This window comes from Gastrolobium bilobum, unplaced genomic scaffold (genome assembly GCF_033153095.1).
Source record: "Gastrolobium bilobum isolate Gb01-03AN ecotype WA unplaced genomic scaffold, APGP_CSIRO_Gbil_v1 utg17041, whole genome shotgun sequence".
NCBI classification, from domain to species: domain Eukaryota; kingdom Viridiplantae; phylum Streptophyta; class Magnoliopsida; order Fabales; family Fabaceae; genus Gastrolobium; species Gastrolobium bilobum.
Window position 1 is genome coordinate 165476 of NW_026896744.1, and position 72089 is coordinate 237564.

At 35.2% G+C, this 72089-nt stretch overlaps 3 protein-coding genes across 6 annotated transcripts; 2 read left to right on the forward strand and 1 right to left on the reverse strand.

Annotated features, from left to right (window-relative positions):
• The first annotated feature begins 16037 nt into the window (after window positions 1-16037).
• On the forward strand, window positions 16038-20034 carry LOC133301769 (uncharacterized). The gene is made up of 11 exons (XM_061501464.1): window positions 16038-16145; window positions 16663-16764; window positions 16875-16991; window positions 17146-17601; window positions 17699-17840; window positions 17895-18063; window positions 18138-18237; window positions 18394-18453; window positions 18970-19053; window positions 19225-19341; window positions 19662-20034. Exons 1-11 carry the CDS (start codon window positions 16086-16088, stop codon window positions 19962-19964), a joined length of 1710 nt encoding a protein of 569 aa, XP_061357448.1. The 5' UTR covers window positions 16038-16085; the 3' UTR covers window positions 19965-20034.
• Window positions 20035-21965: 1931 nt separating this feature from the next.
• LOC133301764 (uncharacterized) lies at window positions 21966-53362 on the reverse strand. 3 transcript variants are annotated; one of them, XM_061501458.1, is made up of 24 exons: window positions 53033-53362; window positions 51492-51601; window positions 50686-50851; window positions 50479-50579; window positions 50288-50360; window positions 50054-50189; window positions 49722-49882; window positions 49365-49489; window positions 49179-49278; window positions 47146-47242; window positions 36987-37038; window positions 36222-36323; window positions 35988-36134; window positions 35665-35827; window positions 35348-35578; window positions 35049-35209; window positions 34543-34671; window positions 34329-34446; window positions 34042-34237; window positions 29012-29114; window positions 28778-28932; window positions 24589-26008; window positions 23956-24150; window positions 21966-22815 (listed from the first exon to the last, which is right to left on the reverse strand). In XM_061501458.1, the coding sequence occupies exons 1-24, from the start codon at window positions 53163-53165 to the stop codon at window positions 22345-22347; spliced, it is 4845 nt and encodes a 1614-aa protein (XP_061357442.1). In that variant the 5' UTR covers window positions 53166-53362; the 3' UTR covers window positions 21966-22344. The 3 variants fall into 3 exon arrangements, with proteins under 3 accessions (XP_061357442.1, XP_061357441.1, XP_061357443.1); XM_061501457.1 differs by having other exon boundaries at window positions 29012-29123; XM_061501459.1 differs by having other exon boundaries at window positions 29012-29123; window positions 50686-50790; window positions 53033-53043.
• A 14240-nt stretch (window positions 53363-67602) lies between these two features.
• Window positions 67603-69587, forward strand: LOC133301770 (uncharacterized). 2 transcript variants are annotated; one of them, XM_061501465.1, is made up of 5 exons: window positions 67603-68146; window positions 68265-68524; window positions 68668-68761; window positions 68910-69030; window positions 69238-69587. In XM_061501465.1, exons 1-5 carry the CDS (start codon window positions 68011-68013, stop codon window positions 69407-69409), a joined length of 783 nt encoding a protein of 260 aa, XP_061357449.1. In that variant the 5' UTR covers window positions 67603-68010; the 3' UTR covers window positions 69410-69587. The 2 variants fall into 2 exon arrangements, with proteins under 2 accessions (XP_061357449.1, XP_061357450.1); XM_061501466.1 differs by having other exon boundaries at window positions 68919-69030.
• The last annotated feature ends 2502 nt before the right edge of the window (window positions 69588-72089 follow it).

Below are 72089 nucleotides of genomic sequence, written 5' to 3' on the forward strand. Positions count from 1 at the left end.
CTCGCGAAATACAGAGCTGCATTCTGTCACGAAATATCCGGATATGCATATCCGGATATTGATATCCGGATATGATATCCGGATATGATATCCGGATATTGATATCCGAATATGGGGATCTGAATATCCGGATATTGGCAGAGAGATATCCGGATATTGATATCCGGATATGCCCCCGATAAATATCCGGATATTCTGTGTTTTCGTGAACAGTGAAGGTACTGTTCATACAAAATGATATTTATGGGTTTGTGGACCCATAATGGGTTATGTTGAACCTCTGTAATAATTAACTAAGTCAGAATCTAATTGATTAAGGGCTTGTAGCTTTGTGAGAAGCCTAAAGACGTAAAACGTAAAGGAAAGGCGTTGTCTTTTATAGTATGCTTGTAGAGTATGATTATTGATGTTATAATTGGTCTAAACAGATTGTGACCTTGCTGTTGTGGACCTTGAGATTGTGTGGACTCTTGGCTTGGATAGCTAGCTTGCAAAGTAAGCTTTCGTATCCTCGGTTTAGCCATTGTTGGTTCCACCATGTCCCATGGGGGTATGGTTATATGCATGATGTTGTTTTCATGATATATTGGTTTGTGAAATGATGTTGAGTTGTTATATGCAAGTGCCTTTATGATATGCATGTGGTGTTCCACCTATATGGTAAGCCTGAGTATGTGGTACATACAATAGGGTGAGGCTGTGGGTGAGGTGCAAGCGGTGTTCCTTGTACTAATTGTAGGTAATAGACGTATTCCTGCATTTCTCTGGCCAATAGAATAGTTTTGACACACATGGCATGAATATCTGTTGCACTGCATAGTTTTGGAACTTATACTGTTAAATGCTCTTGAACTTATATTGCACATGTAAATGAGCTTGGGGTGGAAGATCCTTGAGGACTCCTTGTCTTACTGAGATTTCTTGTTTAGAGATTTCACCCAACGTTTGGGGCGCTTATTTCAGGTAACCAGGGGGTCAATACCTCTAGTGGCAGGAGGCCAGAGCTTAGTTGATAACTATTTATGCTGCTTATGCTGATTTGCTGTTATGCTTGGCTGTTGGATCCTGTTTACTACTTTGTGCTTTTAGCTTCAGTTATGGATTACATTGTTGAGACTCTGTTGTTATGTTGTCTATTTGGTGAGCATGAGATTTGTCCATGCCACGTTGACTTGGTTATGTTTTAGTTTAGATTTGAGTTGTAATAATGTATCAGGATTATGTCCGGACTATGTGTTGTAGATCCGCGACTTTAGATACTCACTATTATTTTATATTATGAGATATTTCAGTTAGTTATCCTTTGCAATTACATACAGGCGATATTTTTATGAAATTGATTAAGTAATCAACTTAGCTAAGATTAATGACGTCATAATTGAACAGAAAAAGATATTCCGTATTTTTAATTAAGCGTGGCTTAATACGATGACATGTTAACAAACCGGGTATATACGGGGTGTTACAGTCTCACTACCCTTTGAGCTCATTTATGTACTATTAATCAATTACCTTTACATTTAGGTCTAAATCCCAAGGATATACTACAATCTTGATCTTTGATCTTGATCATGTGCGTTGATGGTTTTGCTTCTGTTGTCTTGTTGAATTGCTTCCTTAGACTTTTTGATTGTTGTGAGTTGTATAATCCTTGATGTTGCTTCCAAGCTTGTTTGTTATCATCAAAACTCTTATATTATTGAACTCTTCATTTTGAGTGCATTGGTTTCACAGGGGTGTGTAAAAAATTAATATAAACCATTAAAAAGGCCCTTACCCAACACCTTAAGGTTTTGGGTTGAAGTAATTCTTTACAAATACACCATATACTAGTAATCCTCACATGCTTATAATTTTTGAGACATAGGACTAGCAAGATTTTTACAAGATTTTTCAACGGAATTTCATTCATTTTCTGTTGAAAATTATTATAAGATTCAATGGAATTTCATTTTTTTTTCATCGAAAAATTTTGACGGAATTATTTTTCCGTCGAAACTTTTCACGAAAATTATTCCATCGAAAATTTTCGTATTTTGACGAAAATAATTTTTGTAGAAAATTTTCGGCGAAATCTCTAATTCCGTAAAAAAAATTGTTACCTACGAAGAGATATTCAACGACTTCATTTCCATCAATAATTTCGTCGAAAACTTTATTTTCAACAGAATTTTAACTATTTTCGGTAGAAAAATTCCATCAATACCTTCCACCCTCTCCTCCTCTTTCATTCTTTTCTTTCACCCAAAATTTAGAAAAAAATATATTCCTCATAGAGTCAAATCTGTTTCATATAAAAATTTATTGATTGCAATTAAGAGTAATATTAATAAATTAAACCACACTATATTATATTTAGTAAATCTTCACTAATTTCTTTCCTATGCTTTCCTAGGTCTAAATGAATATTTGTTTTAACTAATTTTTTTTTTTTTGGTAAACCTCTACATCCTAATTTATTACTATTATTTTGTGATTATTGAGAAGATGACACATTATATAAGTGGCTGAGATGATTCTCGGGCTAAATTCTCTTCCACCCGACAAAAAGGATAACCCAATTGATGTTTCAACTTTCATGAGTAGGCAAAGCTGAGAGTTTCATGTGTGTCTGTATGTTTGGGCAAGCATGATAGTGAGACAGAGAGAGAAAACAGCTTGGGACTTGGGTGGATTCCTCTGCTGTGTTTAATTTAAAGCTGCTTCCTTCAAATGCAAGTGAGAGTGAACGTGTTTGATTGAACCACGCATGCATACAATAAAGAATGAGAGTCTTACCTAGAAATAAATGTTCAAACCACGTGCCTTTGTTAGTTGCTAATATAATTTCATGCAAATAAGCATAATTAAATCCATGCACCTAACCGATATGTTATTTAATGTTTGTCATACTATAGTTGTTTTTCTTGGCCATATTACAGTTGTTATCATTCTCATACTTGTTATCATTGGGAATGTCTCTCTCCAAGCCACACCTTTGAGCTTCTTTTTTCATTATTAAATATAAAGTGGATGCATAGCGTTTTCTCTCTATACATCCTTTATTATCCTGTATATGTTGGTTTAGATTAATTTTTAAAGAAAAACTACCTTTTTTAATGGTTGGTAAAACTGATCAAATCCGAAAAGTTAGCGTGAGTAAATTAACAAAATATGAGATGGGCCAATAAAATTGAAACTTAAAAATATAAAGCCATGTTATTTGGACCATATTTGCGATAAAACTCTTCCTACCAACTGCATTCACATAGACTTAAACTTAAAACTATTGGTTAAACTAGAACAGTCCCTTACCAGTTGATTATATTCGAATAATTCATACAAAATCAAGTCGGGCAAACAATTTACTAAACCGTAGAGAGATTGCCTGAATGGCCTCACTAATGTAAATTCACACCTTTTTTTATTTTTGAAGTCTTTTAATAAAATTTTGATTATAAACTATTTACAAAACAAAATAAATTATTTCGAACACATACTTTATTTTATAGTATAAGTAAGTAGTTGCAATTTTTCCCTTAATTTTTTTTTTCTGTTAGTAAATATATTATATATCGACTCAATTTTTTTCAATCAAGAATAAATTATCCTTAAATGATCTTAAAAATACATACATTATATCAACCTAGCTAGTGCATTTAAGGAAATTCATTCTCGTTATAATTAGAATTGTCAAAATGGGCGGTACCTATTTAATATGCAAAAAAGACAGATTTAGTTGCACGGCATGCCTGTTTCTCTAAGAGTGAATTATTTATCTACCTTATGTAACTTATAAGTTATAGCTAGTCGACCTATTGAGCCGTTTTTTTATTAGACAAGTTAGGCGCGCATGTCAATATGTAAGTTAACCTATCTAAATTGCCATCTCATCACAATAAAAGAAGTGGATTAATATTTCCAACACATCAAACATAAATAACTCAACTTATTTCTTCCTGTTTTTAGTTAACCTATAATGAGCTTAGGTCAACCCGATTTACCATATCAACCAATAACTATTTAGTTCCTTGTGCTTCTTTTAATATTATAGTCATTTAAGTTAAAAAAAACATTAGTTGAGCAGTGCAAAAATTTTCGCATAAATAATTTTTTTTAGTTTGACTTAGATGGAAGGCAGTGACAGATCTTAACAAAAACAATATGCTGATAAGTACTTTAATCCACTATGTATTAAGAGTCAAATTGAGTAATTAATTGAAGTAAATTTAACCAAAACACATGGAAATTATGATATAATTGTTGATTCATTTTCAGGAATACTCATGAAATTAATATGTTTTGTAGGAATTTTTCTCATTAAAAAATACCAATTGAAAAACCCAAAAGAAAGCTGCAAAGAAAGAATGAGAAAGCTCATGGCGCCAATCTCTCTAACATGATGGCGCCAAAGGCACCAAAATTCTAAGTTTTCTCTCCTCACAAGATGGCGCTACAAAGGAATTACAAGTGCAAGCTATATGGTGCCAAAGGCGCCAAAATTTCAACCATTCAAAAGTGGACCAAAGGCACCATTCTGTCTCTCATTTTGGCCCAGGTTAATTAGGGTGCGCATGACAACCTTCCCGGAATCAATTCTTTTTTAATTTCTCTTCCCGTGAACAGAAATGGATAGGAAACTCGTTTGGTAAAACCGGTTTATTTTTTTGTTCCCGGGATGAACCGGTTTAATTTTTGTGCTGGGGAACAGAAAAAAGAATCAAAAAAATTCTGCTTTTTTGTTCCCGGGCTCAAAATGAGAAACACTTATCTCTCTCAATCACTCTCCACCTCTACCATCATCACCACCACCACCATCATCCCGACACGACTGTCGCCACCATCGTCGTCGTCGCCATCGTATCACTGGTGCCGCTGTCACCACCCCTCACCACCACGATGTCACCGCCACCATTACCACCACCTCCACCCATCACTACCACCATGACACCACCACCACAACTACCATCGCCGCCACCACCACCACCACTATCACCGCCATCAACCACCACCACCATCATCGCAACCATCGCCATCACACGCCAGTGCCACCACCCTCATCACCATCACTACTACCACCACGATGTCACCACTACCATCACCACCACTGTCACCAACCACCACTACCATTGCCGCAACCACTACCGTCTTCACCACCATCGCCGCCGCCACCAACCACCACCACCATCGTCACAGCCATTACTGTCATCACCACCACCATTGCCACCATTACACCAACGCCACCACTACTATCACCAAGTCATCGCCACCATCACCACCACCACTGTCACTACCACCACCGCCGCAACCATTGCCACCACCACCACCACCACCATGATGCCTTCACAACCACCACCATCATGTCACTGCTACCATTGTTGCCGCCACCAACCACCATACCCACCATCATTGTCGCTGCCACTGCCGTCACCTCCACCACCACCATCCCACCACTACCACTGTCGCTGCCACCATTATCACCGCCATCGTCGCAGCCAGTGCCGTCACAACTGCCACCACCACTACCGTACCGCCGCCGCCGCCACCACCACAACCACACCATATGGAAAGGAAAGCGTTGATCCGAAATTTTTTTATATTTAATAAGAATTATTTTTTATTATATTATTTGTTGTGTTATCAAACACAATTCTCATTCTCGGAATAAAAATGGAACATGTTATCAAACACATTTTTTTTATCAGAAACTGTTCCAAGGCACAGAAATAGAAAAGAATTGTTTCTTTTCAGAAACAGTGCTCGGGAATAGAATGGTTGTCATGCACACCCTTAATTTCTATTGTATGGCGCTAAAAGCGCCACTTTCTCACACAAGTTGGCACCAAAGGCGCCATTGAAGCAAAGTTACGGAGATTTGATTTTATGATGAAGATTTTATTTTAAAATAAAACAAAAAGGAAACCTTTTTTTATCAATAAGAAAAAGGCAATTTTGAATTTATTTTGAGGATGAATTATATCTGATGAGTTTTGATATTTTAAAGATTTAATTTGAGATATTAAAGGAAAGCTTCTCTTTAATATAAAAAGGGAATTTTTTGGAAACAAAGGAGGTTGGCATATTCTAAAAGAGGGAAAGTAGAGACCAGAGGAGAATCCTATTTTTCAGAGCTCAAGACGAAGATTAAAGGAAGATCAAAGCTTTGCAGTGACGATCAACCATTATTCTTCTTTTACTCACTTCATCTATTTTAATTTCTTTTCTTGTTTTGTTTAAGCCATATATGTCTGGCTAATTTCTCTCTGTAGTTAGGGATATGGTTCCGACGCGAATCATTGTTTTGGTTTAATTTTTTCATTAATAAATTATCTCAAATTGTTTGTGTTTATCTTGATTTGCATGTTTAAATTCTTGTATAATCTAGCCAATTATATAGATAAAGAAGGTTAGGGTTCACAATAGACATATTGGGATCTTGATTTAGACAGGGGTAGAACACCAATTCTTGCATGATCTAGACATAGGCTTGTTGGGATTACAAACTTTTATAATTTATTACGCTTAAGGCTTAATCTAAAAGGGATTTCTAAGACATTAGAATTCCGATTGAGTTAAAGGGTTAAAGAACTAAGACATTACGATTTAACCAATTAATTCTTAGATGATGAATTGTTTGAAGCAATTAAGATAGAATATTATTCAATTGAATTAAACCAATTAAAGGGAATCAAAGGTGAAGTAAACCTAACTGCATTTTTATTCATAATTTCAAGTTCATCTTTTAAATCAATTTCTTTAGTATGCATCTTTAATTGAATTTTTAATTAAATATTGGTTACATGTTGAAATCACTTTTGAATTGTCTAACTTAGATAAAATAGGTGAATTATTGCTTGACTTTAGTCCTCGTGGGAATGATACTCTACTCATCATTTTATTACTTGTACGACCAGTATACTTGTCGTGTTCGCAACATATGGATATGATTATGTAATTATTTTGTACCAGCCCACTATGCTTGATATGGAAGTCTAGCACTTACACTCTCAAAGTGGAACAAATATTCTCTCTCCATATTTCATCTCCTTTCCCATGCATATGCGCCTCACACAAAGACATAGAATACGTTGTCTCCCACCACAGTGTGGCTCATAAGACAAAATAGTTAGGCTAATCTTATCCACACCATGGAATCTTCTCCCCCGATAAATACCTTACTCCTTCATTAAGGAGTCCCCTTTTACACCACTCTCACTATTGTTGTTACATTGTTGAGATCCAATCTTAGACATAGTCAATTGTGTCCTTCACCTTCCATTTGATTCTCAATTATTGCCCAAGACTTCATCAGTGATTTCAAACATATAAGCTCTAGTTCATACTATTGTTTGACTAAATCACTGTTATATTGAGATATTTCACCCTAATGGAAAACCAATATATTCTTCCAACTCTCAAACACATCAGTAATGTTTTGATAATATTTGACACGAAGATATGTGTAATTTTCTTTACTGCAGCTTGTTGTAGGAGCAATTAGATCTGCGAAAGCGGAAGTGATCATTGTGGTTTGGAATGCAACGAATCATCATTGTTCTTTGTTATATGAAAATAAGCGTCTTGTAGCGCACGTGCCTGGGGTATCGATCCCCTTTTGCTGGTGTTGTGATCCCTTTTGCTCACTGTCGTGATTCCTTGCAACTGCGACTCCTCAAAGAGAATGATGTCGGCAGAATCTACCAGTTGAGACAACTACATGATGGTTGTATTTTTCAGACTATACTCAAAAGGGAATGGGAGGAGTGTATGAGCACTCTAGGGTTTCGGTATTATGATCTCTGTCATTCTCCTAACCGTTCATAACTAAAAGAAAGATTATATATAAGCACCTAGAAACCCTAGCCCTAGATTTTTTAAGCTTTTCTCATACACTAAAGCCTACATAAGCTTTTGGTAAAAGAATAAAACCCAACATTTGCATTAAGTTTTTAAGATTTGAGTGTCCATCTGTAACACCCCGTGTATACCCGGTTTGTTAACATATCATCATATTAAGCTGCACTTAATTAAAAATGCAGAATATCTTTTTCTTTTCAATTATGACGTCATTAAACTTAGCCAAGTTGATTACTTAATCAATTTCATAAAATATCGCCTGTATGTAAATTGCAAAAAGGCATCTAACTGGAATACCTCATAATATAGATAAAGTGAGTATCTATGTCACGGATCTACTACACATAGTCCGGACAATATCCTGATACATTAATACAACTCCAAATTAAACAAGACAATAAACAAGTCTACGTGGCATGGACAATCTCCATGCTCACCAAATCAACAGCATAACCAACAAAGTCTCAACATATAAATCCATAAATTGAAGCTAAAAGCATAAGACAGTAAACAGGATCCAACATCCAATCATAACAGCATATTAGCAAAGCAACATAAACATGTAACATCTATCAGCTAAGCTCTGGCCTCCTGCCACTAGAGGTCTCAACCCCCACATTACTTGAACCTGAAATAAGCATTCCCCAAACGTGGGGTGAGTTCTCTAAACCAGAAATCTCGGTAAGACAAGGGGTCCTCAAGGATCTTCCACCCCAAGCTCACTTACATGTGCAATATAAGTTCAAAAGCAGTAATTTCCAATATAAGTTCCCAAACTATGCAGTGCAACAGATATTCATGCCATGTGTGTTTAAACTATTCTACTGGCCAGAGAAATGCAGGAATACATCTATTACCTACAGATAGTACAAGGAACACCGCTTGCACCTCACCTACAGCCTCACCATATTGTATGTACTACATACTGAGGCTTACCGTATAGGTGGAACACCACATGCATATCATAAAGGCACTAGCATATAACAGCTCAACAGCATTTCTAAAACATCAAAAGCATGTAACACAGCATGCATATAACCATACCCCATGGGACATGGTGGAACCACAACATGGCTAAACCGAGGACACGAAAGCTTACCTTGCAAGTTCACTATCCAATGCCAAGAGTCCACACAGCTCAAGTCCAACACACAACAGATCACAATCTGATTAGGACCAGCAAGCATATCAACATTCATAGCTCATAAGCATAAACATAAAGACTACGTTTTCCTCTTACGATTTATGTCTTAAGGCTTCACACAAAGCCATAAGTCCTTAACCACTTGATTCTGACTTAGTTCAATTAAAGCAGAAGTTCAACTTCATCAATCTAGGGTCCACAAACCCCCAATAGCCTACTGTATGAACAGTGCAGCTACTGTTCTTCGAAATCCCAGAATATTCGGATATTCGTCGGGGGCATATCCGGATATCAATATCCGGATATCTCTCTTCCAATATCCGGATATCCATATCCGAATATTCAGATCCCCATATTCGGATATCAATATCCGGATACCCATATCCGGATATTTCGCGACAGAACCCAGATTCTGCATTTCGAGAAAATCCAAACCAAAGGTCCAACATTTACCGATTACAGAAGCTTAAACATGCATTTCTAAGTGTGTTAAGCATTACCCAACGTTAGGTTATCATCTTTAGCTCATTACATGCATCAAGGTTCTATTTTTAACCAAAAACTCATGATCAAAGGTTGGTGACACTTACCAAAGCTCAAAACAGAGCAAGAAAGGCTCTTGGAGCTCACCACACTGCCTCTCAAGTTCAAACTCCAAGGTAAACAAAAATGATGCACAAGGTAGCTCTTTTACTCAACAAGGAAGCTCCTTGTAGCTTCAAAACACCAAATAAAGGCTCCCTCCTCACCCAAACCATAAAACAACACTCTCAACCTCACAAGACAGAAGCCAAACTCAGAAAGAAGCCACTCCCCTGCTCACAAGGATGATTCTCACTCACACCAAGTGTTTATATAAAGAGAAATGGAAGAAAAGGCTTCAAGCTCACCAAATGAAGCAAGTAGGCAATGGAACAGTAACAAGAAGCTGACCAGCCACCCAACTCACGTAGGAAAATAGAGAGTCTAGGGTTTTGTGCCCAACATAAGTGTATATATAGCTACTTAACCATAAAACACACAATATTAACTTTAATTGCTATATTTAGTATTTTAATCCCAAACTCAGGATTCTTAACCTACTCAATTTTACAAGAATTATCATATTTTTCTTATATTTTTCGGAGCACCTTTCCGGTACGCATTTTTCATAGCCAGTACCAGTTTCTGGTACCAGTTTTCATTATTTTAACTCGAAACTCGTTTTACAAGTCCTATATATTATTATAGGAATTATCATGCACTTATTATAATGTTTTGGGATACTTTTTCGGTACGCATTTATACCGACTAGCAGAACCGATATCTGCATTTTCCTTCAGAAAAGCGACTTTCAGCATTCTTAACCACTTTCTATAATTATTTAAGCCTCATAATAATTATTAGGGTCAATTATGGAATCATTTCCTAATTTTGCATATTTAATTAATTAATTTCCTTAATTAACGGTGCGGGTTCTTACACCATCCCTCCATGGTCTCGTGTAAATCATTGACAAAAAAGGTAATAATATATATGAAAAAAAAGACTTTTTTTATAAGGAAATAAAGATTTATACCACTGAATATATTTAAATTTGTGAGAAATATAAATGCAATTTTTTATTTTATTTTGGCATGACATTTTTTTAAATTATTCTTTAAATAAATGCAGTTTGTAAAAAAAATGATAATGAAAATGGTTATTATGTTGTAACTTTAATATTTAATTTGGAAAAAAGTTAAGTAATAAATATTTTTAACAAAGTAATACTATTCATAATCGAAAAAACATAACTTTTTTTCAAGTCTCGCAATTCTTACGGTTAGCTCAACATCATTTTATTATCGAGGCTTGGAATTTCATCCAAACCAAAGAATAAACATAATAATAATAATAATAATAATAATGATAATTTGTATCATTATTATTATTAAAACTAGCTTAACATCATATAATGTATGAGATAATATAAAATGATATGATTTCATTTAGTTAATATTACATAGATGATCATTAATTCAAATTATGAATTGCTTTAATTAAAATTTAAAAGTTGAACAATTATATATTTATTATATGATAAGAAATTTTTGGTTTAATTTAAAATTTAAAAGTAAGAAAAATTAATTTATTATAATTCATAAAGGTCAAACATATTTTATTACTTAAATAAACCAAATCATTTATAACTAGAACTTGAATGGAAAAAGAACTTTTTACATTAGAACATTTATCTATCAAAAAAAAAATTAGAACATTTAAAAATAGAATTGATTATTTGTTGACACAATTAAAACAAGAAAACACAGTTTACCAAAAAAAAAAAAACAAGAAAACATATGGATTTGAAGGAATTAATATATAAGTAATACATAACATCAACGGCTTTTTCACCCTTTTGCCCCTTATTAATTAATTAATAACCATTTTGTCCCTGATTCGAAACTATCTACCAATCTGCCCCTCTTTAATCGACTACCTTGCATTTTTAATCGACTAAACGGTTGTTGGGAGATTTAATCGACTAAATCTCTCTACTTAATCGATTAAAATCATACTGACTTAATTTTTTTTTTTTTTTGTAAAATATGAAGATTTAGTCGACTAAATATGGAGATTTAGTCGACTAAATCTCCCAGCAGCCATTTTTTGCTGTTTTGGCCATTTAGTCGATTAAAAATGCAAGGTAGTCGACTAAAGAGGGGCAGATTGATAAATAGTTTCGAATCAGGAGCAAAATAGTTATTAATTAATTAATAAGGGGTAAAAGGGTGAAAAAGTCTAACATCAACTCTACTAACACAAATTATATAATTTATCGTTGTGAGAAATGGTTATATATCCAAATACTAATTTTTTTAAATGGGTAGTAGTGTAATAAGTTAAATATGATATATTTGTTTACCAAAAAATATAAATATATGATATATGTAATTGATTAATATTCACCCCTTTTTTTTTAATTTTCTATCCAACATGTGTCGTTCTTAGTTTTTTTTTTTTTTTTTTAAATGTATTATTGCTATTTTTCCAGGCTTGTGTACTGGTTGGGGCAAGGTGAACAAATCAGCACTACTGCACTAGCCACCGATAAGCAGACACAAAACATTTCCAGAAGCAAGTTCAATTCCATTTTGTGGCAGTTCGAGGGTATAGTTAATTCAAGATATTGATATTAATTAATTAAGATCCGTATTATTCTTATTAAATATAAAAATATTGCAGCATCTTAACAGATTTACTGAACACGTTGCTTGCTTCTTAATCCTGTCTTCGATCCAATCCAGAAATTAATTGCAATTCATAAATAGTTATTTATTAGATGTCAAACTTTTGTAAACTTAAATGTTGATCTATTCGTTAATGCAAATCACAATATACTACCTAGCTACCAAAAAAAAAAATAACAATATATTGTGCTGGTTAATTTTATTAGGTAAAAAATACCAAAGATATAATTAACAATTATAACTAGCATATTATAAACAATTTAAGATAAGAGAAAACAAAAAACGATCATACGGGACTTGCGCCAGGGAAAGTTGGACATTGATTTGGCTCATAATTTATTATTAAATAATAAAATATTAAAATATGCGAATGAAATTTTATAGAATAGCTCATTAGTTAAAAATTTAAAAATATTGTTGGTATTTTTATTAGTTGCATATTTTTTTAAATTTTATTTTTTTCTCTAATTATATTGTTTAGTAAGCACTCGTATCAACTTTGGTATAAAAGCTTTTATATTATATAATTAAATAGTATGTTGGCTCGCTTTATTCAAAAGGCATTATTATAGTTTATAGTTTTTGAATAAGCTATGAAGCAGATCATGGATATCAATTAGGAATTGGAAGAACATGTATAAGCTTGATTAATGATCTGCTCATAATTAATTAATATGGACACTTAATTGAATGAATTATTTATCATGATGGTCCCTTTGGACTATTGGGTGGTGGTACTTAAGGACGATGCCTTTCAAAGGTTAGTTGTTTTCACATGCCCTGACAAAGTCCACTCAATTCTTTCACTCACTTGTTGCTCCTTTTTATTTCTTTGAAATTATTGTTTTAACAAAGCTAAAGTGAAAGTGGGAATTTTAATCTTTCAGTGAGAAAAGTGAAAAATGGACAAAGCTCAAAATTGAAAACTAGACGAGCCAAAAGTCCTTCGAGTGGTTAAACTTGTTTTAAGTTCTAAATTCTTGACATTAGTAAATCATACAATTGTATTTCAATGGCAAATCACTCACTATGTTTGCTTGGATAAAGAATTATATTAGCCAAGTGACTAATGGGAGGCACTAATTTGTTAATTTATTTATTCACTTACTTGAATTGTGTATCAATGAATTCATACAAAATCTCTTAAATGAATGTTAAATTAATGATTTTAATTATATCTTTTTAAATATATCCTTTAACTAAAAGTCTATTGGCTTCAAAGATAAATAATACACAAGTCTACCTACTCAAATATAAAGCAAAATTCAACTGTTAAGTTATTACGTGAAGATAATGTTAATAACTTTATATCATATTCTCTAATGTAATAAGATAGTGAGGAATATTAATTCAATGAAAATCACTTAATTAGGACATGACTAAAAGTGCAGGAGGGTACACTATATATCTTTTTCGGTGTGTGCCTTTTCTCTTGTCCATTATCCTCTTCTGAATTCATGAGGAAAAAGAATATAGCTAGATTATTAACAACTATTTATTATTACCAAACGATTTAAATATTTAGTTCAATCAACATGCTCCAAACAACGTGGGAATATAAAGAAAGAGATATACATACAACAACAAAAAAATAATGTTACGAGAGATAATTTTATTTCCTACATAAGCATAAAAGTATGTGTGTTCCATGTGAGGCTATGCGAAGAGAAAATGAATTTAAAGAAAATATGAATTTCACACATTTTTATATGTGTGTAGAAGATAAAATTATTTCTTATAACATAATAAGCATTAATCCATAAAGAAAATAAGAAAGCAAAGGAGGGTACACTATTATTGATATTTAGAATTTATCACTACCACTTAATGTGGGGAATGTGGGATAGAATGCAATGTAAAACAGACGAAATGATAAGTTGGGGAAAATGAAAAAAAAAAAGCTAGAGAGAGAGAGAGAGAGAATAAGAGGGTGTGGAAAGTGGGTGGCACGTTAATTCATTATGAAAGCGGGTTGTCACACTCACTTTCACGATTCACACTCAAAGCCAAAGGCAAAAAGTGCACACTCACAGACAAATCCCATGGCTCTCTTCCCTTTACCAGCTCACCCTCTCTGTCTCACACACACTGATTCGAAACTTAGAGGAGAAATAATGCTTGGGACATAACACTAACACAAGGTGTTTGGTAGAGAAGAAAAAAAAAAATACCAAAGAAATGTAATTACTAAGGATATGGTGAAAAATAAAGTTTGGTAAAAAAAATAAGAAAAAATTGTTTAGTTAACCAAAATTTTATTGAGAAATTGGGTAGAATTTTATAAGTCTATATTTGGTTGAACATAAAATATAGGTGAGAAAATATGATTAAATTACCACAACAACCCTTAACTAAAATAAATTAGGAAAATATGATTTTAGTTTGCTGTAATTTTTTTAAACATCAGGGTCATTTTGCTCTCCTTGCTTGCAATTCTTTTTGAATTTCCCCATCTATTAGCAAATAGCCCCTTGTAGGTGGTATTATTCAACAATATTTTTTACACACAAAAAACAAATACTAGGCAAATGAGTTTCCTAGCAAAAAAATTTTAAAACATGATACCAAACATGGACATCCAAAAATACCACTTTCATTTACCCATCTATCCTTAACAAAATCTTCTACCAAACACACTTGCATGCAGAATTGAATTAAAGGTTGTGTGAGATATAAAATAATTCATGTGGTTTTATTTAACGGAATGAATATATTTATAAAGTTGTTGTTTATAAACTCTTATAAATTATATTTTATACTCAGTCTTGAGAATACACTCATTTGAAAATATACTTTCTGAAATACATAATATAATTTATAAATAAATTTTTTATAAATATAACATATCTCTCTCGTTTAATAGCTTGAGTTTTAAAATAGTGTATTGGTGATATAATATAAGAATCTGTATAATTATAATTATGTGATTTAAAGTTCAATTCTTATTACTCCTATTCTTTTAAGTAAAAATTAAATTCCAGCATGTAAAACGATTAATGTTTCTTATGTTATAAGAGATAAAATTATCTTACATACATATAAAAATATATGAATTCAAGTGGGGCCATATTCCCTACATATTTTTGTATGTAGGAAAAGATAAAATTATCTCGTACAACAAAAAACATTAAACCTGTAAATTAAATCATGACACAAACCGATTATCTCAAAAATATTATTTAACTAGCAGAATAATATTTCTGCAGTCACTCACAAAACAATGTCATTTTAAGATTAAAAAATTAAAAATCTATAATAATAAATAATATTATAATCCTAAAATAAATTAAAATTATAAAAATACTTTTATTTTTGGCTCCAAACAAAAAAAAAAAACGAACCCTTTCACTAATTTAGTTGCAGTTTGGTGCATTTTCATAGTAACTTTCATTCAATATCAACTTGGTAGGTAGATATTCAAAAACAACTGGAACGCTTTTCTCGGAGGATGCAAGAAGCTTGACAACCTCGTCGTTTTGCTTCTTCTTCTTCTTCTGCTGCTGCCGCTGCTGCTCTGGGCTTTCGTTATTGTCTCTCACTCTGTTCGAGGTTTTTAACAATAGTTATTATTATAATAATAATAATAATACACAGACATATGCATACAAAACAAAAACCTCTTTTTTATTATTATTTTATCAGAAGCTGTTCTTGGGTCTCTCTGTTTTCTTTCAAGTTTCCCGCTCCGTGAATTGTATGAAATGAAATCTTCATTTCGCTCTTCTTTTTCTTCTCATCTTTCTCTCTCTGTGACTCTGTTTTTTTATAACTACATTACTTGTAACTGTTTTATTTGTTATTTTTTTATAATAATCTTATATATATATATTCTGATGCAGTGCTATTGCATAGCATTATTTTCCTTCTCGTTTTCCGGGAAAGTGGAATAACAGATGAATACCAGAGCACGCACCACTCTTCACTCAATGAAAACTCCTTTAAATGATGGCAGAGTAATTTCTTCTTCTTCTTCTTCTGGATTCCTTTTTTGTTTTTGATGATTTTATCTTTTTCAATTTTTTCTTTATCTCTCTGTTCGATTGCAAAATCTTAAGAAACAAATGAAATGACCATATAAGCATGTTGGTTACTCAGCAAAATGAGGCTCTGTAGCTTTTAAGCTTCCAAAAACTCTCTCTCTCTCTCTCTCTCTCTCTCTGAATACTTGAAAAGAAAAAGCTTGATTTCAAAGCATAAACTAAGAGCTACTTTAATCGTAAGCATGGAATTTTAAATTTTTCTTCTTATTTGTGCAATCTCTCACTTAACTGAGAAAAGGTGTGCACTTTTGATCCAAATCTAAAATTGGGTTCTTTAACTTCTCTTAACGAAACGAATAATAATTTATATATTCATTTATTTGTATGTCATCTTTATTTTTTATTTTTACTTTTGTTTTTTGGGGTTCCCTTTTGGGAAAATCAAGTTTTGATGTTATAGATTTGTTTATTTGCTGAATGTGCAAAGCAGGACAAGATGGAAACTCGAGGGAGTAAAGCAATGGCTTCCCAGAAAACCGTGAAAAATGGGCGTCGATCCAATCGAGAAAGGAAGATGGCTTTGTTACAAGATGTATTTGAATCTTCCTCAGATTATATTATATTTCCCATTGTTCATTAATCCAAGTTTTGAATCTATGAATCACTTGTGAGTGTAGTCATGTTTTTCAAACTTGGGTGCAGGTAGATAAGTTGAAGAGGAAGCTCAGACATGAAGAGAATGTTCACAGAGCCTTAGAAAGAGCATTTACAAGACCATTGGGATCTTTACCTCGTCTTCCTCCTTATCTTCCTCCATATGTTAGTATCTCTATCTTTAATGTTGTTCAGGTTTAGGCAATAAGTTCATTGTATCTGAATTATAGTATTAGCATAAGTTTTTTTTTTTTTTTAATTGTTATCTTGGTTATTTTGATAAATGAAAAGTAATGTGGACTTGTGATGATTATTTTAGACATTAGAGCTTCTGGCTGAAGTAGCAGTGTTGGAGGAGGAGGTGGTTCGACTTGAAGAGCAGGTTGTGAATTTCAGACAAGGTCTATATCAAGAAGCTGTCTACATTTCCTCCAAGAGGAATGCAGAAAATTTGAACGACCCAATTGACCAAAACTCCATAAGGAGTTCCAAGCATCGAAGATCAAAATCCTTTTCCCAAAGTGAGTTTAATTCAACTATCATGGCAAGGCCTCCTCAGCCTTCTTCTCTTGCCAGAAGTGCTTCCAGCAGAAAGCTATTATTCTCCTCTATCCCAGAAGAGGGAAGGGGAAAAGAGAATCGATCATTTAGTAATTTTGTGAAGGATAAGCAATCTCCAGAGAAGAAAACAGCTAAAGTCATTATTACTCCAGTGAAGAAATCTCCACTCAAACAAGAACCTGCTGAGAAGTGCATGGATCACTTGAAGTTACAGGTAAATAAAATAGTAACACCACAAACACAATTTTCAATAATTATTAGTTAGTCTGAGATATCATTATTCTGTCATTCCAACATTTTTTTTGGACCAGTTGGACTGGAGATTAGCAGATCAGGAAAGGGCAGAGAGTTCCTCAAGTTCATCAGATGATAAGGTATCAGAAGTTGATAGCACTCCCAATAGAGTTTCAGAGGATATTGTCAAGTGTTTGTCTAGCATATTTGTGAGAATTGGTACATCCAAGGACAGATTTGGGGAATTGAAAACGCCTCCCCGCTCTGCATTAGCTTTTAACCAATGCAGCAAGGAAAAGGATCAGTCCTGTGATCCTTATGGTATCTGTTCAGAATCCAAAACAAGTGATGTTGGTCCATATAAGAATTTATGTGAAGTTAAAGCCTCCACTGTTGATCTCAACCGAACAACAAATGCAGTGTTTCTGATCCATAGATTAAAGTAAGTTTTAAACGGTTATTAACTGTTGGTTGATAATACTATGGGTATGTATCTAATCTTGCAGACATATTCAGGTTCCTGCTTGGGAAGCTTGCCTCTCTGAACTTGAAGGGTCTTACACATCAGGAAAAACTTGCATTCTGGATAAACACTTACAATTCCTGCATGCTGAATGTAAGGCACCTTTCTGTCACTAATTTACTACATCACATTACAATGCAAAACTATAGAGTTGGATCTTTAAGTTCTAGATTTGAATTTGATGTCACCTTAGCTTGTCTAACATGCTGAGAGTCAACACCTTGAAAGATTTTGGTTTCAACATTGTAGGCATATTTAGAGCACGGCATACCTGAAAGTCCTGAAATGGTTGTAGCACTAATGCAGAAGGTAAGATGACCTGGGCAATATTCTCAACATTATTATAATTATTTTTTAAACAAGAATATCCAAAGCAGTAGAAGCACTTCTGGTCCTTCTGGTGCTTGTTTGTTATTTGCTGCTAGATAATACTAATCCTGACAAAATTAGACCCCCTTCATCCCCTCTATGGTTACGAGCCAGGAAACTCAATAGACAAAAAGAAAAAATTAATAATGAAATCCATCATTATTCTATGAGTCAGAAATGGACTATTGGTTTGTTCAAACTATTAAAGCTCAATCTGAGCATGCATCCCTTCTGATGGTGGAATAGGCTCAAACTATTAAAACATGTTCAGATTGTCCCTGTGAAATTGGTCAAGTTGCTAAATTATTGTAATGCTGGATAGAAGCCATTTGAAGATTAACTCTGAGCTTCTTATATTAATTTCCAAAAAACACTATTAAGTATATAATGTCCAGTCAAGATATATCTCTAGAATAAGCGTCCAAGTTAACTAAGACATGGCAATGCATGTGTCAGGCAACGATAGTAGTGGGAGGACAGTTGCTGAACGCAATTACAATAGAGCATTTTATCTTGAGACTGCCTTATCACCTGAAATTTGTAAGTGCAATAATCTTTTCCCGTTCTTTTGATTTTAGAGTTCGTACATAATAAATACAGTTGACTTTTCTTCTTTTTTTGGAAGTCCTTGTTGTGCTTTGTACTGCTTCAAATGTCCTAAAAATTTATTACAATTAATCCCTTAATTTTCACCTTGGCTTCCTGTGACAGACCTGTCCAAAAGCTGCAAGAAATGATGAGGTGAAAGCACGAAGCATATTTGGCCTCGAGTGGTCTGAGCCCTTGGTAACATTTGCACTTTCCTGTGGAAGCTGGTCTTCACCTGCAGTATGTTTTTTGTTTCTCAATATAGCCGATAATATTATTATGTGGGGCACTGATTAATTATTTTTTAGCTACTATATCTACCGTTTCGGTATGTTTTTAACTTGTCTGACTAAGTTCTGTGTTGTAGAATGTAGATGTTGTTTTATTGTCATTTACTGAGTTACTGTCCTATAAAGCTCAAGCATTCTAGGAGAATGAATGGTTTTTATATCTGATGGTTGTATTATATCCATGTTTCTTTCATGATGTGTATACATAAATCTATGTATTTCCTTTGATTGGTTGCATTGATGGAGCAATTCTTTTTCTTTTTTTTGAAGGTGAGGGTGTATACAGCATTACAAGTTGATGATGAGTTAGAAGCAGCAAAGAGAGATTATTTACAGGCTTCAGTTGGCATTACAAAAGCAAACAAGTTAATAATCCCCAAGTTGCTGGATTGGTATTTACTCGACTTTGCAAAGGACTTGGATTCTTTATTGGATTGGGTCTGTTTCCAACTACCTGACGAAATAAGAAACCAAGCAGTTGAATGCCTTGAAAGAAGGGGAAGAGAGTCCCTTTCGCAGTTGATACAAATGATGCCTTATGATTTCAGTTTCAGGTTGCTTTTACCACAGTAACTCAGAAGTGTTGTTCATCAATCAACCCTTGAACTTAGGTGTGGTGGTTTTTTTTTTTTTTTTTTTTTTTTTTTTTGTACATTGGATAGTTCAAACAAAAAAGTACATAAGCCAAAGCATGTACCGTTGTCATTTGGTAATGGGTTTTGGCCTTTTGGGTTCTGCAATTGGGGTCATTGCTTATTAGTTATGCCTTTAGGGAAATATACATAGAAATGGAGGTTTTAGACATTCATTTGGCTGCAAACGTTTTGGATTTATAATAATCTCATATATTAATTTTTACCCCATGGTATCAAATGACAATACAGCTAACTCTCAATGGAACGCTGAACATATCTTGAAATAATGTTTTAGTCTTACTGCTTCAGCTTCACAGATAAAGCATATTCAATGGAACCAGTGGCCAGCCAGGCCCAGCCTTCTGCCAAGTGGATTTGACATGACTGCAGGGAAACAACAATGAAAAATAGTTGGTAACTCCGAAACATATAACAACATCTTCTATAGGAGAAAACCTTCTCTACTCCGGTTGTAGGTACATCCATGCTAAAAGGAGAAAAAATTTGGGACTTAAAGAAAATTACGAAGAAAAGTATGGGTTAAAATGGAATTTTTTTTTTCCTTTTTAGTAAAAATGAGTATCGAGTTTGGTATTATGAAATAAAAGTTTCACTTTTGAAGGTTACTACGGAAATAGATATTTCTTTACTAAGTTAAAAAATAAAAATAAAAAATGGACTCAAATGGTATTAGTGGATAGAATAAATAAAGCTAGATGAATTGTTTTTTCATATTTTATCCACTGATGTATGAGTCTTCAGTATTACTGAAAATATTTTTCCTCTGAAGACCCGAGATCCAATCATTATTAAAATTCTAGAAATTTGAAACAAACAAGGGGGAGGTATAGACAATAAACTGAGGACTGCTTCCGAGGTTCATAATTTGCTATAATTAATTGTCTCTACCTGCATCTTACAAGTAAAACTAATTATACATAAATACCGACAATTTATGCACTTCAGCCATTTATTCTGAGCATGCTTCTGTGTAAGTAGCATAACTAGTATAATTATAACATAAAAATCAATGGAAATTAGCTAAAGATCACATAATAGTTTGCTCTTGCATTAGGTTAGATAGTGAGAGTTTCCATCCTTCTCATTTATCTATCAATGGGAAATTCTAAGATTAAACATAAATCATGTTGTCATCAGCGGAAAGTCATAAGATGAGCTAACTCTTTCGGCTTAAACAGGATAATTTCAAAAAAGTAATATTGACGTTGCTTTTATAAAGAGATCTTTAGTTTGAATAATAGTCTTGTTTTAAACTAGGAACTAAGTCCAGGCTCACATACATTCGGCCCAACGGAGAATCTACATAGTGCAAGAATCCCAAAGATATCCTCCTACTTTTGATTATGTGCACATAACGCTACATATCTTAGATACCGTCTCAAAATAACCAGATCTCTCTTGAACAGGGCCGGAGGAGATTCTCTCCTTAACTATCTCGGCACATCTAGAAAACAATTTTAAAAAATCTTTTCCTATATTAATTGACTTGGGTAAAAAATAATTCAGCATTATATAAGGAATTATGGCATCACAAGGTACAAACACAATTCCTCTTATATTCTCTAACTTGACAGAGCATTTTATAGGTACATCACCTCCATTTGCTCAACCATTACCACCATTCGTCAAGATCAAAAGCACCCAATGTAAGGAACCCAAGCCATCAACCATCCGTGAGTTGATGAGGGACTGACTAATGACCATAGCCATCCAATAAATGGACAGCCACAAGCAAGGCTATTTCGATACTATAATATCGCAATATAATATGCAATCTGGATTAATGAAAATATGTTACACACTCCAATGCTTCATGTAGAGCAGTAAATTTACCAAAACAGGAAATTAAATTTGAACATCGAGATGCGGAAAGGAAATATAGGTGCACAATTTAGTCAAGTGCACATGCATCACCAAATATACATATCGATTCATTCTGAGGGAAAAGATGCATTGTGACGAGTACAAGTCTCACAAATAAACCATTACTACTAATACAATCATACTCCTTGCTGAAATCTTCTCAAAGGTTCAATATAATTACAAAATTAGGGGGAAACAACATATTCTGTAATCACTAAGAACAGGTCATCTAGAAAAGAAAGAAAAAAAAAGAGAGGAAACCATCACAATCGCATTGAAACTCAAAAGCAGTGTACACAGAGAGAAACCCTATAATCTATTCAAGATTTGGTGCAATAATTTTGTTTCCCTCCCTCTAGTATATTTTCTCTATAATACAACAGCTTAACAAGGTGTAACACGTTATAGCAAGTATTATTATCCATCTTGGAGACTCAACCAAATGGAGAAGGAACTGGTCCTGCAAGTGCGTCTGATCTTTTGATGCTTCCCATTCCACAGACGATGCATCCAGGTGCAGTCACGGCTGAAAATTTGGCTCCACAAAGGTCACAGATATCATATCCAATGGTTGACAACCTGCTTAAAGTGGCAGCACAGAATTGCGAGGGATCTTCCAAAGGATCAATGGACTTGTTAGTCAAACCCCTCTGAACACACAGGTCAATCAGGCTCCTAAATTCCTCCTGCTTGTTTGAAGGTGCCTTGGACAATAAGAGTTCTAGCATTTGCTTCGAATATGCATAATTTTGGACCTCCATGTTTCTTTTGATGGCAGTTCGAATGCAATTTATTCTGTGCTTAGCCAGAAGAGGCAATGAACCGAGATGGCGTGAAAGTCTTGCCATCTCATCTTTTGCACTGATTGCACTTGGACCATGGACTTTCTGCAAACGTCCAATTTCCTGCAATAATAAAGGAAATAAAACTTTAAATCATCCCATGCATTACAAAACTCAAAAAGTGAAAACAATTTTGGAGGTTAATGTCTAAACAGAAAAAAAACTACATTTTTAGGCCCCAAAGGCTAAAGACTCCCTGACGTAATTTACCATGTCTGTTTGACCACAAATCAAGCACAAAATAGATTCAGCTCAATTTATGTGGTAGACATTTTATCCCAAGGTTTTTTACATGGTATCAGAGCCTCGCCACCCCCCACTTTCTCTTGTGGCGTTTCTTAGCACAGGTAGGTTGGGCCTGTTGCATTGTCCACTCTTCAAGCCCAATGGGCTCTCGTGTGAGGGGGCGTGTTGAGATATATAGTCCCACAATGGTTGTATGTGCAACTAATTTGGAGTTTATAAGGTCTTGGGCACTCCCACCCTTTGAGCTAGCTTTTGGGGTGGTGTATCCCAAGGTTCTTTACAGTTTATCTTCTGCCTAGCAAGATTGACCCCAACTAGTATCCAGTCTCAACAGATGGAATGGAAACTAATTGTGATGACAAACAAAATGAATTAAAAGAGCCCGGGTGTCCGATATTAAAAAGGGAAAAACATGACATTTTCTTCATATATATTCAGATCAACGAAGACCGTAGCAGAGCACCACTTTTCTTGTCTCTGTCGCTCTTGCTTTCTTAGGAGTCAGCTGACATCTCTTACACAACAAATATTGATAGCATGGAAGGCATCTTAATACAGTTTCTCTGATACAGCTGACTTGTGGCCCAGAGAAATTGTAAAGAACTGATTCAGCCAAAAAGCTTTTGGGTGAAGTTATATTAATGGTTTTATATATCTCTAACACGTCCCCTCACACAAGAGCCCACTAGGCATGAAGGTTGGATAATGCACAGGCCCCACTTACCTGTGCAAAGAAATTTCACAAGAGAAAATTTGGGGCGGTGAGGATCGAACCCGTGACACCGAAGCTATCATGTAAAGAACCAATTCAATCCCAAAGCTTAAGCTTTTAGATGAAGTTATATTAATGGTTTTGTATATCTCTAACAGAAACAAAAGCTCATTTACCAAATTTATATTTTTGGTGAGATGTCCACTCTACCTATGTTGTTTAAAATGGAAGAATGGTAATAGTACCCGAAGAAGAGTGACTGCTATCTTGTATTGAGCACAGATAGTTGCTTGAGCTTTTATGTCACTTCCACGGGATTGTTCCTTAGCTAATGCAAGGAAAGCTTCATCAAAGCAAGACAACGCATCTGGAAGATGATTTAGCTCAAGGTGAGCAAGTCCAGTCTTGAAACATACAGAAGCTGCAGCCCCACGGGGAACCTGTCATAAGAAGATCCATGAGTTTGGAAACACTGAAGAAACAATACATGCTCAGCAGGTTCAGTAAAAAGCTAGTTTCTCAGCTGTCATTCTCAGAAGAAATAACCCTATCCTGCTTTATAAGTACAATAGCTAAATCAAAACATTTTCTCAAGCAAACTTTCTTAATTTCTTCTCCAGCATCCACAGAATTAAGACTGGAAAAATTAAAAAGGAAGTATTCCTTTCTGTTTATTTTACATGCCATTTCAGTCCAGAACATCTAATTTTAGCATTCCTTTCTATTTTTTTCCCTGACAACCATAGAAAATAATGGGCACATTTGTCCGAGAATCATAGAACCTCAAACCATGAAATAGCACGAAGTTTCTTTATCGCTCTGGTTAGGTGTCAATCATTTACATGTATAAGGATGCCTAAGCATATATTTATATATACCTGTCCAGGATGCACAGAAACTGGTTGAGAACCAGTTTGGGGAGGCTTCTCTAAATCAGCAGAATACGGTACGCCAAGTACACTAAGATCAAGAGGTTGGCTAGAAATTTGTGCCTGAGCAGCCTGCAACTGAGATTGGGGTATGCCTACAGCCTGAGCTGTTTGTGGTGGAACACCGCCATCGGGAAGTCCTATGGACTCAATTGGAACAACAGGTTGCTGAATGGTTTGAGGGGGAACACCACCTTGAAGACCAACATCAGCTTCAGAAGAACGAAACTGATCAGGAGTTGTCTTGCTAATTTCAACCCCTGAACTGAATTTGGAGAGAAAAGTTCCAGCAGGAGGCATTGATGCAGCTACCTGCAGGGAAGGAACTGTATTATGAAAGAAATCCTCTGGTATAGGTCCTGCTTTAACTCCGCCACCTACAGCCCCAGTAGTTGGCTGTGAACTTGATTCTGGTTGAGCCAAGGAATCTGTACCAAAAAGGTCACCAGGAGTTGAAACAGTAGCATAAGCCATTCCTGGAGTAGCTGGTGGCAGGGACAAAACTTGGCCAAGATCCTGGCTTCCACTGGTCAATGACCTGGTCCTCATTGGTGGAGCTAACCCTTCACCAAGTCTAAACTGTCTCGTGGCTTCTTTAATCTTATTCACATCTACAGTAGAAGAGTCAATTGGCTTGTCTCGTATTTTAATGTGTATTTTTTTGGTTTTTGATACTCCTTCTTCATCACTACTGCTACCATCGTCAGCAGCTCCATACATGGATTTTTTAAATTCTTCTTCCGCCTTAGCCTGTTCATCAGCTGAGGAACTAGCAAGCTTTTTGTTAAGGCTTTCCCGACCCATCAATGAATCACCTTTGGGATTACCAACCACATTCGATTGATTAGATATGGATTTAACTGAAGATGCTTCAAGACCATTTACTTTATTCTCATTACCTGCTGGCATGAAGGCCTTAACTAAGCTATCTTCTCTCACCTCTACAATATTGCCCCTTCCTTTAATTGAACCTAAATATATACCAATATGATCTGTAATAATAGATGGAACCGGACCATCATCAGTTTTCATGTATGGTGTCACCTCTGCAGCAAGCTCCCACTGAGGTATATCTTTAACAGTAGTAGGGGTTTTAATTTCCCAGTTTCCACCACCCCATTCAGGTCCTTTTGGAATCATACTCTCAGCAGCAAAGTTGGCAAATATACCTTGTGTCCATCCAGTAGATCGGACTCGTAATATCCTTTCACAATATCGCCTCAACTCTGAGTCAAGACCTTCTTCTTCCAATTTCTGAGCAAGACGCCGCATGGCGCTAGGATTAAGGTGGCATATAAACAGATCAAGCATGCCTTCATAGTCTGCTATAACTTCAAATGTTTCTTTTGCACTATCAAATTGACCAAACCTGCAAAAAGTAACAACAAAATTGAATAGCACATTATTATTCAAACAACTACAGTATCATCCAAACATAAACTCATCAACTGTACGAGCTCCAAGTTCCAGCAGTCTAGGCAACAGACACATGCATGATATCGATCATAATTGATACAGGAGGAGCTATAAATCAATGTTAGGAAAATAATACTGATCTTTACCGAAATAAGCATTATTCACATATAAACAAGCAAATAGCCTTCCAAAGATAATTTGAAGCATTGTACAGAGAGATCCTTCATAAAATGGGAAAAAAATTAAGCTAGATGCGAGAATAAATAGAAATTTTAATATTATGTGCAAATCCTTTCTTTTTTAATGATCATACTCATCAAGGTAACAGATGGATGGATTGGATGTGTTCACAGGGAAAGAAAGAGAATCAAGAAGCATATGTTGAAATCCATGTCTCAACTACACCTCGCACTCAATATTTATATAATAAATGCAAAAGGATACAATTTTCTTAATTACAACTTTTATATGATACAGCGAACCAAGATACTTACATTGAACCGAGACATTATAACACACACTTCTAACACTCCCGCTCAAGTTGGGATATATAGGTCATAGGCACCAATTTTGTTACAAAGATAACTTATCAGAGGATCTCTTAAAAATTTGGTGAAAACATCCACAAGTTGATCATTTGAACTGAAAAAATTAGTGGTGATGTCTACAATTTTCCTAATTACTATATTTACATGATACACTAAACCTAGACATTTACGCTGAAACTAGACAAGATAATACACGTTGCTAACAAAATGGATTTTGGATTGGATGACAATAGATGGATCAAAAACTATTATGGTTGGTTTGTCAAGACGTGGTAAACCAGTAGTTTAGAGGGTATATTCCCGAAGAAATACTACAAAGAACCATCAGTGTATGCAGTTAATTAGTTAGGTATGTTAAGAAGTTGTATAAATAGAGTGGTGTCTCTGTTGTTAGGCACTTTTGGGTTGTTGTAAAGTAAATGAGAGTAGAGTCTCATTGTGACGGGAGTTATTCCCTTGAGAAAAGAGCAAGTCTCTTGTAGTTCTTGATTCCAAAATGAATAAAAATACAGCAATTTTTTCATCCTTCACCTCTTTCTTTGATCAGTTTTACTTTGTTGCTTGATCGTTTCAAAAACAAATCATTAATCTAGTTCTGATCATTTAAAAAATTGTCAAGGAAATCCAATCCATACACGATCCATTTAATAAATGAATATCCAATCCATCCGTTAATCATTTTTCATGGATGAATATCTGACTCATCCATTTAAAATCATATTATATATTCAAATCTTATTCTAATTTTATCTCTCTCTTACCTAAAGCCTACCTCACTTAAATTTCTTGTACTCTCAATTAGTCTTTCTTTAAAGTCCAATTTATCTCTCCAAAATTCATTCACTCTCTTTCTCTCTCACACTAAAATCCATTAAATGTTTTGACGCCTACTCTCTAGCTTCTCGACCATTATACCTACTCTAGCAGTAAATGCATAAAATTAGAATGAATGCTTCCAACAAAGCTTCTAAAACACAGAGGAGAGAGTGAGAATTTGGATAGTTGGGAAGGGAATGTGTTAGAGAATATAAAACCATTAGTGTAGCCTCACCCAATAGCTTAAGCTTCTGGTTGAATTGGTTCTTTACATGGTATCAGAGCCTCGGTGACAAAGTGGTCATGAGTTCGATCCTCACTTCCCTATTAATAAAAAATAAATAAATATTATGGAGTTCCTTAGCACAGGTAGGCTGGACCTGATGCATCATCCACTCTTCAAGCCCAATGGACTCTTGTGTTAGGGGTCGTGTTAGAGAATATAAAACCATTAATGTAGCTTCACCAAATAACTTAAGCTTTTGAATTGAAATGGTTCTTTACAGAATGCAAACAAAGATGATTTGAAGCATTTCAATTCAAAGCAAGCAACGGTGAGTGCTGCTTTGTGCTGGCTGAAAATAGGTTTGATGATGCAATCATATTTATTGAAAGGTGCTGAATGATGTTCTTTGTAGAGAGAGCTATGACAAAGCAAAATAGGATTTAGAGTTTCAGCGTGTTTTGGTTAATTTCTATTCAAGAGCTCTAGGGGACTGCAAATGGCTCAATTTATCTTTGGTCCAATGGATCAAGAGATACGTTGGATGGTCTTTAACCATTCATTAATAAAAGCTGAGACTAATGTTGTATTGGATTGATTAAATTTATTTTTATAATTGGATAAATTGGACTGGATTTGTAAATGGACGGTGGATTAATGGATCCAATTACTCATCGTGAGATATAGCATGCTTCTTTAGTGGAGATTTTTTTTGAAAATATCACCCTCCATTTGGTCTGAAAGATTAAATTTCTTATTTCTTACATATAGAAAAACTGTTAACTGGCTCCCTAAAGTTCTAGTTAGCCCTAGACTTCTAGTTACTTCATCACTCATATTACATTCTTACTTCACCCAAGAATCGGACACAATCATAAATTTATAGTTATTAACAAGATGCAACAGCCACTAAAAAGTCCATAAATAAAAATTACTGCTTTCATAATAATATAATACAGATAACATTGTAGATTAGCTAATGGCTGGTATGAGTAAAACCTAAACACATTACATAGAGATTAAATTATTAAAATGTCAAAAGTATAATAATAATGTAAGCAAATCAATAATAAATAAATCCCTTTAAGTACAATGACAGCACCATAAGCACAATGAGATTTCCTAGTTTGCCTACCTGATACAGGCATAACCCAACTGCCTGAACCGGTGAAATAAATGAGACGTGGGGGGACATCTTGGATAATCTCTGGAACGCAGAAATTCATCTTTCAAAACAGATAAAGCAGTGGAAAAACGAAGAGCTTTCACAGCATAGACACCTCGCATCACCTAAGATCAAAATTTCAACATGCTCAGAATTTCAGATAGAACAAAACTAAAATGCCAAGACAAGAATTCTATTGCTTACCTGGGTGAACTGTGGACCTGATTGTGATAAAGACACAGCTAAATCTCCACAAACAGGAGATCCTCTAGCAAGGATGTCCAGAGACCTTGGTGTTATACGCAAGCTGTCAAACCTTCAATCAGATTAGAATTTACAGTGTCAATGCAACCAGCTTTGATATAGATTTAGTAAAAAAATTGGAAAGTGCTCCTGATGTCTAAAACCTGGGCTTTTTACCCAATAGGTGCAATTTTATGTGTATATTAGCAATTTGGTGCAAGTCATGGCTGCACGACATGACTTAGTGTTAGTTTTCTTTTAAATCATCACCAAATGCCATGACTTAGGTTTGGGTCTTATTTGATAATATTATTTTACTAAAGTCATGGCTCTAGACCACAACTTAGGGTAGAATTCTTTTTATATTGTGTTATTGAAGTCATGGCTCGAGGCCACAACTCAAGGTGCTGCCTCCCCTTGTTCTAACCACACCAATTCTTATTCATCTTCATTGTCCTGTTTACTGCCACTCCCATCCTTGTCTTGTGAAGGCATAAGAGAGCGAAAATCTTAAAGCACCAGTCCAGCTAGAATGCTGAGAGGGGAGTGCTATACTGGGAAAACAAACATTGATGATGGTGTTCCCACATACTGAGATGTAGAGGGAACAAATTGAAATGATTGTTGATAGTCACGAGCGGAAGAACTATATAAAACGTACTCATCATTATGTATGTAACTAAGATATGCCTGTGTTTGTTTGTCACCATATACCCTCAAACGTGATAGTACATGTCATCTTCGTCTTCCCAGCTCTTGCTTAGGAACAAGAAAATGTTGAATAGGAGTAGCTTCCTCATGTATAGATCATGGTTATCAATCTCAGATAGCAACATGGAGTCACTATCCAAAAAAGCTATAGTGGGATGGCCTCTATACCAGAGATTAAAGATAAAAAGCCATAGAATAAACACATAATCACCATCAAAATTGAAGATGATGGAATTAATTACTAAAAGTAAAAGGAGAACTGAGAGGGCGTGAGTATAGAACACACAAATAAAAATTGAACAGAAAGCGCCTGTGCGTGTGAAGAACACAACACTACATAAGCAAAATTCAAACAAAGACCCGTGTGAACAGATACTTATGAGTGAGCAGTGGCCAGCGAGCAATGGGCGTGTCAAAACACAGAGCATGAATATCTGCATGATTAGAAACCTGTGGGGGAGCAATGGCCAACAAGCAGTGAGTGTGCCAAAAAAACGCCAGACTGGGCCTGAAAATGAAATAATGCTTGCGTGCAGAGGGTCAGGGGCTGGTCTGAAACAAATGTCACTTTTAAGTGTTTTTTGAGTGAATGATCAGGGAACAAAGGGTTTCAAACCTTAAAAAAGGAGGGGAAACCACAACAACGCTAAAAGCAAAGGGGCTAGAAAACTCGAAAAATTGGGGCAAAGATAAACTTTTAGCTCTAATTCAATATAGCAGTCGTGATACAAAAAATGAGACATAATGAGCAACTTTTAGCTGCAGGATGCTCCGCTCGCTCCAGCACTAAAGCACAAAATTGAATACTCTGGTACCAACGAGAAGATGGATAGATGGATCTCGTCTAACATATGCAACATATCTGCACAGGCCAAATTAGTGGTTTGATTGGGGTAATCAATGTAGTTTGGAGGGGCAAAGTAACCCCGGATCTTGTACACAAAATAATACAGTTATAGGCTGGTTAACACAATTAAACTGTAATAATATTCAAGTGAATGTCATAAACCAACTACCCCAAAAGTTTAAGTTGTTAGACAAAGACACATGAATGATTTTATATTTATAAAAATATTTATAAAACACCCCATATGCCCTTTGGTTTTGAAGTATGGACAATGCAGAGGCCTACTTTGTGCTGATATTCAACTTTATTAGAAGAATGGAGATGACAAAAATCGAACTCTAAATCACTTGGTGATAGAGGGGCTCTGATACCATGTTATAAACTAACTTACCCAAAAACATAAATTGTTAGGTGAAGACACATAAATGGTTATATATTACATCTCTAACCGTGAATAATGAAGTAATGTTCTTAAAGCAGAAACAAAACCTGCCGCTTGCTAGATATCGTGGGGTGCAATCTGATAGATATTGATCCAACAACAATGGAAAATTGGAACCAAAAGAGAGAGATATTGTACTGATATGGTAAATTGTCAATACAACTACTTGAATAAGGAAGTTGGTTACAACAGTGATAGAAACTGAAGGAAAATTACAGGAAATGACAGAAAAATAGTGATAACCTAGAGTAAATAAAGAGGGCCTAGTCTCTTCCAGGTCCCAACCTAAAACAAAGGTTACAGATCCTTTCACTCCTCTCAATTTTCTTACTTATCTCTTCATTTATCCCGCCGACATCTCTTAGGTAGTGTTTGGTTCGGGACATATGAAAATTATCCCATCTAAGTGTAAGTGGGTTTCCTAAAACTCCACGTTTGGTTGATGACAAAGTTCCCCTTAGCCATCATTCCTCCTTGCCCAGCTATCGACAGATGAGTGTAAAATGGAAGAAAATCTCGGATTCACTTGCCCTCTCTCACCATGGTATTGTTGTGAAATTCGTTTTGATGGAAAAAGGAGATGAAAAATAAAACAAGTTTACCCCCTCGTTAATCAACAGGTCAGGAGCATGTTTCAGTTTTCAAGCCCATGGATGAGGAACCAATGGCTGTGAACAACCCACGAGATTTACCAAGTTCATCCAATGGTGAAGGTTTAAAAAGAGGGACAAAGGTGGGAGAAGGAGCCTTGAGGGAAGTTGCAGCTTACATATTAGATCATCCAAGAAGTGGACCACGTTTGGTATCAGGTGAAGACATTGGAGGTAATTGTGAGGACATTGGACCTGCGGCATTTCCAGTGGAAGATGTGCATAAGATTACTGTGCTTGATATAAGAATGGCTAATGCAGACAGGCGATGGAAAGAGTCAACGACGATAGCGAAAATGGAAGACAGAGACACATTATGGTTCGAATGTTGTGGTTCGAAGGTTGTAATGTTTTTACAAGGATAGTTTTGTAATTTAATTAAGTTTTCCCATCAATATTTTATCTTCAACCAAACACACATTCCAGAAATTTAATTCAATTTTCCTGGTAAAATTTTGTCCAACCAAACAACTTTTTTAAAACTTTCTTATCTAACTCACTTTCCCTGCAGTTCCCTAGTATTAAAAAATTTCACCTCAACCAAACACTACCTTACTGAATTATGTTAGTTGGCTTCTAGAATATTCCTTCTCTAATTGACGTTTAGCTGATTCAGCATGACCTATCATGCTCTTGTACTTCCTACGCAAATAAATCTTAATGGGAGGACCCATATCATAATCACAAGTACAGCTCCAAAAATTCACAGTTCCCATGTAAAAGACTACTACATGAAAGGCCCTGCCCCCAAACAGCCAAAACACCTCTTTACCTCGCATATTGATGGTATGAAGGTTGTTGAGATATATAGTCTCACATTGGTTGTATGTGCAACTAATGTGAAGTTTATAAGGTCTTGGACACTCCCACCCTTTGAGCTAGCTTTTGAGGTGGTGTATCCCAAGGTTCTTTACTTGGTATCAGAGCCTCGCCCCCCCCCCCCTTTTCTCTTGTGGAATTTCTTAGCACAGGTAGGCTGGACCTGTTGCATTATCCACTCTTCAAGCCCAATGGGCTCTTGTGTGAGGGGGCGTGTTGAGATATATAGTCTCACATTGGTTGTATGTGCAACTAATGTGAAGTTTATAAGGTCTTGGACACTCCCACCCTTTGAGCTAGCTTTTGAGGTGGTGTATCCCAAGGTTCTTTACAAAGGTCATTGAGGTTATGTGGTTTTGTGGAATCAAATTAGCATATTTAGACCAACAGGATTACATAATAAGATCGTGAAGTGAAATATGGAAGAATCAAGGTCAACCACTTTATATATATTGACAATGCATTCATCAAACGTCAATATGACCTTCACAACATTAATATCAGAGGTAACTGAGTTGTTTTTGCCAATTAACATTGTGAGTAGATTGACATATGGATGGCACGCGGTATCCACCTCCTTCAAGACCTTCCATATACTAGTTATTTACATAATAACTCATACTACATGGCACAGTCCGTGTTTGACAATATAACTTGTGAGGGTATATATCCATTTAGGAATCGTGCATGTGATAAGGTACACTACACTATAATAATATTACTCTAAAAACAAAAGAATCATTTCCATGGGCCTCACAACTTATATAAATCAAGATAACAAAAATCCCTAACCAGAGTCGCAGCTCATGCACGATTTTCATGTAATAATATAACATAAAAAATTGTACCAAAAGAATATTTAAAAAAAAAAGAGCTGCATGAGGTGGCAAAGTGGAAGTAATATGTGTCTCTTAAGGATAGGACGTGTTTTATCCCTGGGTAAAACCTATGGGAGACGGGCCATATGATTTCGTTCTCAGCCCAAAAGGAGTTGGGATCTTAGAGTTGGAGTGCTCATTCATGGCATCAATCCGTGAACACCCCACCCCTTTTAGTGATTGAAAAGTTATCACTAAAAGTAAAAGTTCACTCAAAAAGTATTAAAAGAAAAAAAATCTATTTGCAAATATATAAAGATAAGGTTGCGTAAAAGGATTGCCCTCACTCCACTCTTATTAGTCGGTGTTTAATGGGAAGTGGATTTCTTATTTTCAGTCATGACTTAAAACCAAAAAAAAAAAAAAACCAAGCCTATGTCATTGCCTAGAGCCACAACTTTAGTAAGACTATATATATATATATATATATATATATATATATATATATAACACCCAAACACCAGCCAGGACTTGAACCAAACTATTCATTTTAGACCATATTGGGAAATAATCTTTAACTTGCTGCAAACTGATAATATATACATTAAATTGCATCTGTTGGGTTAAAAGGACCCAAAAATTTCTGCTATATACAAATATTAGAATTTTTCTAAAAGGAGTTCAAAGGTAGAAAAGAAGGAAACCTCGACGTTATTTGGTATAGTATTTCTGACAGGTCAAGCTTCTGCTCAAAACTTAGCTGCATTGTGGCAAATCCTATAAGTATTGGTTCAAGAAGACCAACAAGACAGCTTTTGATCTCAACCCCCTTCTTCTGTCTGGGATTTATTTCAGTAGGGCTAGCGAGCAACAAACGATCATTCAAAGCACCAACCAAGACTGAAAAGGAATTCATATAAATAGATCCGCAGTACTGTATTTGAAAAAATAGAACATGCTATGACACCCCAGCGTGCAGCAAGAAAATTACCTGCATAAGGCATACTGATTGAGAGTATAGGTCTCACTTTTCCATCCCAACCAAGTATACTGACAGCAGTAGCAGTAGAAAAAAGAAGGGCAGGCCCAACCCACAAGAGAGATCTAAAGTAAGCATCAGTTAAGGTTCTAAGAAAGAGAGTATATATGATACAAGAAAAATAAATGGTTTCTTGATTTCATAAAGAAACAAATTTAAAGGATATTGAAGGAAGTCCCTTGTCAAATTTTGTAGAGGTTCCTGCAAGTATATCAAGTGCTGCCGAAACAATAAGGACTCTCTGTGTTGTTAAAATTCCTGCAACGTATCCCCTCAGAGTTTCTTGCCAGTGCACCTGTAAAATTAGAAGAAACATGGATTAATTACCTAGCAGAATCATAATAGAAAGTTATTTGGTAATATTTCCAAAACAAGGAATCCTATGATCAAAGACTTTCACCCAAGGGAAGAGCAAGGATGAAGAATGAAAAAGCTCCTCATTTTTCTTGGTTTTTTTCTGTGTTTTTTTTGGTTTTTTTTTTGGATAGAAAAGGCCGTAAGTTGTAACAACCTATAAGACAAGGAAACAATCTCTAAACAGAGGCAATAAAATTGGTTTAGTACGCAAACAACTTCAAAAATTGGTTTACTCTTATCTTCAATTATTCCACTTTAGATGTATGTGTGTGCCACTTTCTAATCATAATTAAAAAGCACACTTCTGTATGATACCTGAAGCACAATCTCGTTTCTTTTCAACTTAATTGACTTTTTTCCCTCACCCTTGGTCGATATATAATGGCCATTGGCAGTTGAAGTTGATAGGCGGTACCCTTGTATGAGCTTTACTAGTCCAATTTGGTTCCCATAAGAAGCAAACATCAAAGTTGAATCTACAATCAGAGAAACCATTTCAAAACTTATGCTACTGATAAACTAATGCTAAGCTTGTAGAAAAAGGGACAAGAGTATGTGTGTGCACGTGCGTAAATAGATAGGGAAATATGTGTTTGACGCATATATTCAAGCACCTAATGGAGTAGAAAAGATACGATCAACTTCAGTTTCAAACATAAATGGCGTTGGGCCACGAATTGAACCAGCACTAGTCTCTGCAGGTTGGTTTTCTTCAAAAACTTTATCATTGTCCTTAGCTTCTTGTGACGCCCCTCCTGGTAGAGTATATACAGCCAACCCTGTCCTGTCATCATCGAGTATAGCAAACTGATTTTCACTGGGGCCAATAAATGCTGCGTCTCGGCCTACAAAATGATTATTTGAATTATTAACACATAATGCATGACCGGACTCTGGAAGAAAGAGAAATACATTCCAGAGACAGAAATACCTTTCATTGTGCTGCTTTTACTCTGTGCTGTTCGTGCATCAGTATTTTCCCAATAAAGCACAACTTCATATGTAGCACCACTAAATTCATAAACTACGAGAAATAAGTGCTGCTTTTTACTGTACATCAAGTATTTTGCTCGGTACTCCACATTTCCAGGAATCTAGAGAAAAATAATGAACATTACAAGGTTTAATTTGCCAATTGGCATAATTTTCACATGCTAAATAAATACTTACATACCAATATTATGTAAAATGAAAGTCTCAATAGAAATCACAAATACAAATGATATTTGTAGGAAATACTACTCTCTACATTACCGAATTATATAGCTTCCTAAAGATACTGTCAGATCCAGAAGAAAGATTATGCGCCATAAGGTTCAGCCCATCCATATAGAATGCCCTGACAGGATAATGAAGAACTCGATTTGCTTTACTAAAGAAATTTAGCTCCAAATGAAATGGCTGGTAGTAGATAAGTGGTGTCAGTTGATTGAACAAAAAAATCTAATGAAAAGAAGTCTCAAAATTAAGTTGTCACCAGGATCATACATCGCAAACGGGAAAGTCCTTCAGATGATGCTTGGAATCTAGAACAGTAATGAGGGGCAAGCGCGATATTGGAGAAATTTTTGCATGGCCTTCCATAAAATGCTACAAGAATCAGTTAAAAGTACCATTAGAAATGATAAGAAACAAAAGCACAGATCTCTACTGCTTTGTCTCCTAACACGTGTTATGTGCTGCTCTAGTTCAGAAACTGCCAATCATCTTTGTTTTCATTGTTCTGCTGCCATCTGGAATAAGCTCTTTGGGATTTTCAACGATAACTGAGTCTTCCCTGAGGACTTGAATCATTTTCTCTCTATTAAATTTAGAGGTTTTGGTTTTTGCAAAGAAGTTACAATTCTGTGGCAGTGCTCTGTCTTTGCTGTTCACTGGTGTCTTTGGTTGGAAGAAATGCTAGAAATTTCAAAGGCACTTTGTCATCTCTAGACAACATTTGGGACAGGGTTACTTTCTTGGCCTGTCTGTGGTGTTCTACTCATGGGCTGTTTGGAGGTGTTTCTTTGTTAGACATGCAGAGAGATCTGCATGCCTTGTTCCATGACTCGATCTCTAGTTTCTATCTTGATGGCATGGAAATTTTCAAAAGCTTTCTTAGGATATTAAATGAGGACCAGTAAGGTGATTTTAAGTTGTCATTGCATCTTTTTTGTAAATTCAGGCTCATATGTTGCATATGTGATGTGACAATAAACCCCTAAGCAATAAAAAAAATAAAATAAAATAAAATAAAACAAGAAAGAAACATACACTATAAAGAAAAGCCTTCCTTGCAATGTCCGACATTGTAAGATGACTGTGGCTGAAAGAAAGGGTGGAGGTGTCAACAATGCTACCAAATTACTGAACAACAAATTGTATCTACTGAGCAACAATCCAAGGGAGAAAAAAATGAAGCAAGAATTACAAAGGAATCTGACCAGTTTCAAATCTCAAACTACTAATCTAATGTTTAATCTCAACAAAAAAACTTCCCATGTGTCTAAATCTGGTGTCTGTAAATTGATTATCAAAATGGATTATCTTGGACCTTACAAATTGATTGAAGTGGACTATTGACTACACCTTGTCATCCCTAACTCACCGTTATAGTAAAAATTCTTTTCTGCATCTCATACAATCCTTCAAGAACCTAGAAGGGCCACCAGCTGTAAAGTAAATAAAATCAAAATTCTGTTTGAGGCACTATGTATCCATCTACCTTAGCGTTACTTACTTTTTACCCACTTAAAAGCTTAAACTGAGAGAAAAGAATAAAAAAAATCAAGCCATGAGTTACAAAGGAACTCAACCAGTTGCAAACCTCAAACCACTGACTTAAAGCTTAATCTGAACATAAGTTTTCCCAAATCAAGTCTAGGACTGGTGTCTGTAAAGTGATTATCAAATATCAGATTATTTTGGACCTTAACAATTGCTTGGAGCAGACAGTTGACCTTATGTCATCCCCAACTCACTATTATAGTAAAAAATCTGATACAGCATCTAATGCAATCCTTCAGGAACCTAGTACAGATCCTAGCCATAAAGAAAATAAAGCCGAGTCCGTAAGAAGCACTATACATATTGCTTATGGTTGCTTTTACTGAATTTCCAAGTTCATCAATCAAATTTATCAATTTTTAATAGGAGTCATTCTACTAGCAGAAAGAATTAGTTATTGGCAATACCGGATTTGAACCCGTGACCTTTCAGTCACAAAGGAATACCTTTACCACTGCTCCAGGCTCGCTCTCTATTACAGTTAGAATTATATTAATGAGTGAAAAGCCCAAGGGCATAAGAACAACATCTAAGACTGACTACAAACACAAGTAGAAGATTACAAGCTCCAGCATTTTTCACAGTCACTACGTAATGTATACTCTGACATTTCTCTCTGCAGAAGGCCACAAAATAGTTGTAGCAGATGACACTTCAGCTGAATGTTATGTCTACACTCCTCCTTCACTTGACTTTTGAAGTTAGTCTTATCAAAGTCCCTTTCAAAAGTGTTCATAATAATTAAGGTGGTGTTTGGATGGGCTTTTTTCAAGTCAAAAGCTACATTTTTTTCTGAAAAAAAGGACTTCTGGCATTTTTATGATATTTGGATGGTGGCTGTTAGAATATTAGATATGATATGATTAGATATGATTGGATTCCGTCTTATCCGTAAATATTCTGACTGTATTAGGATTAGGTTTGGGCCTTTCACTTAAGCCCATTAGGGTCTCTATATATTGTAACTCTCTGACACAGATCAATACACAACATATTATTTTATATTCAAGTTGGTATCAGAGCTCTTTCATTCTGGGAACCCTCGCTTCCGCTTAGAAACCTTGTTTTTGCTTTAAAACCTAAGCCCACTGCTTAGGAGTCCTCTTTCTTGTCGTGCGTCCTTCCGGCAAGCCTTCTAGGGCTGTACACAGCCTCTGAGTGATTTTTCCAAACGCGTCAGCACCTCCGACGGCCACCGGAACCACCGCCCGCCGTCAGAATCACTGTTCAGGCAACCGGAGACTTTTTTCGGCGACTTTTCCGACCAAACTTCACGCGATCAGGACCCTCTCTTCCCGGCGACCAGGTCTGTGGTGGTCCGGTCAGCAACGCATCTCCCAAGCGCCGTCACGCGCCACCTGTCTTCTCTGCGCGTGGGCTTCACGCGCCACCTTCTGCCGGCGCGTGGGCACTATTCTGACGGCTTTTTCCGGCCGGTCTTGGACAGAGAAGCTCGCCTTCTCCTCCCCTTTCTGGATCTGTGATTGTTTCTCTGTGGGTCTGACCTTAGACGCGTGGTTCTTCTTGATTGGATATCGTTTGCCTTCGTTTACGGCTTTTATATTTTATCTTTAAATGGCAGCAGCATCTCCTGATCTCTCGGAGGTTAACTCTCCTTCTATTGTTGCAAATATAGCTCAGTCAGACAATGCATCATTTGGTTCAGGTTCGGACTATGCTGCACTCCAAACCCCTCTCAGGAAGGCTTCTCCTCAGTCTCAGCCTTATACTGGTAATCCCGTTGCTTGTGTTTCTCATTCTACATCACTTGGCACTTGGATATTTGACTCCGGTGCTACCGATCATCTCTGTGGTAATAAGGAACTCTTTACATCTCTTACTTATTCTGATCATTTACCGTCTTTTACCTTTGCGGATGGAACCAAAGCCCCAGTTCGTGGGATTGGACAAGCTCGTCCGACCTCTACCTTGGCCCTGACATCTGTCTATTACATTCCTGGCATCCCTTATAACTTAATTTCTATTAGTAAGTTGATCCACTCCCTCACTTGCACCATTACTTTCTCTAACCATTCTGTTTCTGTGCAGGATCCGAGTACGGGGAAAATGATTGGAGTGGGTCGTGAGTCACGGGGGCTTTATTATCTGGATGTGCCTCGTCCTTCAGTAGTATGCTCTCTCACAGAATCTCCACAACTTATCCACAGTCGCCTTGGTCATCCAAGTCTTTCAAAGTTGCAGAAAATGGTTCCTCTTTTGTCCGGTCTTCAGTCTTTAGATTGTGTGTCATGTCAACAAGGGAAGCATACACGCTCCTCTTTTGCCAGTCGAGTCAATAAACGAGCTGATGCCCCTTTCTCTCTTGTTCATTCAGATATCTGGGGTCCAAGTCGTACCTTGTCTGTCTTAGGTTTTCGGTATTTCGTTACCTTTATTGATGATTTTTCCCGTTGCACTTGGACCTATTTAATAAAAAATCGTTCTGAGTTATTTTCCATTTATAAAAAGTTTTCTACTGAGATCCATACTCAATTTGGTGTTTCTATTTGTATTCTACGTAGTGATAATGCTAAGGAATATGTTTCTATTGATTTTTCTAATTTCTTGGCCACACAAGGTACTTTACATCAAACTACTTCTCCTCACACTCCACAACAAAATGGGGTGGTTGAACGTAAAAACAAACATCTCATTGAAACTGCCCGTACCCTTCTTATTCATATGCAGGTTCCCCTTCACTTCTGGGCAGATGCTGTAATCATCTCTTGTTTTCTCATCAATCGCATGCCTTCATCTGTGCTCCACAATGACATTCCTCATAATCTATTGCTTCCAGATGTTCCTCTTTATCCTCTAACTCCACATGTCTTTGGTTGTACTTGTTTTGTTCATGATCTCACTTCTGGTAAGGATAAGTTAACATCCAAAGCCTTTCAGTGTATCTTTCTTGGTTATTCTCGTCTTCAAAAGGGTTATCGTTGTTATTCTCCCGACCTTAAGCGTTACTTAGTTTCCGCTGATGTCACTTTTCTTGATCAACAACCCTTTAATTCTATCCCATCTCAGATGTCACAGGTTGATCATGTACTTCCTGTCCCTTTTCTTGACTTGTCTTTGCCAACTGCAGGTGCTTCTATTCCAGATGAACAACCTATTGCTTCTATACCTGAGGACCGTCCACTTCTCACCTATCAGCGTCGCAAAATTGTGCCTCCTGTCGACTCGACTCTTGCTGACTCATCGCCCACTGCTGTTGCTTCTTCCCCTCCGGATCCTTCATCAGAGACTCTTCCCATTGCTCAAAGAAAAGGTACACGTACTACTCGTAACCCTTATCCTCTTTATACCTTTTTGAGTTATGACCGTCTTTCTTCACCTCATTTCACCTTTGTTTCTAGTCTTTCTTCTATTTCTATTCCTAAGACCACAGGTGAAGCACTTTCCCATCTAGGGTGGCGCCAAGCAATGCTTGATGAGATGACTGCACTTCATTCCAATGGCACTTGGGACCTTGTTTCAGCTCCTCCAGAGAAGTCTATAGTTGGTTGTCGTTGGGTTTTTACTGTGAAAGTTGGACCTGATGGCCATATTGATCGTCTCAAGGCACGTTTAGTTGCCAAGGGTTTTACTCAAATCTTTGGCCTTGATTATAGCGATACATTTTCTCCGGTCGCTAAGATGGCGTCAGTCCGCCTCTTTCTTGCCCTTGCTGCTGTTCGTCACTGGCTACTCCTTCAACTTGACATCAAAAATGCCTTTCTTCATGGTGATTTACAAGAAGAAGTTTACATGGAGCAACCACCTGGTTTTGTTGCTCAGGGGGAGTCTGGAAAGGTGTGTCGTCTTCGGAAATCCTTATATGGTCTCAAGCAGTCTCCTCGAGCATGGTTCAGTCACTTCAGTTCTGCTGTTCAGGCATTTGGCTTAATCCGCAGTAAAGTTGACCATTCTGTGTTTTATAGGATTACATCTCCTGATAAGTGTATCTATTTGTTAGTCTATGTTGACGACATCATTCTCACCGGAAGTGATCAAGACGGAATTCGTCAGTTAAAACAGCATTTGTTTAGTACATTTCAAACAAAGGACCTTGGGAAGCTGCGTTACTTCTTGGGAATTGAGGTGGCGCAATCCAGACAGGGCATTTCTATCTGTCAAAGGAAATATGCCTTGGATATCCTAGAAGAAACTGGTATGTTGGGGAGTAAACCAGTTGATACACCTATGGATCCTAATGTCAAGTTATTGCCCGGACAGGGGGAGCCGTTATCTGATCCTGGACGTTATCGGAGGCTAATTGGGAAGCTCAACTATCTTATTGTGACTAGGCCAGATATTTCTTTCGTTGTTAGTACGGCTAGTCAGTTTCTCGATTCCCCTTGTGATTCACATTGGGATGCTGCTGTGAGGATCCTCCGATACATCAAAGGAGCACCAGGAAAAGGTTTGTTGTATTCAGATCAGGGAAATACAGAAATTTGTGGTTATTCAGATGCTGATTGGGCAGGATCACCCTCGGACAGGCGCTCTACTTCTGGCTATTGTGTCTTCTTTGGAGGAAACTTAATTTCGTGGAAGAGCAAGAAACAACCTGTTGTTGCTCGATCTAGTGCAGAAGCTGAGTATCGTGCAATGGCAAATGCTACCTGTGAGTTAGTCTGGTTAAAGCAGTTGATTCAGGAGCTTCATCTTTGTGAACAGAAACAACCCATGACACTCATCTGTGATAATCAAGCTGCGCTACATATATCCTCTAATCTTGTCTTTCATGAGAGGACCAAACATATAGAGATTGATTGTCACTTCATTCGAGAAAAGATTCAGTCAGGAGAAATCAAGACTGCTTTCGTCAACTCCTCTTATCAACTAGCGGATGTTTCCACTAAAGCCATTAGAGGTCCTCGGGTTGAATACATTTGTAACAAGCTTGGTGCTCATAATATATACGCACCAGCTTGAGGGGGAGTGTTAGAATATTAGATATGATATGATTAGATATGATTAGATATGATTGGATTCCGTCTTATCCGTAAATATTCTGACTGTATTAGGATTAGGTTTGGGCCTTTCACTTAAGCCCATTAGGGTCTCTATATATTGTAACTCTCTGACACAGATCAATACACAACATATTATTTTATATTCAAGTGCTTCAAAAAAAAGCAAAAGCCAGAAAAAAGCTAAAAAATGTGACTTCTTGGAAAAGGAGAAGCCAAAAGCCATCGACAAAATTGCTGGACTCATTTTACCCCACTCATTCAAGAACAAACTTCAATCCTCACTCAGAAGCCAAAAGAGATTGAACCACGCCACTGACGACAGCCAAGGATCGCTGACTCCAGCGACAACCACAACTTCCGCCATGAAACATACATGAGCTCGACAACGAGCAACACTTTGGTCTCTCAGTCCCTCCAGCGGCAACCACATCTGCGTCGGGTTTCAAGAGGACGAGGGTTTGGATTATCTAGTGGTGGTGTTGATGATACTCATGTGGAGGAGAAATTATGGCATTTGGGGTTGAGGGAATTGATTGATACCAAGGATTTCACCTGGTGTCGGCTTCTTCATCGGACCATCAATGCATCGTTCTCTTCTTTTATTTTTTATTTTGTTTTATTAAAATTTTAAAAATAAAAATTGAATCTTTATGAATCAGTGTTGTTTTGTGTTGTTGTTATTGTTGAGATTGGGCAATGTGTAAGGCTGGAGACCTTCTTGCTGGAAAGATTGTGGCTTTGAAGAAGGTTGAATCTGATAATGTGCAGCAAAGTGTGAAGTTCATGGCAAGATAGAAAACGAAGGAGACGGTGGAAATGGCAGCTGAAGCGAAAAAAGAAAGAAAAGAAAGGGGCATAACAGTCATTTACATTTAAAAGTTGATTTTTATTTTAACATCCAAATAACATTTTTACTCAAAAGCACTTTTTAAATATTGTATCCAAACGCAAAATAATTTTAACTTTTAAAAAAAATAATTTATAAAAAGTCCTTTTTTCAAAAGCCCATCCAAACGGGCCCTAAGTTCTAAAGTCAGTCTCACCAACTTCCTTTCATAGTTCAACCACTTTCCGTTTGTCTCTATGCCCCACAGATGTTCGAACATACCAAAGAATATATGCTATATAGTAATGTAAAATGTTTTACACAAACATTTAATAGTCTACAGAATTGCAGCTTTAAATTGAACTTTGTCAAAACCTCCTTTCTATGTGAACCTCCTGTTAGAGTATAATATAACATTAAAGAGGCCCTCACCTAATGGCTTAAGTTTTTGAGTTGAATTGTTTCTTTACATGGTATTAAAGTCTCGGCGTCCTGAGTTCGATCCTCGCCACCCTCATTTTCTTTGTGGAATTTCTTAGCACAGATAGGCTGGACCTGATGCATCATCCACCTTTCAAGCCCAATAAGCTCTCTTGTGAGGGGGCATGTTAGAGTATAATATAAACCATTAAAGAGGCCCTCACCTAATAGCTTCAGCTTTTGGGTTGAATTGGTTCTTTACACCTCCCAACAATAAAATAAGTAAAATATGTAATCATAATCACAAATGCCCAAAAAAAGGAAAGAAAAGAAAATTACTATCGACCTCCAACATAGCATAGTCCGTGAATATGAGCACTGCGCATAATTGCATACAATAGATAGAAGAGGGTTTAACAAGCCACCCCACAACCTAAAGAAAATCTGCTACCCAAACAATCATACATTATTAACAGTAACCTCCACCATGTGCAACTTCCAACACTAATGCACCCCATACTTGTTAATAGCCCTGCTTTAGCGCGCTATAGCGTAGTTGCATTGCAGTGCAGCGGCCAGCCTCCACAGACTGTGCCGCGACGATCTGGCGAAGTGTAGCAGATGTAGCGGCCGCTATTCCGCTACAGTAGTTTTTGCAAAAGTGTTTTCATCGTAGAAGGAAGAGATTTACAACTTAGATACAAGTGAAAGTGAAGATGAAGATTTAGATGTTCATGATTTCAATTATGATTAGTTCCTTCAGTTCTTTGATTTTGACATTTCACTTACGTGGCAATTTGAATTTTGACTAACTTTGCCACTTTATTTTGTTGTGTTACATTATTTGGGACTTTCATTCCTTCAATTTGCTTATGATTTGAATTTTAATGTTTGAAATCATGTATGTTTGAGTTTGAGATCCTTCAAATTTGTTTTTTATGCATAGTAGTCAATAGCGGCGCAATAGTGCCGCTAACCGCACCAGATGCGCGTTGCGCAGACCCACCGCAACAACTTTCTCCGTTCCGCTCCGGAACGCCGTTGCGGCCTCATTTGCGGCCAAAAAGCGGCCATTTGCGGCTAAATAGCGGCCATTTGCGGACCCTAACCCACTCCTTCACTCCCTCCTCCTATAGCACGACACTGCCCCTTTTCTCTCTATCATCAATATGTGAGAAACATGTGTGGCTGAGAAAGAGTGAGAAGAAAAGATGCAGAATGTATGTATCCATTCTGGAGAAAGAGAGAGGAACGTCGTCGAGTCCTCTGCAAGCGAACCTGGTTATTGGAGAGAGAGAAACGTCTCTGATTATAGGAGAGAGAAAAGATGAAGAGAGAAATGCCTTTTCCACTCTCCCACTTTCTAATAAATGTATCCACGTTTCAGATTTTCATTCTTTTAAAAAAAAAAATTCTATTGTTTAAATTGGCTGTTTCTTACTTTATGTTTTTTTTCTATTGTTTTAAATTTGCAGTTTAAAACTTTTAATATAATTAATAAAACCTGACAGCTAAAATTTCTTTTTATAATTTAAAAAGTTATTATTTTTTTAATAGTTAATTAAATTGTTAAATATTATTTAAATTGTTACTTAAATATTTAAATTTTGTTAAATAAAAAGCTATTATGTTAAAATTTTATTTTAAATTTTAAATTGTTAAATTTCTATTATGTTAAATTGTTACTTAAATTTTATTTAAATTGTTTTTAAAATTTTAAATTGTTAAATAGTTAATTCAATGATAGTTTTGATGGGAAGACTTGAAATTAATTATAGTTGAAATTGAAGGACCTGTAAATTATTTGAAACAATAAAATATTATTTTATTTTCTAAAAATAATGACTATATATGCATGCATATATGTAAGGGTAAATGGAAAATATTTTAATTAAACCATATAATCAAAGTGGTACGCATTTAATAACATATAATTAGAGCAATTCTTTATTATTAATTATTGTTTTATTTTTTAGCATATATATGTGTGGTATATCTAGGTACTATTAATATATTCCGCTATTTCCGCAACCGCAACCCGCTATAGCGCTATAGCGTTTTTCAGGGTTGGCCGCAACAGGCCGCAATCTGCTTTTAACTACTATGTTTTTATGTCACATTTTCATATTTTAAGTTTTATATTTGTGGAGTACAATTTAGTGTATCACTTAGGTACACTTTGCACAGTAGCATTGGCGCTATAGCAGTTTGGAGGGTCAGCCGCTACGCACCGCTATCCGAGATTAATAAGTATGATGCACCCATCAGCACTTGCTAAAGGATCTACATGTTCCGGTAGGTTATGCGAAGTGTCACATTCCATCATTGAGCCAATTGAAGCTAAAGGGACCAAAGTCTTTCTAACTGGACTTCAGCCTTTAAAGAACCCCAGGTGCTGAAAACTTTAACAAGATGAGCCAATATGAACTAAGATCAATTTTTTTGTGAGTCTTCATGGCCTAAGTTCTTGTATATACTCAAGTTTTCTCCTTCCCTGATTTTGGAACTTGGATGCTAAAAGCTGAAATTTTCTTAGCCCACCTATTGGCACCTCAAAAATTCTATATTCAACCCATATTTTCTGGCCTTCAATCTTTTAGCAATAGGGAGGCAGCCTTATAGATCAGCTCTCACTAAAGCTACGGCTTTACCTTGTGTAAAAACATAAAGACTTAAATTACAGAGAGAAAGATAATATCAAAAATATGATACCAGTAATTGTGGACTTCAACCCAAGCAAAGTAGCTAATACTAGAGGTTAGTGCATAACAGAATCATACAGCAGATATAAGTAAGTACATTCTTCTAGAACTAGTATTTTTTTGGCCTTCTGGTCAAAGCAGCATTTGGGAGCCAAAACACACCTAATCAAAGCTTAAGAAGCCAATGAAAACTTCACAGTGATGGTAAGTTCTATGCCTATCCTCAAAGCTTAGAATGTCAAGGTAACACTTACATTGAAACCCAGATTCTCTAAAAGTTTAATTTTGTGAAGAAGTTCTGTTTATGGAAGACGTGAAGAAAAAGTTTTATGGAACATGCAGAAAAACAATCACTAAACTTATCATTCAAAGTGGTTTACTGCTAAATGACAAATCAATCACAAAGCAGTCAGAATGATATACAGACCCCTTAGGAGTAAAGCACCCCAAAACCATATCATTAATGGTCCTTGTATCCAGGCTCAGGTGCTGCACCTGAGACTTTAATACTATCGAGTTGTTGCAACCAAACCCCATATGCAGGTATAGGTATCAAGTACAACTTCAGATAGAAGGCAAGTAGTACCCAAACTTGACCGAAAATTCAGAACAAGAATAGTGGGACATTAGGAGTCCAAGCAACATAATATAATTAACTCGATAGATTATAAACACAACGTTTTCCGTAAAAGACTAGTAGCATCTATTCCTCTACCTAACTGCAAATTGTAACTTACCCCTTCAGATGATGCTCTTGTAGTTGAGCTTGAAGCTGATGGTCCGCTAACACTCCAGATGAACCCAAGGCTGAAAGTTTTTCCTTTAAAACAGATGCTGCATAGCACCACTACCATCAGCATATCTGATTAAAGAACTGGATGGAAACAGAAGAAACGTATGCAAATACAACATGCAAGAAACTAATCGGGAAGCAATAGAGTGGAAGATACAATGTCCAACAATAACTACAACAAATGAATAGCAAAAAATGCACAAAACAAATAAATATATTAATAGAATATGAATACAATCTAAAAAACTAGTTCCATCACTATTCTGCTACTGAGTTCTATAAAATATGAAACTCTTTTGCTTGATATACTGTTTTACCCTACCTTAAATTTGAGCAGCTGTGTTTTGCCTTCCTGTTGGTCGTGACAATTTCTGGCCACCAAAATTCCAAGAATTTTTACAAAATATCTTGGATGTAGAGAAAGGAATACTCATAATATAATAAATTGAGGTTAATTGAAGAAATTCTAGCCTTTCAATGGCTTTGTCACTTCCTTTCTCTTCGCCCAATATGCTCTAATACCATGTTGAAAGTAAAAATTTTAGGTAGGAAAGGAGTAAAAAGAGAGATTAAAGACTCAAGATAATAAGGTATTTATTAGAGTAGCTTTTTAGCTTCTGGGTATCACTGTGATGAATTACTGATTTTACAGTTCTTATTGTACTCCTAAATGTACAGAATCTTTTCCTAGAGTCCGTTTCTGATTAGTTAGCTAGTTAGATCATCTGACTCAGATCTGATTCAGACTTCAGCTCTATAAATAAAGCCTCTGTGTATCTGAAACGGTGTAATATTTTTCACATCAATGTTATGGAGTTTTCTCTCACTTTCTCTCCCTTTCTCACCAAACTCTGATATGGTATTAGGGCTCTCATCTTAAGGGCATGATCCATTTCTCCCTCCATCGATGGCTTCCGCAACTTCATATTCTCAAGAGAATCGCAACAGTGACAATCACAGTGGACCTCGTAATAGCAACAATCGCAAATGATCCATGGAGAAATACCAGATCTGTTACACTCACAGAATACAACTATTTGTTTTGGAATCAAATAGTTGAACCTATTATCGCGTCACATCAACTTCACCAATTCTTGGAGAATCCAAAGGTTCCAATGAAGTTTCTATCTGAGGATGATCGCGACAACAAAGTGTTGAATCTTGACTATGAAGAGTGGCTTACAACAATGAGATCCTAGGAGTTCGAAACTCGCATGAGGCTTGGGAAAATTCACAAGTCATCATCTGAGGATGATTGCAACAACAAAGAGTTCAATCTTGAATATGATGAGTGGCTTACAACACTCTCTAAGTCTGTAGTCAACAAGATCTTAGGAGTTAGAAACTCTCATGAGGCTTGGGATAAAATTCACAAGCTGTTTCATGGGATGATGAAATCTAAGGCAAGACATCTTAGAACCTACGCTAATAGTATTAAATTGATATGATGTATTATGATGTGATGCAAAATATAAATCAATAATCCTATTTATTTTAATAGCGGACTCCTAATCCTAATTAAATAAGGGAACAAATAACTTCCTAAAGATAAGATAAAATCCCTAAGTAAGAATAAGATAAGGTTTCTAACAAGATAAGCTTCCTAAAAATTAGGTAACACAATTATCCCTAAAATGACATAAATTATCCTGATTTATTATGCATGTCCAAAATCACCAGTTTAAGACATTGATGGAACACTATGCAACATAGCTACAAAAAGAGGAGAACAAAATAAATGTAATATTTTCCCATCTAGAGAGTGAACAGAGAAATAATTTTTTTACCCCATGAAAACAAACATTGAAGCTCAAAAGACTTTTTATGCAACACAAGCTTTTGTGTTCATAAGTGGAAGCATAGTGGCCAAAGTAAATACAAAAATAAATAATAGAAATTTTGTTTATTCAGATAGCAAATATCCTGAAATACTAAGGGCGCTTTAACCTTGATTCTAGATAAAATGAAAACAATCACCTGAAGATCCCCGTGCACTTTGTAAAACTGCAAAAAGTTGCTTTCTCCCTTCTCTACTGTATGTGGCCTTATTTTTTAAAGTGTCTGCACTTGTCACATTCTGTTAACATAAACACCAAATTTATATTTTTCATAATCACCAGCAAGGTATATGTAAGGTATATATAATGTAAGGTAGCACGTAACTGCAAACACTAGTGCGGCTAAATTAGATTTTGGATGAAACTCTAAAGCTTTAATTCGCGGCAAAGGATAAACTGCTTCTCCTCCCTGTTGAGAAAGGATGCGAGGGATATCAATTGATTCGATTGCTGCATCAGAATGTAATACATATTAGCCAAACAATTTTAAATGAAAAGAATAATAAAAGAATGAAGCAAGACAATTGTTGGTATGTTTCTTCTCTCTCTATTAAAGGATTCTAGAAGTGCAGAGGGGGATATACCAGCAGAAATCTTCTACAATCTAATTAACATAAGCAAGCTATCAACAGGCAGTCAACAGGTATTCAAGGTAAAGGTAGAATGCATCAACATAGCTAACCTGCAGGCTCAAAAAAATTAGCCTGTGTAGGAGGTCCATTAGGATTAACTGTAACCCGTGTTTCCCAAACTTGCAGATTTCCATCCTTAGATAAAGTTACAAGTAAACGCAACATAGGGAGCCAAGCAACTGATATTATTGGTTGTGAGCCAACTTGTTTTCTGAAATTTCAGTAACAATAAAATGCTCAGATCTAACCAAAATAACAAGCCTAAACCTATATATTACAGCTGACTGCAAGATAATAACAACTACAATACTATAGGCAACAATGATACTAGGTCTCAGTTACGGAATGAGCAAAACTAGATAATTAAATAAACTACACTCACATTCCAATCATACTAGGTCTCTCAGTTGATACATCCCATGCTAGAAGTGTACCCCGTCGATCCCCAACAAAAATCCATTCCAGAGTTGGGTGAAATGCAAATGCACCAGCACCAATAAGCTTTATGGTGTTGTCAACTGAATAAGAAATATAACATAAATAATAATAAGATAGGACTTACAAGAGAAATATAAACCATATCAACAAGAAAAGAATGTTTGGGAAATTATCTCACGTTGTAGTGTGTAATGAACAGCATAGGTATGAATGTTATATGCTCGAATCAAACCTTCGGCGTAAGCAACATACTGGGATGGAAAAACAATGAAGTCAAATTCAAGAAGGATAGGGTTGAAGTATATATTAACATTACGAATGCCGTGACCTTCCAGGAAAATGGAATTCGAAGTACACTGAACACATTACCAGTACAGGAAGACGAGGATGACAAGCAAGGTTGGCGATAGGCTTCTTCAAGTCTGTCTTGATTTTTGTGGGTGTTCTACCGCCTTCAACAGTTCCAACAACTTCATTTATGCAAAAACAAATATTTGAACAGAAATCATCACCATTAGTAATCAAACCTCTACAAACAAACACATCTATATACACACATGATAAACCAGACCCAACCTGTCACACTCATTCGTTTATGGAACCCAAAAAACACAATAGGTTGAAGTGGGGTCAAAGCCATATGAACTTCTGTATCAGAAGAAATTTGCTCCGTCTTCTTCTCTGGTGAATGTAATACACACGTTTGCTCTAAGTCAAAATCACAAGACCGTATTGTACAATCCTACAGATGTAAAAGCAACAGGTGTAGTAAGCAATAAAGAACTTCCCAATCACAATATATAAACTAATACAAACAAGATTGAGGGGCATTACTAAAAAAAAAACAGAAACAGCAACTGAATGATCTACTCCATAAGTAACATAAAATGAAATAATGAATAAATATCAACAAAGCAAACAAAACTAGTTACCAAAAAAAAGTAATCAAAACAAAAGTTCAACTGAACAAGAGAACCTGTGTCGATGCATCTTTTTATCTAAAAGAATGGTAATACCAGAATCAATGAACAATTATAAGCATTTTTTTAATATAACTTCCTAATTTCAATATTTTTTCTGGACTTAATCGAGTAAAACACTTCAGATCCTAAGATGTTGTTCCCACCATATAACAATACATCCATCGGGATTTGATTTGCATATTGCTGCCTCTCTAGCCAAAAATCCAGAAAGCATCTGGACATTTACGGGCATCAAGTGTACGACAAAAATGCAAGCACTTCATTATGTTTCTGATCAAACCACAATCTTTTGCAACACTAAGTCATTTCATAATTACAAATATATGTCTAGACTTTCCATTGACAGGTTAAGATGGAGAGGGGGCATATGAGCACATGAAAAGTTCAGGTAGGGCCAACCTGGAGGATTGCAATCACAGTATGCCCACTTGTAGGACTGTAAGACATTCGAACAACAGGTGCACCAATGTCAAGAGCAGAAATCTTGCTTCCTGTTAATGCATCAAATTCTGCATACATATTGGAAACAAACCAACAAGTAAAAAAATTAGGTCAAAATCAAGTCAACAAGCAAAGAAATGCAGCATATAACAATGATAAGTTCACTTGACATAGAAACTTGCAAGATTTCTAAATGTGGGAAACCCTTTTATTTGCACAAGACCACTATAGCTCAATAAGAATCCCTAACCAAATTTTTAAAAAAATAAAAAAATTGACAATGATAGATAGATTACTAAACCCTTATATTCTAACACTAGTTGACAATACCAAAGTTATTCATAACCCATAAAACATGCACACACTATTTTGGTGCCATGTCCGTGTGTCAGACAAGTGTCCCATAGGACCCTTGTATGACACACTAAGGACACATATCCAACACGCATAGGTACATGACTAATTTAAAAAAAAAAATTGAACTCCAATATGGCATAGACACGTCCATTCAAAATTTGAAAAAAAAAATTTAATAACATAGAGGTCGGGTCAGTTTTAAACATTTAAGCAAATTCAAATAGGGCAAGCGTTGGTGCACAAGGCTCCCCATCTGTGCAAGCGGTAAGGTTTGATTGTATGCAGCCTTACTCTTGCATTTTTTGCAAACAAACTGATTCCCATACTCGAAATCGTGACCTTCAAAGAGAAAACAAGGAAGAGGAGATTTTGTCACTCTAGTTAGTTTTGTACATGAACTTGTGCACGGCCAGTTCTCTTTACACAATTTTGTTAAGGAATTTTTTGGAAAATGTCAATAGAAATGATGCTCCACATTTTTCCGTAAGTGCTTACAAAGTTGTCTGTTTCAGCGCACACACAGACAGACACACGAATAGAGATAGAGAGTTCATTGCTCTTATCTGACTGTGTGTTTCATTATTACGGTCTGCATCTGCAGAGATCAATTTATAGAGATACAGGTGAGGCTTGCAGAGCAAGCTATTCTGATCTAACACAAATTGCAAGAACTGATAGCACTACAACTAAACTATACCAACATAACCAAATGTAACAGATTCCACCTCAGCAAATCTGTAACTGACAGATTGCTAACAGAAATATTACACCTCAGCAGTCAGCACTAACACTATCAAAACACATTACCTGAGATTGGGCACAGCAGATTACTTCTCCAATAATGATTATGAATATACAAGGAAGTGATAGCAAACACTAAGTTAATTGCCAATGGCTCAGATGTCATGGATCAAATCAACACAGAGGATTGCTTATGTTGGTGCAAGAGTAAACTAAGCAACATTTAACAAGCATAACAAATAAAATAAGGATCAATTTTATTCTCATTATTATTTTGGTCAACTTTAAGACTCGAATTTCAAGTTAGCACAGCACAGTAAACGTCGTCGTTGTATGAAACGCATTGAACTTAGCTTGCTGAATCCAAGAGATCAAAGAGAAAGTGAAGGTTGCTCGCTCACCGACGATGTAGGTTCCAATTGCGACGGCGACAAGGGCCTGATTGGGATGAAACGAAGCAGCGTGAGGCTGCAAAGGCCTAACGCCACGCCCGAAATGGCGCAGATCCAGATGCTGAAACGTCGTCCACTCCATCAAGCACGTTCGTTCCTCAAGCTCAACCTACGACTTCACCACATCGCCAAACAAAGCAAGAAATGAGGGATACTTCAGATCTTGCTCGCAGTTTGAATGGAACTGCGCTATCTATTGCTGTTGTTATCGATCTGTAATGGACTGCTTGGAATTCAAAGAGAAGGGAATCGTCAGATGGTGGAACAGACCCAACAACTTTAGTGTAAAACCGGAGAAGAAGAGAAGAAAGGAGGAGGAGATAGAAAGAAGAGAAGAAGAAAAAAAACGTTTTGTTTTTCTTAGAGTCTATACACGGGGATACGAATTCTACACTGGGCCTCGTATTTTGTAGTTGGCCCAATAGAATTTAGTTGGGTCGATTCGAAACGGACTCACAGGTATTCGATGATGTTAAAAATTGGCCAATGCGTTTAGCTTAAATAAAAGTATTTCGGATCAAACTGTTTTATAATGCATTTGTCATTTTACATAATAAATGAATAATTGTGATGTTAAGAAAAAGACAAGACTAATTTATTGAATAATGTGTCATCTCATTTTTTCATTTTTTTTAATATTATATAACTTATCTTTTTCTTAACATCACAACTATTCATTTGTCATGTAATATCACAAATCCATTTCCCTTTTTATATATATATATATATACACATGTGAGCTTGATAGAATTAAACATTAAAACTGGCTTGATTGATCTCATGAAATTATAATTTTCTTCACATAATTTATTTTTTTGTCTAAAAATTTATAAAAATTGTTAAAATGTGTATTTTTTGTGTTGTTAAAAAAGTAATGGGAATTGTATAATATAAAAAGTGTATAAAATAATTTAAAAGATATCTAACCATTGAATCGACTTGTTTTATCAAATTGCATTTTACTATCTTCTTTTTTTTTTGTTTACTTATAATGAAAATTTTACTAAATTTATCCACATAACAAGCCCATGTTGTGTCTTGATTTGTAAAATTTGTCAAGATAAGTATATCAATGTGTTGGTCGTATGTCTATATTCACTGTTAATGATGGCTATTTCTTTTGTAAATAAGGGAAATAAATTAGGACAGATTACAAAGTCTAGGGCTAGAGATGCCCATCAAATCCCTACTTGAGATGTTTTTACATTCCAGAGGCGATTCCTGAAGAATATGGAGATCCCAGTCATCCCATATACTCCCATGGTTTGCAAGATAATTAGTTACCATGTTTCTTTCCTTATACGTATGGCTAAGCTTAGTTGACCATTGTCTCTGCAACATGTGACTGATCTGGATTATCAGCGGGGAAGTTGGGTGAGACTTCTCATTAATGGTGGCTTTGAAGTGCACTTCTTCAATGTTAAAACAAAAGGATATACGAGCAATGATTGATGGGATAGGATATCAAGTCTATTTTTTTATATCTATATTTATCTATTTTTATTCATATCTTTATATCACAATTTTATTGGGAAGGAAAAGCATTTCTAATTTTACTGCAAAAAAAAAAAATCCACTTACACAAAAGTGAGTGAATCACATTGTAAAAAGAAGAGAGAGAAAAAATTAGTTGGATATGACGCGATCTATTCACTTTTATGTGAGGGCGACAGAAAAAAAATTTCTACAGCAAAAGCTAGCATAAGTATTTTTCTCTTATTCGAAACACCTTTGAAAAGATCCAAATCAATAATTTTATATTCATAAGAACGTTAAATAGAATTTCATTAATGAACAGTCCAAGAGATATTGAGCTTGATCACACATGGATGAGTCTCATCTTGTTTGAGTTGGAGATGAGTCTACAGCGATATTGTGTCATAAGATACTCCTATGGGATGATTGTGCTAATGATGGAGAGCTTTACTTGGCTGGGACAAATGAGAGAGGTACCTACAAGGCACTCTGGCTCTCAAATCAGTATTTGATTAATGCAATTAATTAAGTTATGGTTAAGAAGATGATCATATCCGGGAATTAAGACTTCTTTATATAGTGATGGCATGACCTGCTTATTTTAGTATGGCGATATTTTATCTTATTGGTATACTGAAGTGCCTTCTGCAGCCTATCCTGTTTGAGAGATACCTATTTGTGGTCTATGCCTCTTAGGCCTAACTGGAATCATATGTCTATCTTTCAGTCATTGGTTGTTGAGGAGGCTTAAATGCTTTGAGTTCCAATTAATCCAGTTGTGTGTTTGCGAGATGACGTGTACACGTGATGAACATGTTTCCTTACTCCTTAAGCTTTCTTTATTGGGCCTATTAGGTTGTAAAATGGGGTTTGGTCCTTTGATCCTGCTTAGTATAGGTTCAGATCAGCTACCCCTCCCCCCAGCTCGATGCTTCACTTGTTGGAGCGCCGAGAAGTAAGAGTTAGGCTCGTAGAATGATCTCTTTTTTATCATGCTTTCTTCTTTGATGATGCTTTAATATTTCTGTATGTTTCTTTGGCATTCCATGAATCATCAATTGGTAAGGGTGTTTTTGCCTTCCACTGGAAGTTTTCCCAACTTCAAGAAATTCTTCAACTTGATATTTTTTCGTCTAAGTTGCCTTTACATTAGGCTACTCTTACAGGAAAACTTCAATTTGAGATTCTTCAATTGGATGTTTTCCATTTCAATTGAATGTTTTCCCTTCTAAGTTGCATTTTCATTAGGCTACTATTATAGGAAAACTTCACCTTGAAATTCTCCAACTAGATGTTTTCCCTTTTGAGTTACCCTTACACTAGGATGCTCTTATAGGAAAACTTCAAAAAATTCTTCACGGGATGTTTTCCTTTATAGGATGCTTTTATTTAGGCTTCATTTATAGGAAAACTTATGTTGGAACATCTTCACATGATGTTTTCTCTTCTAGGATGCCATCATTTAGGCTTCCTTTATATGAAAACTTATAGTTGAACATTTTCACGAGATGTCTTAATGTGCATGTTTATTTAGTCAATCTTCATCTTGGATTGTCCATTCTCTTTTGAGGAATGCCTTGAATTATTTTGTTTGATGTGGGCATCCTACAAATTACGTGACATACAATCTCGCAAGAAGGATAATCGTGTATTCATTTAAGCATTTTGAAAAGAGTCATAATAATTAAGAGAATTATGAATTAACATATTGTCGTTAAAACTTTATAGTATAATACTTTATCTAGCTGACGATATCTATTATCTGTCTTTTCAATGTAAAAACTCATAGAGTGATCCCGGTGCATGGGCTAAGAAGTATCCTTAAAGATGGTCACCTACAAAGTTTCTTAACAATAAAATTAAATCCTTCAACTTGATGAGGTTTCATTTACCAAATGACAATTTGCTTCATATGCCTCTTTTAGGATGTGGGATCTTGAGGTACTTGGAGGGATATATTCATCAAACTTCTTCGGGATCTAAAATCTTTTTTCCCTCTGTCATCTCTGCTTTCATCCTGATATCAACGCGAGATTGCTTGTAATCTTCTAAATTGATGTATTTTTCTAATCTCCTCTTAACTCCTCAACTATTTTTTTTTTGTTTTTCCAGCCAGGTGCAGAAAGGACCTTCTTATAGGCCACCAATAATAAGATGTAAAGAGAGTTGTGGATCCAAGTCTCTTGCTAATAAAACTATCAAAGAATCAATTTAGGTAATCCTGTAAAGATTCACAGGATCCTTATTTGACAACCTTTAGTGCATAGGTGGAATTAAATTGTTGCTTGCATCTTGTGAACCACACTAAGAATTGGGGGGATAATTTTCTCAATTATTAACAGAGTTTGGTGGTAAGGAAGAATACCACCTTAAGGCTACTTCTTTCAAAATGGTTGGAAATAATCTATAACTGATAGCGTCAGGGATGTCCTAAGCCATCATATTGGTTTGAAACTATTCCAAGTGTTCCACTAGGTCACCTTTTCTTCCATATTTATTAGTGGAGATTTTGATATCCTTCGGCATAGGAATATCCATAATCTTTGGGGTGAATGGATGAGCCACTTTTGAAATGGTCTTTTAGACAGGATGAGAATTTTGTTCTCCCAAATGTAGGGAGATTTAGCTATGATATGGATTAGAGTTTTCAGGTTCTTTTTGTTTTGAATTAGGTTGTCTTTAAGATTGATCTTGTTGTTCATTATGAAGAGATTGCATGATGTTTTCATCAGGACGTTCAACCAAAAATGATTGACATTCCTCAACGGCTTGCTGCTGGAGTTTCTTGAGTTCCAACAACTCAAGTTCTTGATTCTCCACCAGTCTAAGGTTTGGCTGTTTGAGGGTATCAAGGATTTGTATGTTAGTAATCATTAATTGCTAGTAAGGAGTTTGGTCATTTTGTGATTTGATCTTGCTCCTAGTATCAATTACGTTTTTATTTTTTATTTTTGTGGGAGTAGTAATTTATGGATTCCCACATACGACTCTAATGATCAGTCCAAGATATGATGAGCCCGATCACAAATGGTTGAGTTTGGTCCTATTAGAGTCGAGGATGAGTCTATAGTCGGATGATCTTTATTGCAGGATACTCCTACGGAATGGTTGTGCTGATGCTGGGGGCTTTGCTTGGCTGAGACAAATGAGGGGAGGTATCTGCAAGGTACTCCGACGCCCAAGTCAGTATTTGATTAATGAGCCTAAGTTATGATGGAGAATATGGTCATACGTGGGCACTGAGCCTTCTTTATATAGTGATGGCATGACATGCTTATCTCACCTCAGTAGAGCGACATTTAATCTTATTAATGGACTCAAATGGCTAATGTAGTCTGTACTATTTACGGGATACCTATTGATGAGCTATACCTATTAGGTCTAGTTAGAATCACTTGTGTGTCTGTCAGTCATTGGCTGTTGAGGAGGCTTAGGAGCTCTGAATTGCTGTCAATCCAATTGTGTTTCTACGGGATGACGTGTACTCGGGATGAACATGTTTCCTTACTCCTTATGCCTTCTTTATTGGGCCTTTTAGATTGTAAAAAGGATTTTGACCCTTAATTCTGCTTAATGTAGGTCTAGATCAAGAAAGCTTGATGGAGCATATTCCAATAAGTTTACCAAAATGGAGCATATTCCAATAGATTTACCAAAATACAAACAATCACATTGCACATGGCACATTCGTATTTATTTCTCAAAAGAAAAGTTATGCAGGGGAAGGTTCATGGCCACCTTATAGATATGCAATAAATGAGAATGGATTTGTGAGGTAAGATATTTTGAAGGAAGTAATGGGAATATATTGTGGAATAGAATGTGTACAATAAAAATAAAAAATGTATTAATATATAATAAGGGACGCTTATATTTATTACTATTTTAAACTTACCACTCTTATTGATCATTCGGTCATCATTAGATTAATTCAAAATCAATAGCAGTCAATTTTCTCTATTTCAATCGTTGATTTTAAATTGATCAAATTATAACCAAACAAGTAGTAAGAGTGATAAATTAAAAATAGTGATAAGGATAACCTTCCCCATGTGATAAAGGAAAAATGACCTCTAGTAGTTATTATTATAATAGGGTTTAAACGTTTCTCATAATGTAGTAGACAAAATTATGTCTTACACACATATGAAAGTGTGTGGGGTCCCAAGAAAGAGAGATAAAGAAAAATATAGGTCTCATATACTTTTATGTATGTAGGAGATAATTTTATCTCCTAGAACATGAGAAATATTGTATATATGCGCTACTATTTGTATCTTAAATTTCAATGTGTTTCATTATTTTTAGATCACTTCATGTACTCCACCATAACGTTTATGGCAAGACAACACTTCTCAGCCATTTAATTAAAACCAAGGGACCAAGGGAATGTATGAACGCTACAGATACACATATGAGAACACAATTAATTGCCTATTCCCTCCTTGTTCAGCCTCCAAACTACATCCAACCACAAATTGTTCGGTTAGGGCCATACACAGTGACTCATTGAGTAACTTCTATTAAGGTATGACAAATTCTTATATAGACCCACTTCATCGTGAACACTCAAATAAAAAATAAACATATACAAAGTTGAATAAATTACCTTAAAAATTTATTTCTTTTCAAATTACTTTACACATGTTAATTTGAATGGCTATAGTCACTTTTCTACTATGCCTTGGATTTCTTTGAATAATTCTTACAAACGTTAAACACATGGAGGGTCACTTGTTTAGCTAACCACCAAAGAATATTGGTAGAATGTGTTGAAAATGACAAGGCCAACGTAACTTTTTTCTTCTTCTTTATCTTCCCCTTTTCTCCTCTTTGCAACTAGAGCACTAAACGGATAGCACTCCGGAAAAGCATATATTTCATTTCTCTCGTGGCTTATAAAATTACAAATTTTGATTCTCAATTCACATGATTTCCCAAAAGTAGATACGCAAACTTCTTTGATAATTCTGAGGGATGGCTCAAGTGATAATATGAACCTTGAACAGATAAATTGCCAAAAGAATAAGAATTTGCAATTATTATGCTCCTCGATTCGGAATTAATCTCTTACCATGTCTAGATAGTGGGATACGGAAATGTCTGACTTGCTTCAAAGATAAAATAATGGAATAAAGAATTTTTGTGGGGATGTAATTTCAGGATGTATGAAACTTTGCGTACGGGTTCTCTTTAGATTTTTTTGTCTTGGGTTTTAACGAAGTACGTACCGAGAGTCTTGAACCTTGAACACAAAAATGGAATGCCACTACGAGGAGAGCACTTTCAGTATGATTGAGGTACAGACTATTGGGTGTGACGGGAGATTTTACACTACGTATTTCTAGCATAAAATATTAAAGTTATTTTTTTTTTCCGTAAAAAAATATTAACTGATGTGACACACTCCTATGGTATGTATGACCGTATTACTATAAATTTTCCTCGCTGCGAGACTGGCTTATATATATATTTTCTGAATCAATTAGTGAAGATTACTTTTGGGGCTAAAAACAAAATGATGGAGTGCGTATCGTTTTCCTCTTCATGCCATATTGGATTCAGAATGTTGGTCCATATCCACAGAAACAATTCTATCAGGAACAAGCACCGTGTCAAATATAGGGAAATTTCTTTGGTGATGCATGGTAAATTTGGTGCATCTTTCATTCATATTATGACACTGTCTTATTTTTGTCAAATCAATAATAAATAATTTATTTTAAAATTAGGAGAGAAGAATTTGATATAAAGTAAGACACGTGTCACAATATGAGTGGAGGATGTACCGAGTTTTCGGTGCATTCGTAAGCTATCATGCTGCATCAGATTTTGGATTCAATTAATTTTTTTTGAAAAAAGACATTAATAAAAATATCCATAAATTAAAGCTCTTTAAAATTTTATCTTGATATAACATTTTGGGATAAGTTAAAATCTTTCCCATGATGATAAAGTAAAATATGTATCCCTAATACAAAGTACAAAGCTTTAATTTCTTTGCTATGGGTGAAATTATATATTTTAACATTCATAAAATGCTTAATTAAATATAGATCAGCCCCTTTACATTAATTTTCTTATGCAGAATTTATGCATTAAAATATATAAATTAATACGGTCATATACAATTACTTATATTGGACAGAATATATTATTTACAATAAACATAGGCATACTAGAAATTTTTTTAATATAACTTTAACATTCTATAACCTCCAAAAAATATGTTGATATAACAGAACAGTTTATGTAATGTATGTATCATTATAACATTTACCCAGATGAGAAATTTAAGTTAAAAATATATATTTTTATCTCAAGACTTGAAATTGTATAATGTAAGACAAGAAACATATATCAAAATATAAATATATCAATAAACAAATAATTTTTTAAAAAAAATAAGAATACATACAAATAAAAAGATCGAGTATTAACATTTCAAATACGAGAAGATAGGTTTTGTTTTTATTTAGTGTGGATGCAATAATTTTCATGCATTACACAAGGTCGTTCTCTTTTATTTTTGTAATAAATTAGAATTACATGAGAAATTGACGCGTGTCAAGGGAATATAAATGGGCTTGACAGTTTATTAGGTGTTTCTGTCTCAACTTACGTTAGGTTAGGATTGACTTAATAAACAGACTTAGATTTTAAAAAACTCTACTAAAAATAAGGCCATGGGCCTTTTTTATAAGGTCTTACATATATTATATTATTTATTTTAAATATAATAAAATAAAATTTTATTTGAATAATTTTAAATAATAAAATAATATTATTTTAATTAATTTTTCTAATTCTAGCTATGTTTTGAAGTTTTAATAGGGTTAAACATGTTATGTCAGGCTTTTTTTTTTTCTGGTAAGGGCACAGCCCCAAGGCTTTTTAATTTTTAAATATGCATCAAGTTAGAGTTATAATTTAGCTTACACAAATTAATAGATGAGACCGAATTTAAGATATTTTATATAAATATAATCACCCAAACTTAATCTGCCAAACTTATTTACACATCTACCAGCATTTATGCATGCACATGCCTCCTATATTTAAGAGGCGATTATATTTGCATTTTTTAGGCGGTTCGAACCGCCTCTAAATGCTTGGTTCGGCGATTCATAAACCGCCTCGTTTACTATCGTTGCGAGGTAAAATACGGCAGTTTTAAAAAATCGCTGGAATAACTGCTTCTACATGACAATCTAAGGCGGTATTCTAACCGCCTCCAAATCATATTTTGAGGCGGTTATTTTAACCGCCGCCACTATCGTCTCCAAAAGATAATTTGAGGCAGTTATTTTAACCGCCTCCAAAAGACAATATGAGGCGGTTATATTAACTGCCTCCAAATAATGTGTAACCGCCTTTAAATAGTTAAAATTATATTAATTTTTAATATTAAAATTGTTATTTTTAAAAGTTAATATAATTTTTATTTTTAAACTTTTATTTTGAATATAATTTTTGACGTTAATATAATTTTTTTAAAACAAATTATTTTTAAGAGTTAATATAATTTTTATCAGTTGAATATAAATAACTTATTGAATTTTATATATGAGTGTGTTAGTGTGGGTTGTTATATAGAAGGGAATGGAGAAGGAGAAACAAATGTCATCCAATGTGGGACTTCAAAGTGAAGATTATAAAACCGCCTTTATTTACCGCCTCTATTTACTATTCAGAGGCGGTTATATTAAAACTGCCTCTAATTGCTACATTTAGAGGCGCTTATATCTCAATCGCCTCTAAACAGTCAATGGGGGCAAAACTGCCTCTAACTGCGTCTAATATACATTTGGAGGGGGTTATAGTATAACCGCCTCTAAAGGTGGCAATTAGAGGTGGTTTTAATGTAACCGCTTCTAAATGGTAAATAAATACGGTTATTTTAACCGTATCTAGTACACATTTGGAGGCGATTTCATGTGAACCGCCTCGAATCAATTAAACTGCCGAAAATATCGCCTCTATGTATCAATTGGAGGCGGTTTAAGTGAAATCGCCTCAGTTAAACAGCCTTCAAATACTAGTTTTCTTGTCGTATAGTGTCAGTTAATTTTATTTTATTTTTGTCAACATATATGTTTTTATAGTATTTTATTGCCTTTTAAGTTTAGCGCCTATAACTTATTTTGTTTTTTGGTTGCAATCTTCTTTTTACAAAATTTATCCCCAATCGACCCCTTTAAGCCCTTAATAATTCACACTGCATATTTTCATACCATGCATTGGAGCAAAAAGGTAATTATATATAACTGCAAACACTGAATAAACTAATGAACATAACAGTCAACCCTATTTATTTAGTATCTCCGTTATAATAATTGATTCTGAATGCTTGATCAAAGATAGCATGGAGATCAATCTTGTGCTTTTTTTTCTTTTAGGGCTCATTTGGTGGACAGGATAGGATAAAGGTCGGATATGATATGAGGCTGATAAGGGTAGGATATGATATGGAGCTGATAAGCCTATATCATGTCCTGTGTTTGATGAGCACTTAATTAGCAATCTGATAAGATTATATAGAAGGAGAAAGGAGAAAGAAAAAACAAAATATAATGCAATAAATATAAATATATTGGGTAGCGTGGGGATATATTGGGTATCCAATATTGGTATCCTATCATGTTGAATCTTAACCCAACTCCCCCCATAGGACAAGAAATCATGTCTTGGATAGGATAAAATGAGACAATAAGATAAGCTAATTATATTCTATTGACCCACCAAACAAGAGATAAAAGTAGGATATGATAAGTTATCCTCTAAGAACCCACACCGTTAAATTAGGAAATTAATTAATATAATTATGATATTAGGAAATAAATCCATAATTGACCTTGAATAATTACGAGAGAGCTTAAATAATTATAGTAAATGATTAATAAGGTTGAAAGCCGCTTTTCTGACGAAAAGTGCAGATACCAGTTCTATGTATCAATTGGAGGCGGTTTAAGTGAAATTGCCTCAGTTAAACAGCCTTCAAATACTAGTTTTCTTGTCGTATAGTGTCAGTTAATTTTATTTTATTTTTGTCAACATATATGTTTTTATAGTATTTTATTGCCTTTTAAGTTTAGCGCCTATAACTTATTTTGTTTTTTGGTTAATCTTCTTTTTACAAAATTTATCCCCAATCGACCCCTTTAAGCCCTTAATAATTCACACAGCATATTTTCATACCATGCATTGGAGCAAAAAGGTAATTATATATAACTGCAAACACTGAATAAACTAATGAACATAACAGTCAACCCTATTTATTTAGTATCTCCGTTATAATAATTGATTCTGAATGCTTGATCAAAGATAGCATGGAGATCAATCTTGTGCTTTTTTTTTCTTTTTTTTCTATTTTTATTATATTATTTTGGGATACTTTATTGGTACGCATTTATACCGCGAAGTAGAACCGCTATCTGCACTTTTCATCCGAAAAGTGACTTTAAACATTATTCGACTTTCCAAATAGCGTTATATACTAATCATTGATTTAATCACACACATCACATCTTGGGAGGGGAAATTAATAATCACTTTGTAGCTCTATGGGATGAAGGTGAGATTTAATTTCAAATCCTTATAATCAACCACAAAAGACTTAATTAATTAAATGCAGTATTTGCTCTTAGAGCCGGTGCTAAAATGTAAAAACATTTTCCTTAGTGTGATGTTGTGATGTATGAGTAAATAGAGGAAACAAAAAAATGAGACATTGTTAAAATTCATCATATATTATTTACATAATTAGTCTAGCTATATTACACAAAACTGTTTTCATGATAAGTTAACAAGAATAATGTGACACAATTTTTTAGCAATGACTTTTTCTTGCGTGATGTTGGGCCTATGTGCTCAGGAAAATATGGGAGCAAAGTATATGAGGAGCAATTATTTTATCTGAGGAGCAATTAATCATATAAAGAGTAATTTTACCCAAACTGCGCAAACGTATGCATCAAGTAATAGATGGACGGTAATGAGCCCCAGATTATCGTCCTCAGGGAACAATTATAAAAGTCGCGTTTACAAGAAATGTAATTAAGAAAAGAAAAGAAAATAAACAGGAAACACAGAGCACTCATATCAAGAAGCCAAATTGTTCTAAGTTAAAGTTCACCAACAAGCACTTGCCACCAACTAATTGAACAGGGTCAATAAATCCAAATGAACTAAGCACTGGGTTTCCTTTTTAACTTAATCGAACTTGCCTTGAAAGAATCAAATTATACGAGAAGTAAAGATCTACGAATAATAAGTAGAGAAAATTAATGTAACACTTGAAAATCAGTAACAACAAGAATAGTAACGAAAACATAAAGCAAGAGGAAGATGGCAAATGAACTTTGAATTCTTTGTAATTTTTGTAAAGTCTTGGGAGAGAGAATTAATGTTGATTCAATGATAAAAAGAAAGACATAGGTTATGGTTCAGTATTTTCACCCTTTTGGTTAACCCTAATATTTCATTCACTCTTACGAATAAATTCTGCTCCCAGCGAACGTCCTAGGTATAGAGGCATATTGCTTTGTCTCCAGAATAACACTAAAGCAGTCTGGAGCAAAAGGGCCTTTAACACAAACCACTTAAAGAGTTCTTTGCATTGAAACTTAAGGGAGATTATTTTGCCATCTTTTCCCAAAGGTAGGCTGAAGGGATTGCTAATCAAAATAATTTACAGATAACTGCGTTCCTCTTTCTGGGTGCTCCTCTATCTCAGAGTAAACAACCTAAGATTTCTGTTGTTGCTCCACACTACTTTGAAAGAGGTTACAATCGGGGATTAACCTTCAATGTCGTTAGCAGACAAAGGGTTTCACAACAACAAATCAAATAAACCAAGAAACAGCTCATAATTCATTAAAAAAGCAATTTACATTATAAGATCAACCTCGGACAAAAAGGACTACTTTTATCTCACCCTAACCTACTAGAGTAACTTAGCTCATGCTTAGGAGCATGATAAAACTTAAAACAGAAAATTACAGAGAAAATAAGCTAAGAACAATAATGGAGTGTTTGAAGGTAGGAGACGAAGATAATGCTCACACGAAGATAATATAAAAGGTGCTTACTCCTTCTGTATTAATCTCGTCAATTCAATCAATCAATGGCTCTGCCTTCCTCAAATTCTCTCCAATCAGAGCATTGCTCCCTGATAGGTCAGACCTATTTAGAGCAGCGGCCCCCTTCCTTTTGCAGCAAGTTTGCATGAATTCGCATTGTTAAGTCGTTGCACACATTCTCCTTGTCATTGCTGACGTGGCGACTTCTGGTTAGTCATTTTCTGCTCAAAGGACGCTACCAAGATGCTACTTTACGCTTTATTGTCCCCATTTTGTCTCTTTCTGCTTTCTTTTTTTCCAAGCTTTCTCTATTATTGAAGTGGATCTTCTTTAGTTGGGCCTTAGGTTTCCTGCAAAGAGCAAATTGACTCATTAAGCTCATGAAAATAAAATCAAGCTAAAATATTTTCAGTACTACTCTAATCCATCCTTCAACGATTGCTCGAGTCCATTTTGTCAAGTAATTGCTTCGAGGAACAAACTTAGAATAAAATAATAATTTTTAACAACAAAAAGAGAAATTAAGGAGCACATAAACATTCAGATGGATCTCAATTTTTAAGAATCATCACGTGACTCACCATAATCAATGTCAACTTCGAGAATACCCATAATGATCAGTCTCTGGTATAGTTACTGCATGTCATCTTCAGCACATTACATGGAAAAGTCTTTTTTGCTATTTATCATCTTCTTCAACATAGTCCTTTTTTTTTATTGCTATGAGCTATTATTAAAAACAGAGTTATTTGGACGAAACCAGATGGTCTAAATATTCTAACATAAACCAAACACCTAACTTAGATTTGGTTTAATCACATAATGGATTTAAGTTTAGACATTTTAAATATGTCAAATGTAAACAAATTAAAAAAAATCACTACGAATGATCTAATGATAAAGAACTTCGCATAATTTCGTTAATTTGCATGATATTATAAATTTAAACTTCAGTGTCATCATTTTATTAAAAAAATAAAATAAATTAAACTTGCCGGATATTTATTTTCTTGTTAAGAAATTTTTTTTAACATATTTTATAAAAAAATTGTATATATTTTATAAAGTTAAATGTGGATTCCAACTGCAATGATACAACGAAAATCTCGCCAGTCCAACGTGGCAGGATTTTAACGCCGTCAATTGAAAATATAAGCAACTAGCAAGCATCCATCACTATTAATTTAATTCCGTTATTCCAAAATTTTCGGAACATTAATTTAAGGGAAATTATACTCTTATGTCACATGAGATTCATCTCTCATGTTACACTTACATAAAAAGACGTGCTTTTCTTTTTCTTCTTTTTTCTTTTTTTAAAAATTGATGGGCTCCACTTCATTTATCTCACAACATAAGATAACTTCTCTCATACTACATTAGAGAAGTAAAGCCCTTAATTTAAACATAAGTAGACTTAATTCAATCCACACCCAATAGTTCGTCGAATTGAAAAAAAGTCTAAAACTAGTATTTATTATAAAGGATTAATATTTTTCATATTATATTATTTTTTATAGAGAAAAGTTCACCCATGCTCTTGTAGTTTGCTTCAGAATCATCTATGTCCATGTGACTTTTTGTATCACATATGTCCATGTGCTTTGTAAAAAATAAAAAATCACATGAGCATATGTGATAATAAAATATATTTTTTTGCAAATCACAGAAGCATATGTGATAGAAAAAAATCACAAGAGTATAGGTGATTCTGAAACAAACCATGATCGATGAACTTTCCCTTTTTTGTACACATAAAAATATATAAAATTTATGCAGTTCATATAAAAAAAATAAACAAGAATCTCACATGCTTTTATATCTATACAATGAATATCAAGCAGATTAATCCGTTACTATAATCAAATGAATATCAAGCAATAGCCAAAAGTTTTCAAGAATACCAAATTAGAAAGCTGACTCTAAAATGATTTCACACGAGAGAGAAAGAGGTGAGGTAGTTGGGTTGGGAGAGAAAGAAGAATACCAAATTAGAAAGTTGACTCTAAAATGATTTCAGATGAGAGAAGAGGTGAGGTAGTTGGGACTCTTGGGAGAGAAAGAGGGACGTAAAAGAGGAAAATTCCTTTGAGAGGTCCCTGAGAGGCAGAGGAAGCGAAGAATGCCTGTTGTACGGGAGACAATGATTCAGACATGCGGAGAAAACCTTACCCTCTGTCCAATACCCATCTTCTCTATTTCCATTGCTTAAAATAAAATAAAAACCCTTCAATATTCCCACCAATCACAACTCTTACTACCACTAGCTACTCTCCCTACTTGCTAAACTTGCTACTCCTACTTCCAAGTCTTAATTAACCAAACCCAAATTCTCAAATTCCTCTTCCTTGCCCCTTAATTTTGAGAAAGATGCGAAACATGGCAAGCTCTGCTTCCTCACGAGGCATTGCAGCCATCGTCGGTGTGGGACCCAAGCTCGGCCTTTCCATCGCTCGCAAGTTCGCTCACGAAGGCTACACCGTTGCCATCCTCGCTCGTGATTTAGGTATTAAAATTCAAATATCCCCCCATCCTATCCTATCATATCCCATCCCATCCTATAATATGATATAATAATAATAATAATATAATATAATTATGATATGATATGTTAATGGAAACAGGGAGGTTATCAAGATTTGCAGACGAAATAGCTCGGGAAGAGAAGGCACAGGTGTTTGCAATAAGAATCGATTGTTCGGATTCTAGAAGCGTGAGGGAAGCATTTGAAGGAGTGCTTTCACTGGGGTTCGTGGAAGTCCTCGTTTACAATGCTTACCAACCAGTCTCATGGAAACCCACTTGCTTCCAAGATCTCACCATCGATTCCTTTCAGAAATCCCTCGCTGTTTCATCCCTCGGTGCCTTCCTCTGCGCTCAACAGGTTATTAATTACTTCCACTGACAAATTTATTAAATTTTTTTTTATAATATTTTATTTGATGATACCTTCTACCTAGTACCTAGTATTAATTAAATAATAATAATAATAACTAATTGTTCGATGAAATTGATGAAACATTGAAGGTGCTGCCGGGTATGGTTGAAAGAGGAAAGGGCACGATTCTCTTTACGGGCTGTTCCGCTTCTCTAAACGGCATTGCTGGATACCCAGAACTATGTAAATACGATTATCCTTATTCTTATAATAGAAATAATTAAATTTTTTTTTTTTTTTTTTTTTTTGTTGGGTTTGATTTTTAATAAGTAATTAAAATTAAAGTTGAATTAATTTGTGAGAAAATTGGTTGTGCATCCAAATGGGGGAGATGAGACAGGCTGTGGGAAATTCGCTTTGAGAGCACTATCGCAATGCTTGGCGAGGGAATTTCAACCTCAGGGAGTGCACGTAGCTCATGTCATCATTGACGGTGTTGTTGGCCCACCAAGGTTCGTTTCGTTTGTTTATTTGTTCCAAGAGATCTTTTCCTCAACCATCTTTCATTCGTATCTATTACCCATTTGCCAAATGCCTATCCAATCCATAGCTTCCATTTTATACTCCACATGCATATACATACATACCCCTAAAAAGTTTTAAAAAATAAAAATGATGTTATTAATTTTGTGGATGTATTTGCATGTTATGGGTTGCAGAGGAGCTACGATGTTGCCTCAGAGAGGTTCGATTGGGGAGCAAAGCAGTGGAGGTGATGGAACTATGGACCCGGACGCCTTGGCTCAAACCTACTGGCACTTGCACGTTCAGGACCGTAACGCTTGGACCCAAGAGATGGATCTTCGGTCCTCTTCTGCTAGATTCTTCTAGCTACTTCCCCCACCTTCCATTTAATGTCTCTCTATTATTTTCAATTCTCTAATCTCCTCTCAATCATTTCATCTCTCATTTCTGAAGCCATTAATTAATTATGTTGGTAGTTTGCTGTGCTAAATTATATATATATATATATATATATATATATATATATATCTACATGTAAAATATGGATGGCTTGAATTTTAAATTGTATTTCTGTTAGTATTAATGGTGTAATTATCACATTAATGAAGCATCAACTCCCTATTCATTATTTATTTATATATATACATTATGCTTGTATTGGATCGAATGAGAATAACAATCCTATTCTACTTTTGTTTGTCTTCTCTATTCTTTGTCTCTCTTTTTTTCTCTGTCTTGTAACAAGTCTTTTATTTATATCTTCCCCTTTCATTTCATTTCATACCACGTTATCAGCCTGAATAGTTTTTTTTTTTTTTTTTTTTTGGTGTGAAAATCTTTAATTGCATAGTATCCAAAAACATAGCCTTCTAAAAAAAAAATACTTAGCAACAATTTTTTGAAAAAGTGAATACAATACCATTACATAATCATAACGTAGTTATAGGTATAATTACTATCATGGATTTTTCTCAATCATATTTGGTATTATGGTGGCTCTAGAAGAGCTAGTTATTTCTCTAGCGAATCAATTTAATTAATTATTATTTTCTCTCGTCATTATGGGAAGAAAAAGGTGAAAGGACAAAAAGCGTAAGAAATTTGTTGGAACATTGTCGATCTAGTTATACACCTACAATCATTGTGAACTTGAAGTTCAAACAATAATTCATTTGTAGAGTATTGCAAATCATTACAAATATTCTTGTCCGAGTAATTGTCCTAGAAGGACATCATGTACATAAAAGCCTAATGAATATAAAGTAAACAAATGATGTTGTTCCTTGATGAAAGGAAATAAAACTTCAAGGTGGCACTGCTGAAGAGGTCAATGATAGACTAATAACTTCATATTTCTATAAAAGTGACCCCATAAGTGGTTATATATTGGAAAATTATGAGATTTCGTTAAACTCTAACTCTAGAAATATAAGGGGAAGATATAAAGGAATGATTTAGTATATGTCATTGCTTCTAAAAATGACCATAAACCTAAAGTTCGCTAGCCTAGATGCTTTTAAGCATACTCCCCTCTTTAACTTGTACGTAGATGTGAACTTGATGTTTCCCATCTGTACATTTTGGTTGTACCATATATGTCCCTATTATACCTCCACAATGTCTTAAAATAGGGTTTTAAAGAAAGTTGAGTATTTACATGAGTTTTTCGGCTCCATATATAATCAAGTTCTTTAGGCCTCTCATGGACGACTTATGCCTTCTTATTCTAATGAGGGATATTTCCCAATATTAGGGGGAGCAAGCCAAAAACTTAATGAATCCCGAGAAATTATTCTGAAAGAAAAATTCAGTGGGATAAAAGCTTAGTAAATAAATAAATAAATAAGTACAGTACGTATAACTCCTCCTTAATTGAGAAATATAGCCACTGATGAAGATAAGGAAATAGAGCAATAGTTATAATTTTCAATAATGTCTATCTCGCAATCTTTTTCTATTAATAAATTGTAGTAATGTTTATCCAATTAGATCGCTAATATCAATTTATAACAGTACATTATTATTATTATTATTTTGAATTTGAGAGAAATAAAAAAATGAAGAAACTGATCCATAAAGAAAAAGATAAATACAATTTTCTGTATTTGGATTACCCTCTCTTTTCACGACATTGCATTTAGGGGGCGTTTGGTAGAAGAGAAATTTTTTTTTACTAGGGAAATATAATTAATGGAGAAATGGTAAGAAAGTTAGTTTGATGGAAAAATTTAAAAAAAGATATTTGGTTGACCGAAATATTACTGGAAAAATTTATTTAAATTTGCAAAATCTATGTTTGAGAGGAACTTCGCACCTGTTTTTTCACTTCTCCAGTTATCTAAAAATACCATATCTCAAGTGGTATTTTGTAACAGTGAACTTTACCCAAAAATCAACACCAAAGTCATTTCCTAGCCTTCCTGTTTACCTAGTATTTTTTTTCAAAAACTTGAACTAAACGTGATATTTTCCAATATCCACCCACACTTCCCCATCAAACTCAAAATAAAAGTCGTACCAAACATACCCTTAAAACAAAATTGTGATTAAGGACGGGTTTGTCTGTAATGGGTCAAGTTGTACTGGAAAAGGTGGGAGCCCGAACACTGTCACGGGCCCAGCATTGGAAAAGTTAAAGGGAGCCAAGGAGTAGGATTTGAGACATGGTTGCATGGACAAAAACACGAATTCGTGTTCTAATTTTGGACACAAAAACTCACTTTTGCTTCAAACACTATTTAATTTTCTGTATTTTTTATGTTCCAAAATCTTTTATTTTACTATGTAGAGAAATTATTATATGTGGACTGTGGAGCCTTATATATCATGCAGTGCAGTAAAAAAGTTGAAGTTTGATCTTTTAATTTATAAGCTGTATAAGCCTGTGAAGGACTAGGTCTTGCCCCTTTAGTGTAGCACTCCAATTTCAAAGGCAGTGTCAGAATAAAGCTATTTCCAAATGATAAGGGAAGGACAAAAGAAGAGTGATAGCTCATAGAGAAAAAAAAAAAGCAATCCGTCAAATAAGTTATTTATTGGAGGAGCC

What these genes read in the sequence shown, in the direction of transcription:
- LOC133301769 (XM_061501464.1), top strand. Translation starts at nt 16,086, where the DNA reads ATGAATACCAGAGCACGCACCACTCTTCACTCAATGAAAACTCCTTTA. An exon ending in TGGATCACTTGAAGTTACAG is followed by an intron (nt 17,602 to 17,698) that starts GTAAATAAAATA and finishes TTTTTGGACCAG; the next exon opens with TTGGACTGGAGATTAGCAGA. An exon ending in TAGCATATTTGTGAGAATTG is followed by an intron (nt 17,841 to 17,894) that starts GTACATCCAAGG and finishes GCTCTGCATTAG; the next exon opens with CTTTTAACCAATGCAGCAAG.
- LOC133301764 (XM_061501457.1), bottom strand. Translation starts at nt 53,165, where the DNA reads ATGGAGTGGACGACGTTTCAGCATCTGGATCTGCGCCATTTCGGGCGT. An exon ending in AGGACTTTCCCGTTTGCGAT is followed by an intron (nt 36,135 to 36,221) that starts GTATGATCCTGG and finishes ATCTACTACCAG; the next exon opens with CCATTTCATTTGGAGCTAAA. An exon ending in TTTCTGTGCATCCTGGACAG is followed by an intron (nt 24,151 to 24,588) that starts GTATATATAAAT and finishes TTCTTATGACAG; the next exon opens with GTTCCCCGTGGGGCTGCAGC.
- LOC133301770 (XM_061501465.1), top strand. Translation starts at nt 68,011, where the DNA reads ATGCGAAACATGGCAAGCTCTGCTTCCTCACGAGGCATTGCAGCCATC. An exon ending in TGCTGGATACCCAGAACTAT is followed by an intron (nt 68,762 to 68,909) that starts GTAAATACGATT and finishes CAAATGGGGGAG; the next exon opens with ATGAGACAGGCTGTGGGAAA. An exon ending in GGTGTTGTTGGCCCACCAAG is followed by an intron (nt 69,031 to 69,237) that starts GTTCGTTTCGTT and finishes TATGGGTTGCAG; the next exon opens with AGGAGCTACGATGTTGCCTC.